This window comes from Nematostella vectensis, chromosome 1, assembly GCF_932526225.1.
Source record: "Nematostella vectensis chromosome 1, jaNemVect1.1, whole genome shotgun sequence".
NCBI classification, from domain to species: Eukaryota; Metazoa; Cnidaria; class Anthozoa; order Actiniaria; family Edwardsiidae; genus Nematostella; species Nematostella vectensis.
The window spans coordinates 15120779-15171324 of NC_064034.1; the positions used below are offsets into that span (position 1 = coordinate 15120779).

General features: G+C 41.0%; 2 protein-coding genes across 2 annotated transcripts; both read left to right on the forward strand.

The window, feature by feature from the left end:
- The first annotated feature begins 1480 nt into the window (after nucleotides 1-1480).
- LOC125563003 (RNA helicase aquarius-like) lies at nucleotides 1481-11961 on the forward strand. Its single transcript, XM_048727527.1, has 19 exons — nucleotides 1481-1609; nucleotides 1717-1770; nucleotides 1883-1923; nucleotides 3431-3466; nucleotides 3571-3616; nucleotides 3706-3780; nucleotides 3933-4010; nucleotides 4558-4620; nucleotides 4956-5024; nucleotides 5093-5193; nucleotides 5481-5557; nucleotides 6134-6198; nucleotides 6581-6697; nucleotides 6769-6820; nucleotides 8204-8265; nucleotides 9110-9213; nucleotides 9602-9701; nucleotides 9800-9871; nucleotides 11809-11961. The coding sequence occupies exons 1-19, from the start codon at nucleotides 1532-1534 to the stop codon at nucleotides 11959-11961; spliced, it is 1443 nt and encodes a 480-aa protein (XP_048583484.1). The 5' UTR covers nucleotides 1481-1531.
- Nucleotides 11962-12295: 334 nt separating this feature from the next.
- LOC125569625 (nardilysin-like) lies at nucleotides 12296-49218 on the forward strand. The gene is made up of 8 exons (XM_048730845.1): nucleotides 12296-12505; nucleotides 12825-12872; nucleotides 43612-43664; nucleotides 44001-44084; nucleotides 44447-44537; nucleotides 46085-46201; nucleotides 47516-47611; nucleotides 48146-49218. The coding sequence occupies exons 1-8, from the start codon at nucleotides 12311-12313 to the stop codon at nucleotides 48338-48340; spliced, it is 879 nt and encodes a 292-aa protein (XP_048586802.1). The 5' UTR covers nucleotides 12296-12310; the 3' UTR covers nucleotides 48341-49218.
- The last annotated feature ends 1328 nt before the right edge of the window (nucleotides 49219-50546 follow it).

Here is a 50546-nt window from a genome sequence, read left to right on the forward strand (position 1 = left end):
TCAATTTACCTGGGGAATGGAAATTGGTTGGTTATATTATAAACAATAGTAGAAAAGCTTCAACTGTTATTTTTTCTTGATTTCTTTGTATGAACGCTTGTTGAATAAATTAACTCCTCGAATTTGCATAACAACACGACAGCAGAAGATGGTACGCGTTTCTAGTCCACGAAAGTAGGGAACGAAGGAAAATATTATAATGCTTATAGAACGAGGGATGGATAGAAATAAGTACAGGACGATTTAAGAATAACTTTCGTGGGAAAAAGTTTTGAGATGCTCATGAAGCGGAAGAATAAAGAACCGGAAGTTTTTAGTGCCGATAATAATTATCATGCATGCGGATTGTACTTTAAAATGTTATGAAAATATAATCTTGAAAAGCATATAAACATCAGAGAGACAAGAATATTTGATCAAATACCAGTATTTTCAAGAATTATATTGCATCCTTTTTTTTGGGAGTTTTAATTGTTATTTATAAGTTTTTGGTAGCGAGGCATTAAAAAGTGAGTGTCGGCATTTGTTTATAATTAGGGTCAAGTGGGGGTCATATTTCGGCTTGTAAAAAAGTCGGATTTTATTTGCCCCTAAATTTAATTTCACATATCAAAAGTAAAAATGATGCTCTTTTCGATGAATGCAAACATTTTTGCCAAATCCACATCTCATCGGCGATATTACACGATTATTTCAAGGCTTTTCAAAGTCATCTTAAAACATAAAATAAAATAATAAGGTTCTGACTGAACAGCTTATCTTTCAGCCTTGGAGTTCCTTATTATCCATTCTTTAGGTTTATATAAGCTGCAGTTGTTTTATCACGCGTTGCGAACCGGTTTTTAGTCTTTTTCTAACAACCACGAAATTGTCTCAAATCCGGGTGCGGGAGACGAAAAATTACTTTTCGGCTTCTATTGCCAAAAATATCTATCCAAATTGCTTCAAATTTATACAGGATACCATGGTCACCCATACCTATTGCTAGTTTAATTTTGAGCTAGGGCACCCAAACTTCCTTTTTCCGAGAAATCTCGACTAACTCAGACCGCTGGTCTTAAGTGTTTGCAGACGAGATTTGGTTAAATCAGGACGTTATTATAACTTTGGTTCGAATTGGTTGCTGAATTCGCTGCTAACTTCACTACTTGAATTAGCTGCTGAATTAGTTGCTAACTTCACCGCGGTACCTAAATACGAAGTTTGGTTCGGAGAGAGTTCCGGCTAGTCACGAACACTCAAGAAGCTATTTCTCGGTCACCCTTTGGTAACTCATCGCTCTTTACCAGTCCCGCTCTACTTGGCCGCCATCTTGGTTTGATGGATACTCAACAAATTTTGAGTCCAAGTCCTTGTTGTTGGAACGATTTGTAAGGAAGATAACCCTTTTTTTAGCCACTAGAAGCTATAACTTTGTCAAAATGAACCCATGAGATATAGCCGTAAATGCAGGTTTTTAGCAAAGCTTGAAAAAAGGTGATTTTCTTTGAGAATTCGTCAAGAAGACGTTTGTCAAGCACCACGTGCAAAAATGGTCAAGGGAAAACAGGCTGCCAAGCGAGGGAACTTTCCGACTGTTGAACAGATCAGCAGTGACTCCATCACCCAGGTTAGATTTAAAACATTCGTGCAACTTTTAGTGATTTTAGCAAACGGCAGCATCCATAGTTGGATTGAGCAAATTTCATGTCTCATTTCCGCTCGATGTTTTGATAGTTGGCACAGAAATACTGGTCAAAAGATGGGAAGAAACTCAAGTTTGATCCAAAGGTATTTTTTTAGCCAAAAAAAGGCAATGTGCCTATAAAGTATTAATTACTGTGGTCTCTTGGAAAGACACAGATTATAGACTAAGGACTAACACTATGGATGTTCTCTTTAGGTCATAGAGCAAATTTACAAGGAGGAGATTAAAGGCAATAAGTAAGAATTGTTAAATAAAAGATAATAATAATGTGACAAGAGATTCCAACACTCATTTATGTCAGAGGAGAGCTTTACTAGTTTATCTCATACATCTTCCACATTCTATTACTGTTCATGTGGTGCAAGACAGCCTGGTCAAAAAAATAATGTTTCAAGTCAATATTCAACAATATCCTTGTTGATTTATTGAATCTTTAGTTTAAAGCTACAAATATCAAACACAAATATGTGTCTCTGTCGTGGTGGATGTGTGTATAAATTCCCACGCTATTTTCTCCGACAGAGAAGATGTTGGTTGATTGAATTTCCATGCTATTTTCTCCGACAGAGAAGATGTTGGTTGATTGAATTCCCATGCTATTTTCTCTGACAGAGAAGATGATAATACGAATCCCTTCACACAAGCAGACAACATTGCATAGATATATTTTCTACTTTATGTGTCTCTTGTAGTGAATAGGTAGTGAATTATAAGTTGAGCGCTCATTTTTTTTAATATTATCAGCTTTTCTTTCTTTTTGTGGGAATAAGCCAGTTCATTGACCAAAAAAGGATGTGACATGAATCCTAAGTTATGATTCATTAAAGCGATGGCTCTCTGTTGATTATTATACAAAAATTGCCTCAGAGGCAAGCGATGAAAAAAACGTTGATTAACCCAACTTTTACCATCGCCATGTTTACAACACTGATATCACTGATACACAACTCTGATATCCAAAGAAATAGTTTCGATAAAACATGGAATAAGTCGCATGCAGTATAGCAAAATACCATCTTGTAGTCGCTTGGTCAATGGCACGATTAGCCCAAATTCTTGGTTGTTTATCATTACTGGCCGCTAAAGCAATTTTAGTCCCATAATCAGAGGCTCATCGCCTTAATGATTCATACTATCGCTTCAGATTGAATTCAACTTTGGTCGATATTTTCGTAAAATATGGCATTTTGAAGTGAGTTTTCACACCCCATATCGCGCGAAAAAATACAAAGGTTTTTATGGGAAATCTTTACTTCTGGTGGATTTTGGTCCGATGGGTCAGTAGGTCAATCAGCAACTCATATAATAATGCAGCTTTTGCTAATAACAAATTTATTTTTATGGGGTCCAAGGACCAGGGGTCGGTGTTTTGTCCTAACCTTTTTTTCTATTATACAAAATCTTTTCTGTTATACACCTATTTCAAACAAATTTTGTCAGTGCAAATGGCAATTGACAAATAAAACAAAAAGGACCCATGGATCCCAAAATATCTGTTCCAAATTCAGAAAAGAAATGAAAATGAATACACCGTACACTTATCCATTAAAAGTAATTAAAATAAGGTTGTGCCATCGCTTGAGTTTGTTTACCATTTCTATTTTTACATATACTGTAAGTATCAACCATAAGCGCTTTTCATTTGTAGAAACGCCATATGGCAATTGCCATTTGCGCTGACAACCTCATTGGAAATAGGTGTATACAAAATGTACAAAGACTGAGTGACTCCCATTTTGACAGGTTTTCTGTGAGAAGACTTATGCTTCTGGAGTTCAGGTTTGGAATGATTTTAATTGATTGATGGATAGATTGACTGATTGATTGATTGATATGTGGTTACTACCTTTTTATATGATAATTGATGCCTTTTTATTTCATAGTCAATACCTGGAGCGATACCTATGGCCTAGTTTCAATGCTGGAAAGGTAGACGATAGTGTCAAATGATCATATCAGAGAGGTGTCCATCATAAAGTTCCAACTTGTGTTGATTGACTTCCCTTCTCTCTGTGTAGGCCTCACTTTCTCATCTCTTGTCCATCATGGTGGTTGTAAATGAGAAGTTCCGAGAAGGTGTCCCTCCGTGGGGGGTAGGTGAATGTGAATACTCAACCTATTTTTATTTGTTTTTGGAGGAGGATCATCCTTCTTTCACATCAACTGACACTATGCTCTGGCATTAAAGATTTCCTGTAAAAAATGAATTTGTGTTTTGTTTGCTTACATCATGCACTTTTTTCAGGTATTCAAAAGCAAACCAGAAGAATTCAGTGGATTTTTTCTACGGCTGCTAGATGTTTGTTTGATAGATGATGAAAAGGTATGTGCAATACTAAGCATTTTGCCAAAAAGTTTTTTGTCAAAAAGTATTTGTTTAGGTCATTATCTAAGATACTTAAAATGGAACATGAAATAGATTGAATTAGATGCCCTTTTAAAGATTGACTGTAAAATAAGGCATGGGAACACTATTTTAGGATGTTGTAGATTTACTTTTTTATTAGGACGAGGACGGCTAGAACAACGAAATCGAAAAAGATGTGTTCGAGCTTGGCAAAAAAATCATAATTTAATTGCAATGGAATGAGCAAAACAATATGTTTAGAGACTGATAAGAATAAACTAAGGACAATATTTCTACAGTATGAAACAAGGGTTTAGGAGTTTACAGTGCAAACATCTGCATCTTCAATTGACCATAAAAATTGGAATTTTCACGTCATGGTTTTATGGAAAACGGCTGAAATGTATCAGACAGAATGCTTTTTCATGTGCTGCTATTGAATTCTGAATCAAATCCCTTGTTTTCTGCCTTCATCGTCCACGGTGCCTTTGTCGTTGCTTAAGGTCCCTATTGTCTGTTGTAGGTCTTATCATTCCGGGAACATACTATTGTCCTCATCTTCATGATCCATCTTTTCAACAGTCTGGTGAGTAAAAATTCATTTATACCCATTTTTATTCATTTTTACAACACAGGATGTTTTATCGTATTTGGCTACATACCAGACTGATATAGCTTATGCTTTATAGTTTTGTCTACGAATAGCACGTCTATTGAGAACCAAAAGTGTACCTTCGGCCGTTGGGGGGATGCGTTCACACTCCCTGCACCCCCCTGGGTATGGGCCTGGTGTTTAATTCTCTTGTATCATATACATTTTTAGTGAATATAAATGGTTATCAGATGTAAGATATACCATATATAACAACCTCTTTGCTAGTATAGAATAAGATTGAATAATTGTTGCTCTTTCTTATGTAGGAAATGGACTTAATCAGAGAGAATGTTCAACATCTGGTATCTATTCCTATGTGGAGATGTTTGCTCCCAGTAAGTATGGTGCTATGTAAAGCATGAAGGTTTGAAGTCAGATTATGATCTTTGAAAAAATGTTACAGGGTCGGCTGGAGCAAGAACTCAAGTCTGTCCCAAAGTATAGGAAATTCTGGACGCACTTGAAGAAAAAGGATGAAAACTTAGATGAGGCTACTAAGGCTCAGTGAGTTATATTTTACTTGTGTTATTTATTTCACATTAGCCTGTTACACAAAAGGCACAGTTACTTGTACTTACTTCACTTTATTGCCATACACTTCATAGGCATCTGTACTTGTAATATATGAGTACAGTGGTGGTTCTACAGTAGAGGTTCAAGGGGGCCGAGGGTACAAAGTGTGTATCAGATAATTTCCAAAAAAGGGCACCCCTAGATTAACCCCTGATGTATAATCAGTAATTTAATGTTTTCAAATCTAGGTATTTGAATGTTATTTTTTTTTCCCACAGACAAGAGAAAACAAGAGTGTTCCTATCAAAACTAATACATAAGTTTTTGGAAATCCTCAAGTCAATACCTGCTACAGGTGAGGTGTTGTAGAGCTTGTTGAGGCTTTCCTTTAGGTATAGTAATGATTATTTCCCTGGCACTATAGGTAAATAATAATAATTAAAAAAATGATAATAGAAATAATAATAGTTATGATGCTATTACTGTACTTCTTCTACTACTATTGCTGCTGCTTCTTGTTGCTTAGTGTCCAGAACGATCGCCCCAAAGTACCTTCGCCCCAAACAAAGTTGAGCACAATCACCCTACTCAGAGAACGATTGCCCTAGTCTTACTGGCCGTGGTTCTGATAACACCACAAGCGTAGAGATGATAGAGACCATATATAGTCGAGACCAAGAATCTTTATTATTATTTTTTATTATCTTTTTGACATGATAAATTACAATACATTAAAATTAAGATATTTAGAATCTTTTTGGTGTGTGTTTTTTTTAAGAAAATAAAGTTTGAGCAAAGCAAGTAAACCTTTTATGTTTTCTAGCTAGTTTCCTGTAATAATGAACTCTTGTGTGCCCTGAAATATGACAAATGTATGCAGAAATTTTTCTCCCGAAAATGTTAATTAAATTCCTAATTGTACTATTGACAGGTGCTGCAGATGTTGACAAGATTCACTACTGTGAACGCTTTCTTGAGCTTTTGATAGACTTAGAGGTAAGTCCTGCTTCCACTTCTTAATATCATTGTCAACTGGAACACCAACAGCAATTATTGAATGGGAATTCCATATCCCCTGCCGTTTTTTGTGATAAATAAGATGACACTACCACATGATGTGGCATGTCCATGTTCTCCCAATCACATTATAAAAACATCTGCAATAGAACAGTATGGTACAGTGCCGAAACATTTGGTAAATTTTTTTTGATGCATTATAAAAGGAATTTTATGGCTCGTTTTCTTGTTAAGAATTGTAAACAGGCTCAGAACTTACCAAATTTTCTTACATGATATAGTATTGTGAGTGGTTGTTTGCCATTATTTTTGAGGTGTTGAGATAAAAATTACATTTAATACCTAAAATTTTTCCCCAAAGGCGTTGTTACCAACAAGAAGATTCTTCAACACTGTATTAGATGACCACCATCTAGTGGTGAAATGCCGTTTATCAAATCTCACTAAAAGAGAGGAAGAAGGAAAGTTATTTAATCAGGTATGGTGCATGGTTTGTATTTCCTCTACAAAGATTATTTTTACTGATGTTTTTTATCTATTTATTTCTAGCTTCTAGACATTTTGAAGTTTTATACTGGATTTGAAATAAATGATGTCTCTGGTGAGTCTTCAAACAAGCTTTATTTTTGGTTCAATAATGATCCTGTACAGTTCTAGTTTGAAATGTATGTACAATGGAACCCCAATAATGAAATAGTAATGATTATGCTGTTGCTGCTGCTGCTGCTGATGATGATGATGATACAAGCATTAGGGAGTGTTCATTAAATAAACTGAGGTGGGGGGAGGGAAGATTTTTACTCAAGACACCTTAAAATTTCAGAACTCACCCTTTCATTGTAAAAAAATTTTTCTGTGCCCCCCTTTCAGAACCCCAAAATTATCGGAGTCCCCCCCCTTACGCCCTCAATAAGTAAAAAAGGCTTTAAATCTGGAAGAGCCCCCACCCTACGCCCTCAATAAGTAAAAAAAGGCTTTAAATCTGGAAGAGCCCCCCCCTTACGCCCTCAATAAGTAAAAAAGACTTTAAATCTGGAAAATAAATGAAGTTGCCCTACTTGTCCGAGTTTATGATCCAGTCAAGCTCATCATTATTTAAGAGTCCAACACAGCTTTTTACCTTCATAGTGATTTTGGAATAAACTGACATGGAAATAAAAAAAGGCAGCCCAAGGGGGGAGGGGGTGGGGTGAATTCAATTCAGGAGGATTTTTTTCTCTCATGATCAAAAGGCGGTAATTCTTTTGCATGTAAAATCATGTTTAATGGTGCAGGGAGTTTTTCAATCAGTTTCTTACTTTCCAAATTCCCCCTGCTCTTCAAAAGTCAATGGTCCACTCTAGGATGCCTGTGAAGGAATATACATTTGTATATATTTGTTATTGTTAAGAATATTTTTCTGTAAAACAGAGATAATGTCCAAGGTAATTTTTTTTTTGCTATATTGTTTTGGGGATTTGCATGCTCCACCACTGTTAAAAAGTTTATTTCAATTTGTTCCTGTTATTCTGATAATAAACTGTATCGGCAACCAACTGTTATATTATATTATAATATAGTATCTATATTATGGTTTATAAAGACAGTTATAAGAAAGTATTAAATACATTTGTCATTAGGCTTAATATTTAATCTGTATTTGTGCTACAAACTAGATCATATCATTAAAATATTAAAGCTAAAAAGTATGGCTCCTGAAAAAATCTGAGCCCCCCTTTAGAGGACCGTTTTTTCTGGAGCCCCCCTTTTGATGTATTTAATGAACACTCCCTTACATAGCACCTATTACCTAGTTTATGACTCATTTACTATTAATGGCTTTGAATAATTCACCATTATTTCAAACTTTAAAACTTGCATTCTCAAGTTTGCATCATTCTAGGGTATTAGAAGATATGAATGCCTTTGCTAGCTATAACCTGTTTTTTATTTAGTGTCTCTTGAGAGTGATGTATGAATTATCACACCTATCTCATATTTTTAGGAATGCCATTAACTGACCATGAGATGGTAGACAATCATTACAATAAGATGGCATCATTACAGGTATACATTTTATCGCATAATAGTTAGATGTATTGAAATTATAGGGAAAACCCCCTTAAGTCTAGAACAACAACATGGAATGCAATGATTTAGAGTACATACCTTATAAAATAAGGGCCTGAAGAAGTCTTATTAAAGACTTTGAAAATTTGGCAGAGTCGATTTCCAGTTTTTGGTGTATTGTATTCATTGTTCTGGTAGAAGATCGCGACAGTTTGGGCTTTTTAAATCTATCCTTATAAAATAAACACACATTTGTGTTTCTATTTAGATATGATTTGTGTTGATCAACACAGTCAAATAATTAGAGCACATCTAATGTACAAATTTCTTAGCGATTATCCATTAAAAATTATTCCAAATGAATAAAATACATGGTATATATTTTGTTGATCATTGGGTCGATTTAGATTCTCCCATTCCTTTCCTGATTCATTTTGAACTTTCATACTGCAGTAATTCCTGTAGATTCCTTTAATATACATTAGAAAATTAAATTAAATTAGATTTCTTGCATAGTGTCACATTCTATCAACCAAGTGTATGAAGCCTCCAATAATGCATTTCTTACCTCGGAAAATAAGTGGATAAAGCTTAAATTCTTCCCATCATTTTACATGTTTTTTCAGAGATTACTTTCAGTAGGAAAATCAGCAGGCTGCAAAAACGGGTGTTTTCGGTGGTCAGAAAGGGTGGGGTTACCAGCGGGTGAAGCGATAAAACTTTGAGTTGGTGAAAAACCTCACTTTTTTCTCTTAACGTTTATTTTTTTTCAGGTGCACACAGAAATAATGACTATTTGTTACTACCTTTTCCACAACTGTTTTCTGTTTGATATTTCTAGAGAGCTGTTTTTAAGTATTTTCCTGAGCTGCATGAGTTTGCCATGAGTAATATTGCTGGGATAGATACAAGAGATGCTCTTCTCAAGCACTTTGGACAACTTTCGTAAGTAACAGTGTTGGTATAGTATTAAGTACGGTAGTATTCTGGCTAAAAATGAAAGCAAGGACAATAGGACTGCGGCAACAGTTTCAAACTATTAACAACAACAACAAAATTACAGATTAGAAAATAGAAAATTAACAACTTCTACATTCCATTGCTGACTAGCATATCCCTTCTTAGGTGAACCATTGCTTAATTAGGGAATGATTTTATTTGTTTTGAATTTAAATTTAATTTTCTCATAGGCAACTAATCCCCTGCCTAAAATTGAGGGATCATCTTGTATGAAAACCAGACACTTAAAACAAATGGAACCCCAACTCTCCCTTTAAGACTGTGGTGTCCAGCTGGATAAGCTGAATGTTAAATACCGCTATTTCTTCTATAGGAACAAGACTTTGCATAAAGTGGCTGCATATCTTAAGTTGTTGCCATCTCCTGATGAGAAAGCACAAGAAGAAGACAGGGAATTTTTGCTAGAAATGCTTGTGAGTTTGTAGTTTGTGTGCATACTGATAATGCTGGAATATAATAATTGAATGAGTAGATTAATAGATGTGGGTGTTGCCCAATTGTATGTCTACAGGTGTCCAGACATGAGAAACGTCTGTCACAAATTGATGCTATCAATGACATGCCTCTCTATCCAACAGAGCAGGTATGAATACCACCACAGCATGATCCCAGTTTGACAGTTTATCAAAATATAGCATTTTGATGGTACCCACTAGTGCAACAAACGTAGATTTTGCCCAGTGGCGTCCGTTTTTACACCTGCTACCATGCAATAAGCCCGTTTGTCTACAAGTTGTTGAGGCCCGCTAGCGTGCCTTTTCCTGGCTGATGTCTCTTGATGCCCGCTTGTGTCTCGCAAAGGCCTGCCGGGTGTTTATGTTTAAGTAACGCCTGCTGAAGTCCACTCAATGCCCGCTAGCACCCATAAGGCCTGCTGTTTTCCGATTAATGCCCACTAGCGTCCATAAGGTCCGCTGGCATCCACAAGGCCCATTGGCATCCACAAGGCCCGCTACCGTCTGTTTGACACCCGCTACCGCCCATAAAGCCTGCTGTTTTTTAGTTAAATGCCTGCTGGCGTCCAGAAAGCTCACTGCTGTCCGTTGATAACCATATAAATGGATTTTATGGATTTATGGATTAACGCTGCATTTACGCTGCAGGCATTACGAACTTGTTAAAAATAGAGAAAACACACAAAATTTGTTGTTGAACGTCCTTGTACGTGGACTTTGGAAACCTACCTGTTCATGTCACAGAATTACGTGCCACTTGAATTATATAATTTAGTAATAGCAAGTCCCAGCACGGTACTCCGTGTACCAATGTACTTTCCCTTTTTTAGTAAATTTATCTCTTTGGTGTGACCTTGTATGTGTTAACTATATAGTAAGTACAGTAATGTTGTTTACTCAATGGAGTTGAAAAAAAAAGGTGTTTCAGTTTTGCCCGTCCAGCGTCAAGGCCCAGTAGTTATTAAAAGGGCCCGGCTCGCCCGAATCCGGTTTTGCCCAGCACAAATGGCTCAAAGTTTTGCTGTCTCCCCTTTCACCTTACTAAATTGGCACGCCAGCGGGCAAATAGCAGGCGTTCGTCAAGTCACGCCAGCGGGCAAATAGCAGGCGTTCGTCAAGTCACGGTAGCAGGTGTTTATCGGGCATATCTTTAGAGGCCGCCAGCGTGCAAGTGGCGGGCCTGCATTTAAAAAGGACGCTATCGGGCGTGCATTTGAAAAGGACGCTATCGGGCCTTCTTTAAAGAACGGTCCAGTGGGCATCAAGTGAGAATGCAAGCAGGTCTGTAGCTGGCGTTTTCACCAGGTAAAGGTTAATCAGCTATTATAAGAAAGTCTATCAAACAACTAAATTTTTATTGACAGTCGTAGTCAAACGTATGTCGATTTCTATTGTACATGATTTATGCATCTAATAACATAAAAAAATCCAACTTTTTAAGTGTCAGGCCTGAGAAAATCCGCAATAACTTCTGAATTATTATCGGAACAAAAGATATACAAAAAATATAAAATTCGGGTAATGTAAATCAAAAAAATGTTAAAGACTTTTAAATACGACATTTATAAAGTCTATTATTTCCAAATATTCGTAAAGCAACTGGCGTGATAGGCCTTGCTTTTGTCATTATGCTCAAATTAAACGTTCTCAAACAAAATCTACGTCAGCCAAAAGCAAAATATATATTTCAATCTATTGGAACAGCGTTGTCTAACAGCCTTAGAATATTGTTTTAAAATATTAAATATTGTTGGTACCAACATCATGCACATAGCCAGCTGTGCACAGAAAGTCTTGAATGAACAGTTCATGGGACCTTAAGCACCTCTACCTGCTTTTTCGGCAGTCTCTCCCTCAATAGTTAATACACTCTTATTAGGCTGGATTAGTTTGTACCTATTGTCTTTTATATTAAGAACTCTTTTAAGAGTTAAAAACATTTTTAGGTAATTTTGTAGAAATTCAAAGACTTGGAAATCAGTCCTACGTATACGTGGTTATGAGTCCTGTATAATGACTTTTAATACTCTAATTAATTTTTTCACTCTCATTGTTCTTGTTCTAGATCTTGTGGGATGAGAATGTTGTCCCTACTGAGTTCTATTCTGGAGAAGGTAGGATTCCAGAGTCTCACACAATTCTTAAGACTATCAATAGTCCTACAACAGATCCGAGTTGTCCAGTTGCTTGTTACATGGTGTTATTATACAAGTGCTAGAAAATACCTTTGTTACACCGTGTTAATCGGCGCATTTTGTGGTGTTGTGCAGATCCGAGTTGTCGAGTTGCTTGTTACATGGTGTTATTATACAAGTGCTAGAAAATACACCGTGTTAATCGGTGCATTTTCTGGTGTTGTGCAGATCCGAGTTGTCCAGTTGCTTTTTACATGGTGTTATTATACAATTGCTAGAAAATACCTTTGTTACACCGTGTTAATCGGCGCATTTTGTGGTGTTGTGCAGATCCGAGTTGTCCTGTTGCTTGTTACATGGTGTTATTATACAAGTGCTAGAAAATACCTATGTTACAACGTGTTAATCGGTGCATTTTCTGGTGTTGTGCAGATGCGTGTTGTCCAGTTGCTTGTTACATGGTGTTATTATACAAGTGCTAGAAAATACCTATGTTACAACGTGTTGATCGGTTCATTATCTGGTGTTGTGCAGATCCGAGTTGTCCAGTTACCACGTGGCGAGTGTATATGCCGTATCCCTGGCATGAACAAGGACAGTAACTCTGTCGTAATCCACTACTACCAGGTGCGCTGCATACGCTGGTAGTTTAAAGCCACATTGTAACTAGTTTTTTCCCCGGTTGATTACATAACAATCTCCGATAAAGTTTAACAAAAAATGCGAAAAATATTTCAAAATTTTGAAAGCGCGTGTGTTTATTGGAAGCGCGTATTCTAATATATAATTTTATCTTTTGCTGGTTGAGGTTTCCATCGGCCTTCCCGACAATGCAGCTTTAAAAGGGCTGTGTCAAGTCCAATACCATGACTATATTGATTATGGTAATATAATATTGTGTATCATGGCCGTTTAATATACTGATTAGTTGCGAATTTCTTTGCAGTACGGCGCGGCTACTGTTGAGGATTTTGCCAGACTTGAATTGCTCATGGTAAGAAAAAAACACAGAATCAAACGAAATCTTACGATAAACCGTTTAAAAAGCCTTCTATTTTTCCTCTATACAAGCCTTTTTTTGAAATTGCGTTTTAAAGAACTTGATCATTTTGTGAAGGATCTTTTAATGAGCATAAAAATATGAAATAATGAAGATTATATTTTTTAAAGTAACCAGAGATTTCAATATACACCCTCAGTGCCAGTGTTATCGTTGTTTCATCACGAGGTTATGTTGATGTGCCAGTGTTGTGGTTGTTTCAGCTCGAGGTTATGTTGATGTGCCAGTGTTGTGGTTGTTTCATCACAAGGTCATGTTGATGTGCCAGTGTTGTGGTTGTTTTATCACGAAGTTATGTTGATGTGCCAGTGTTGTGGTTGTTTCATCACAAGGTCATGTTGATGTGCTAGTGGTGTGGTTGTTTCATCACGAAGTTATGTTGATGTGCCAGTGTTGTGGTTGTTTCAGCAAGAGGCTATGTTGATGTGCCAGTGTTGTGGTTGTTTCATCACGTGGTTATATTGTGGTTATGTGCTGTGGTTGTTTCATCACGAGGTTATGTTCATGTGCCAGTGTTGTGGTTGTTTCATCACGAGGTTATGTTTGTGCTAGTGTTGTGGTTGTATCGTCACAAGGTCATGTTGATGTGCTAGTGTTGTGGTTGTTTCAGCAAGAGGCTATGTTGATGTGCTAGTGTTGTGGTTGTTTCAGCAAGAGGCTATGTTGATGTGCCAGTGTTGTGGTTGTTTCATCACGAGGTTATGTTGGTGTGCCAGTGTTGTGGTTGTTTCATCACGAGGTTATGTTTGTGCTAGTGTTGTGGTTGTATCGTCACAAGGTCATGTTGATGTGCCAGTGTTGTGGTTGTTTAAGCATGAGGTTATGTTGATGTGCCAGTGTTGTGGTTGTTTCATCACGAGGTTATGTTGATGTGCTAATGTTGTGGTTGTTTCAGCACGAAGTTATGTTGATGTGCTAGTGTTGTGGTTGTTTCAGCACGTGGTAATGTTGTGGTTATGTGCTGTGGTTGTTTCATCACGAATTTATGTTCATGTGCCAGTGTTGTGGTTGTTTCATCACGAAGTTATGTTGATGTGCTAGTGGTGTGGTTGTTTCATCACGAGGTTATGTTGATGTGCTAGTGTTGTGGTTGTTCCAGCACGAAGTTATGTTGATGTGCCAGTGTTGTGGTTGTTTCAGCACGTGGTAATGTTGATGTGCCGGTGTTGTGGTTGTTTCAGCACGTGGTAATGTTGATGTGCCAGTGTTGTGGTTGTTTCAGCACGAGGTTATGTCGATGTGCCAGTGTTGTGGTTTTTTTTATCACAAGGTTATGTTGATGTGCCAGTGTTGTGGTTGTTTCATCACAAGGTCATGTTGATGTGCTAGTGTTGTGAATGTTTCATCATGAGGTTATGTTGATGTGCTAGTGTTGTAGTTGTTTCAGCACGAAGTTATGTTGATGTGCCAGTGTTGTGGTTGTTTCAGCACGAGGTTATATTGATGTGCTAGTGTCGTGGTTGTTTCATCACGAGGTTATGTTGGTGTGCCAGTGTTGTGGTTGTTTCAGCACGTGGTAATGTTGTGGTTATGTGCTGTGGTTTTTTCATCACGAATTTATGTTCATGTGCCAGTGTTGTGGTTGTTTCAGCACGAAGTTATGTTGATGTGCCAGTGTTGTGGTTGTTTCATCACAAGGTCATGTTGATGTGCTAGTGGTGCGGTTGTTTCAGCACGAAGTTATGTTGATGTGCCAGTGTTGTGGTTGTTTTATCACGAGATTATGTTGATGTGCCAGTGTTGTGGTTGTTTTATCACGAGGTTATGTTGATGTGCTAGTGTTGTGGTTGTTTCATCACGAGGTTATGTTGATGTGCCAGTGTTGTGGTTGTTTTATCACGAGGTTATGTTGATGTGCCAGTGTTGTGGTTGTTTTATCACGAGGTTATGTTGATGTGCTAATGTTGTGGTTGTTTCAGCACGAAGTTATGTTGATGTGCTAGTGTCGTGGTTGTTTCATCACGAGGTTATGTTGGTGTGCCAGTGTTGTGGTTGTTTCAGCACGTGGTAATGTTGTGGTTATGTGCTGTGGTTGTTTCATCACGAATTTATGTTCATGTGCCAGTGTTGTGGTTGTTTCATCACGAAGTTATGTTGATGTGCTAGTGGTGTGGTTGTTTCATCACGAGGTTATGTTGATGTGCTAGTGTTGTGGTTGTTCAAGCACGAAGTTATGTTGATGTGCCAGTGTTGTGGTTGTTTCAGCACGTGGTAATGTTGATGTGCCGGTGTTGTGGTTGTTTCAGCACGTGGTAATGTTGATGTGCCAGTGTTGTGGTTGTTTCAGCACGAGGTTATGTCGATGTGCCAGTGTTGTGGTTGTTTTATCACGAGGTTATGTTGATGTGCCAGTGTTGTGGTTGTTTTATCACGAGGTTATGTTGATGTGCCAGTGTTGTGGTTGTTTTATCACGAGGTTATGTTGATGTGCCAGTGTTGTGGTTGTTTCAGCACGAAGTTATGTTGATGTGCTAATGTTGTGGTTGTTTCAGCACGAAGTTATGTTGATGTGCTAGTGTCGTGGTTGTTTCATCACGAGGTTATGTTGGTGTGCCAGTGTTGTGGTTGTTTCAGCACGTGGTAATGTTGTGGTTATGTGCTGTGGTTGTTTCATCACGAATTTATGTTCATGTGCCAGTGTTGTGGTTGTTTCATCACGAAGTTATGTTGATGTGCCAGTGTTGTGGGTTTTTTTTATCACAAGGTTATGTTGATGTGCCAGTGTTGTGGTTGTTTCATCACAAGGTCATGTTGATGTGCTAGTGGTGTGGTTGTTTCATCACGAGATTATGTTGATGTGCCAGTGTTGTGGTTGTTTCAGCACGAAGTTATGTTGATGTGCCAGTGTTGTGGTTGTTTCAGCACGAAGTTATGTTGGTGTGCCAGTGTTGTGGTTGTTTCAGCACGTGGTAATGTTGATGTGCCGGTGTTGTGGTTGTTTCAGCACGTGGTAATGCTGATGTGCCAGTGTTGTGGTTGTTTCAGCACGAGGTTATGTCGATGTGCCAGTGTTGTGGTTTTTTTATCACAAGGTTATGTTGATGTGCCAGTGTTGTGGTTGTTTCATCACAAGGTCATGTTGATGTGCTAGTGTTGTGAATGTTTCATCATGAGGTTATGTTGATGTGCTAGTGTTGTAGTTGTTTCAGCACGAAGTTATGTTGATGTGCCAGTGTTGTGGTTGTTTCATCACGAGGTTATGTTGATGTGCCAGTGTTGTGGTTGTTTCAGCACGAAGTTATATTGATGTGCTAGTGTCGTGGTTGTTTCATCACGAGGTTATGTTGGTGTGCCAGTGTTGTGGTTGTTTCAGCACGTGGTAATGTTGTGGTTATGTGCTGTGGTTTTTTCATCACGAATTTATGTTCATGTGCCAGTGTTGTGGTTGTTTCAGCACGAAGTTATGTTGATGTGCCAGTGTTGTGGTTGTTTTATCACGAGGTCATGTTGATGTGCCAGTGTTGTGGTTGTTTTATCACGAGGTTATGTTGATGTGCCAGTGTTGTGGTTGTTTTATCACAAGGTCATGTTGATGTGCTAGTGTTGTGAATGTTTCATCATGAGGTTATGTTGATGTGCTAGTGTTGTAGTTGTTTCAGCACGAAGTTATGTTGATGTGCCAGTGTTGTGGTTGTTTCAGCACGAGGTTATGTTGGTGTGCCAGTGTTGTGGTTGTTTCAGCACGTGGTAATGTTGTGGTTATGTGCTGTGGTTTTTTCATCACGAATTTATGTTCATGTGCCAGTGTTGTGGTTGTTTCAGCACGAAGTTATGTTGATGTGCCAGTGTTGTGGTTGTATCATCACAAGGTCATGTTGATGTGCTAGTGGTGCGGTTGTTTCAGCACGAAGTCATGTTGATGTGCCAGTGTTGTGGTTGTTTTATCACGAGGTTATGTTGATGTGCCAGTGTTGTGGTTGTTTTATCACGAGGTTATGTTGATGTGCCAGTGTTGTGGTTGTTTCAGCACGAAGTTATGTTGATGTGCTAGTGTCGTGGTTGTTTCATCACGAGGTTATGTTGGTGTGCCAGTGTTGTGGTTGTTTCAGCACGTGGTAATGTTGTGGTTATGTGCTGTGGTTTTTTCATCACGAATTTATGTTCATGTGCCAGTGTTGTGGTTGTTTCAGCATGAAGTTATGTTGATGTGCCAGTGTTGTGGTTGTTTCATCACAAGGTCATGTTGATGTGCTAGTGGTGCGGTTGTTTCAGCACGAAGTCATGTTGATGTGCCAGTGTTGTTGTTGTTTCATCACGAGGTTATGTTGATGTGCCAGTGTTGTGGTTGTTTTATCACGAGGTTATGTTGATGTGCCAGTGTTGTGGTTGTTTTATCACGAGGTTATGTTGATGTGCTAATGTTGTGGTTGTTTCAGCACGAAGTTATGTTGATGTGCTAGTGTCGTGGTTGTTTCATCACGAGGTTATGTTGGTGTGCCAGTGTTGTGGTTGTTTCAGCACGTGGTAATGTTGTGGTTATGTGCTGTGGTTGTTTCATCACGAATTTATGTTCATGTGCCAGTGTTGTGGTTGTTTCATCACGAAGTTATGTTGATGTGCCAGTGTTGTGGGGTTTTTTTATCACAAGGTTATGTTGATGTGCCAGTGTTGTGGTTGTTTCATCACAAGGTCATGTTGATGTGCTAGTGGTGTGGTTGTTTCATCACGAGATTATGTTGATGTGCCAGTGTTGTGGTTGTTTCAGCACGAAGTTATGTTGATGTGCCAGTGATGTGGTTGTTTCAGCACGAAGTTATGTTGGTGTGCTAGTGTTGTGGTTGTTTCATCACGAGGTTATGTTGATGTGCCAGTGTTGTGGTTGTTTCAGCACGAAGTTTTGTTGATGTGCCAGTGCTGTGGTTGTTTCAGCACGAGTTTATGTTGATGTGCTAGTGTTGTGGTTGTTTCAGCACGAGGTTATGTTGATGTGCCAGTGTTGTGGTTGTTTCAGCACGAGGTTATGTTGGTGTGCCAGTGCTGTGGTTGTTTCATCACGAGATTATGTTGATGTGCCAGTGTTGTGGTTGTTTCAGCACGAGGCTATGTTGATGTGCTAGTGGTGTGGTTGTTTCAGCACGAGGCTATGTTGATGTGCTAGTGGTGTGGTTGTTTCATCACGAGGTTATGTTGATGTGCTAGTGTCGTGGTTGTTTCATCACGTGGTAATGTTGATGTGCCAGTGTTGTGGTTGTTTCAGCACGAGTCTAAGTTGATGTGTCAGTGTTGTGGTTGTTTCATCACAAGGTCATGTTGATGTGCTAGTGTTGTGGTTGTTTCAGCAAGAGGCTATGTTGATGTGCCAGTGTTGTGGTTGTTTCAGCACGAAGTTATGTTGATGTGCTAGTGTTGTGGTTGTTTCAGCACGAGGTTATGTTGATGTGCCAGTGTTGTGGTTGTTTCAGCACGAGGTTATGTTGATGTGCCAGTGTGGTGGTTGTTTCAGCACGAGGTTATGTTGATGTGCTAGTGTTGTGGTTGTTTCAGCACGAGGTTATGTTGATGTGCTAGTGTTGTGGTTGTTTCAGCACGAGGTTATGTTGATGTGCTAGTGTTGTGGTTGTTTCAGCAAGAGGTTATGTCGATGTGCCAGTGTTGTGGTTGCTTCGTCACAAGGTCATGTTGATGTGCCAGTGTTGTGGTTGTTTCATCACGAGGTTATGTTGATGTGCTAGTGTCGTGGTTGTTTCAGCACGAAGTTATGTTGATGTGCTAGTGTTGTGGTTGTTTCATCACGTGGTAATGTTGATGTGCCAGTGTTGTGGTTGTTTCAGCACGAAGTTATGTTGGTGTGCCAGTGTTGTGGTTGTTTCATCACAAGGTCATGTTGATGTGCTTGTGTTGTGGTTGTTTCAGCACGAAGTTATGTTGATGTGCCAGTGTGGTGGTTGTTTCAGCACGAGGTTATGTTGATGTGCCAGTGTTGTGGTTGTTTCAGCACGAGATTATGTTGATGTGCTGGTGTTGTGGTTGTTTCAGCACGTGGTAATGTTGATGTGCCAGTGTTGTGGTTGTTTCATCACGAGGGTATGTTGATGTGCTAGTGTTGTGGTTGTTTCATCACAAGGTCATGTTGATGTGCCAGTGGTGTGGTTGTTTCAGCACGAGTCTATGTTGATGTGCCAGTGATGTGGTTGTTTCAGCACGAAGTTATGTTGATGTGCTAGTGTTGTGGTTGTTTCAGCACGAGGTTATGTTGATGTGCTAATGTTGTGGTTGTTTCAGCACGAGGTTATGTTGATGTGCTAGTGTTGTGTTTGTTTCAGCAGGAGTCTATGTTGATGTGCTAGTGTTGTGGTTGTTTCATCACGAGATTATGTTGATGTGCCAGTGTTTTGGTTGTTTCAGCACGAAGTTATGTTGATGTGCTAGTGTGGTGGTTGTTTCAGCACGAAGTTATGTTGATGTGCTAGTTGTGTGGTTGTTTCAGCACGAAGTTATGTTGATGTGCTAGTGTTGTGGTTGTTTCAGCATGAGGTTATGTTGATGTGCTAGTGTTGTGGTTGTTTCATCACAAGGTCATGTTGATGTGCCAGTGTTTTGGTTGTTTCAGCACGAAGTTATGTTGATGTGCTAGTGTGGTGGTTGTTTCAGCTAGAAGTTATGTTGATGTGCTAGTTGTGTGGTTGTTTCAGCACGAAGTTATGTTGATGTGCCAGTGTCGTGGTTGTTTCATTACGAGGTTATGTTGATGTGCCAGTGTTGTAGTTGTTTCATCACGTGGTTATGTTGTGGTTATGTGCTGTGGTTTTTTCATCACGAGGTTATGTTGATGTGCCAGTGTTGTGGTTGTTTCAGCACGAAGTTATGTTGATGTGCCAGTGTTGTGGTTGTTTCAGCACGAGTCTATGTTGATGTGCTAGTGGTGTGGTTGTATCGTCACAAGGTCATGTTGATGTGCTAGTGTTGTGGTTGTTTCAGCAAGAGGCTATGTTGATGTGCTAGTGTTGTGGTTGTTTCAGCAAGAGGCTATGTTGATGTGCCAGTGTTGTGGTTGTTTCATCACGAGGTTATGTTGGTGTGCCAGTGTTGTGGTTGTTTCATCACGAGGTTATGTTTGTGCTAGTGTTGTGGTTGTATCGTCACAAGGTCATGTTGATGTGCCAGTGTTGTGGTTGTTTAAGCATGAGGTTATGTTGATGTGCCAGTGTTGTGGTTGTTTCATCACGAGGTTATGTTGATGTGCTAATGTTGTGGTTGTTTCAGCACGAAGTTATGTTGATGTGCTAGTGTTGTGGTTGTTTCAGCACGAGGTTATGTTGATGTGCTAGTGTTGTGGTTGTTTAAGCATGAGGTTATGTTGATGTGCCAGTGTTGTGGTTGTTTCATCACGAGGTTATGTTGATGTGCTAATGTTGTGGTTGTTTCAGCACGAAGTTATGTTGATGTGCTAGTGTGGTGGTTGTTTCATCACGTGGTTATGTTGATGTGCCAGTGTTGTGGTTGTTTCATCACGAGTCTATGTTGATGTGCTAGTGCTGTGGTTGTTTCATCACGAGGTTATGTTGATGTGCTAATGTGGTGGTTGTTTCATCACGTGGTTATGTTGATGTGCCAGTGTTGTGGTTGTTTCAGCACGAAGTTATGTTGATGTGCCAGTGTTGTGGTTGTTTCAGCACGAAGTTATGTTGATGTGCCAGTGTTGTGGTTGTTTCAGCACGAAGTTATGTTGATGTGCCAGTGTTGTGGTTGTTTCATCACGAGGTTATGTTGATGTGCTAATGTTGTGGTTGTTTTAGCACGAAGTTATGTTGATGTGCCAGTGTTGTGGTTGTTTCATCACGAGGTTATGTTGATGTGCCAGTGTTGTGGTTGTTTCAGCACGAAGTTATGTTGATGTGCTAGTGTTGTGGTTGTTCCAGCACGAAGTTATGTTGATGTGCCAGTGTTGTGGTTGTTTCATCACGAGGTTATGTTGATGTGCCAGTGTTGTGGTTGTTTCAGCACGAAGTTATGTTGATGTGCCAGTGTTGTGGTTGTTTCAGCACGAAGTCATGTTGATGTGCCAGTGTTGTGGTTGTTTCAGCACGAGATTATGTTGATGTGCCAGTGTTGTGGTTGTTTCAGCACGAGTCTATGCTGATGTGCCAGTGTTGTTGTTGTTTCATCACGAGGTTATGTTGATGTGCCAGTGTTGTGGTTGTTTCAACACGATGTCATGTTGATGTGCCAGTGTTGTGGTTGTTTCAGCACGAGATTATGTTGATGTGCCAGTGTTGTGGTTGTTTCAGCAAGAGGCTATGTTGATGTGCTAGTGTTGTGGTTGTTTCAGCAAGAGGCTATGTTGATGTGCCAGTGTTGTGGTTGTTTCATCACTAGGTTATGTTGGTGTGCCAGTGTTGTGGTTGTTTCATCACGAGGTTATGTTTGTGCTAGTGTTGTGGTTGTATCGTCACAAGGTCATGTTGATGTGCCAGTGTTGTGGTTGTTTAAGCATGAGGTTATGTTGATGTGCCAGTGTTGTGGTTGTTTCATCACGAGGTTATGTTGATGTGCTAATGTTGTGGTTGTTTCAGCACGAAGTTATGTTGATGTGCTAGTGTTGTGGTTGTTTCAGCACGAGGTTATGTTGATGTGCTAGTGTTGTGGTTGTTTAAGCATGAGGTTATGTTGATGTGCCAGTGTTGTGGTTGTTTCATCACGAGGTTATGTTGATGTGCTAATGTTGTGGTTGTTTCAGCACGAAGTTATGTTGATGTGCTAGTGTTGTGGTTGTTTCAGCACGAGGTTATGTTGATGTGCTAATGTTGTGGTTGTTTCAGCACGAAGTTATGTTGATGTGCTAGTGTTGTGGTTGTTTCAGCACGAGATTATGTTGATGTGGTAGTGTTTTGGTTGTTTCAGCACGAAGTTATGTTGATGTGCTAGTGTGGTGGTTGTTTCAGCACGAAGTTATGTTGATGTGCTAGTGTGGTGGTTGTTTCAGCACGAGATTATGTTGATGTGCTAGTGGTGTGGTTGTTCCAGCACGAAGTTATGTTGATGTGCCAGTGTCGTGGTTGTTTCAGCACGAAGTTATGTTGATGTGCTAGTGTTGTGGTTGTTTCATCACGAGGTTATGTTGATGTGCTAATGTTGTGGTTGTTTTAGCACGAAGTTATGTTGATGTGCCAGTGTTGTGGTTGTTTCAGCACGAAGTTATGTTGATGTGCTAGTGTGGTGGTTGTTTCAGCACGAGATTATGTTGATGTGCTAGTGGTGTGGTTGTTTCAGCACGAAGTTATGTTGATGTGCCAGTGTCGTGGTTGTTTCAGCACGAAGTTATGTTGATGTGCTAGTGTTGTGGTTGTTTCATCACGAGGTTATGTTGATGTGCTAATGTTGTGGTTGTTTTAGCACGAAGTTATGTTGATGTGCCAGTGTTGTGGTTGTTTCATCACGAAGTTATGTTGATGTGCTAGTGTTGTGGTTGTTCCAGCACGAAGTTATGTTGATGTGCCAGTGTCGTGGTTGTTTCATCACGAGGTTATGTTGATGTGCCAGTGTTGTGGTTGTTTCAGCACGAAGTTATGTTGATGTGCTAGTGTTGTGAATGTTTCAGCACGAAGTTATGTTGATGTGCTAGTGTTGTGAAGGTTTCATCATGAGGTTATGTTGATGTGCCGGTCTTGTGGTTGTTTCATCATGAGGTTATGTTGATGTGCCAGTGTTGTGGTTGTTTCATCACGAAGTAATGTTGATGTGCCAGTGTTTTAGTTGTTTCATCACGAGGTTATGTTGATGTGCCAGTGTTGTGGTTGTTTCAGCACGAAGTTATGTTGATGTGCCAGTGTTGTGGTTGTTTCAGCACGAGTCTATGTTGATGTGCTAGTGTTGTGGTTGTTTCATCACGAGATTATGTTGATGTACTAGTGTCGTGGTTGTTTCATCACGAGATTATGTTGATGTGCTAGTGGTGTGGTTGTTTCAGCACGAGTCTATGTTGATGTGCTAGTGTTGTGGTTGTTTCATCACGAAGTTATGTTGATGTGCCAGTGTTGTGGTTGTTTCAGCACGAGTCTATGTTGATGTGCTAGTGTTGTGGTTGTTTCAGCACGAGGTTATGTTGATGTGCCAGTGCTGTGGTTGTTTCATCACGAGATTATGTTGATGTGGTAGTGTTTTGGTTGTTTCAGCACGAAGTTATGTTGATGTGCTAGTGTGGTGGTTGTTTCAGCACGAAGTTATGTTGATGTGCTAGTGTGGTGGTTGTTTCAGCACGAGATTATGTTGATGTGCTAGTGGTGTGGTTGTTTCAGCACGAAGTTATGTTGATGTGCCAGTGTCGTGGTTGTTTCAGCACGAAGTTATGTTGATGTGCCAGTGTTGTAGTTGTTTCATCACGTGGTTATGTTGTGGTTATGTGCTGTGGTTGTTTCATCACGAGGTTATGTTGATGTGCCAGTGTTGTGGTTGTTTCAGCACGAAGTTATGTTGATGTGCCAGTGTTGTGGTTGTTTCAGCACGAGTCTATGTTGATGTGCTAGTGGTGTGGTTGTTTCAGCACGAGATTATGTTGATGTGCCAGTGTTGTGGTTGTTTCATCACGAGATGATGTTAATGTGCTAGTGGTGTGGTTGTTTCAGCACGAGATTATGTTGATGTGCCAGTGTTGTGGTTGTTTCATCACGAGGTTATGTTGATGTGCTAGTGTGGTGGTTGTTTCATCACGTGGTTATGTTGATGTGCCAGTGTTGTGGTTGTTTCAGCACGAAGTTATGTTGATGTGCTAGTGCTGTGGTTGTTTTATCACGAGGTTATGTTGGTGTGCCAGTGTTGTGGTTGTTTTATCACAAGGTTATGTTGATGTGCTAATGTGGTGGTTGTTTCATCACGTGGTTATGTTGATGTGCCAGTGTTGTGGTTGTTTCATCACGTGGTTATGTTCATGTGCCAGTGTGGTGGTTGTTTCATCACGAATTTATGTTGATGTGCCAGTGTGGTGGTTGTTTCATCACGAATTTATGTTGATGTGCCAGTGTTGTGGTTGTTTCAGCACGAAGTCATGTTGATGTGCCAGTGTTGTGGTTGTTTCAGCACGAGATTATGTTGATGTGCCAGTGTTGTGGTTGTTTCAGCACGAGTCTATGCTGATGTGCCAGTGTTGTGGTTGTTTCATCACGAGGTTATGTTGATGTGCCAGTGTTGTGGTTGTTTCAGCACGATGTCATCTTGATGTGCCAGTGTTGTGGTTGTTTCAGCACGAGATTATGTTGATGTGCCAGTGTTGTGGTTGTTTCAGCAAGAGGCTATGTTGATGTGCTAGTGTTGTGGTTGTTTCAGCAAGAGGCTATGTTGATGTGCCAGTGTTGTGGTTGTTTCATCACGAGGTTATGTTGGTGTGCCAGTGTTGTGGTTGTTTCATCACGAGGTTATGTTTGTGCTAGTGTTGTGGTTGTATCGTCACAAGGTCATGTTGATGTGCCAGTGTTGTGGTTGTTTAAGCATGAGGTTATGTTGATGTGCCAGTGTTGTGGTTGTTTCATCACGAGGTTATGTTGATGTGCTAATGTTGTGGTTGTTTCAGCACGAAGTTATGTTGATGTGCTAGTGTTGTGGTTGTTTCAGCACGAGGTTATGTTGATGTGCTAGTGTTGTGGTTGTTTAAGCATGAGGTTATGTTGATGTGCCAGTGGTGTGGTTGTTTCAGCACGAGGCTATGTTGATGTGCTAGTGGTGTGGTTGTTTCATCACGAGGTTATGTTGATGTGCTAGTGTCGTGGTTGTTTCATCACGTGGTAATGTTGATGTGCCAGTGTTGTGGTTGTTTCAGCACGAGTCTAAGTTGATGTGTCAGTGTTGTGGTTGTTTCATCACAAGGTCATGTTGATGTGCTAGTGTTGTGGTTGTTTCAGCAAGAGGCTATGTTGATGTGCCAGTGTTGTGGTTGTTTCAGCACGAAGTTATGTTGATGTGCTAGTGTTGTGGTTGTTTCAGCACGAGGTTATGTTGATGTGCCAGTGTTGTGGTTGTTTCAGCACGAGGTTATGTTGATGTGCCAGTGTGGTGGTTGTTTCAGCACGAGGTTATGTTGATGTGCTAGTGTTGTGGTTGTTTCAGCACGAGGTTATGTTGATGTGCTAGTGTTGTGGTTGTTTCAGCACGAGGTTATGTTGATGTGCTAGTGTTGTGGTTGTTTCAGCAAGAGGTTATGTCGATGTGCCAGTGTTGTGGTTGCTTCGTCACAAGGTCATGTTGATGTGCCAGTGTTGTGGTTGTTTCATCACGAGGTTATGTTGATGTGCTAGTGTCGTGGTTGTTTCAGCACGAAGTTATGTTGATGTGCTAGTGTTGTGGTTGTTTCATCACGTGGTAATGTTGATGTGCCAGTGTTGTGGTTGTTTCAGCACGAAGTTATGTTGGTGTGCCAGTGTTGTGGTTGTTTCATCACAAGGTCATGTTGATGTGCTTGTGTTGTGGTTGTTTCAGCACGAAGTTATGTTGATGTGCCAGTGTGTTGGTTGTTTCAGCACGAGGTTATGTTGATGTGCCAGTGTTGTGGTTGTTTCAGCACGAGATTATGTTGATGTGCTGGTGTTGTGGTTGTTTCAGCACGTGGTAATGTTGATGTGCCAGTGTTGTGGTTGTTTCATCACGAGGGTATGTTGATGTGCTAGTGTTGTGGTTGTTTCATCACAAGGTCATGTTGATGTGCCAGTGGTGTGGTTGTTTCAGCACGAGTCTATGTTGATGTGCCAGTGATGTGGTTGTTTCAGCACGAAGTTATGTTGATGTGCTAGTGTTGTGGTTGTTTCAGCACGAGGTTATGTTGATGTGCTAATGTTGTGGTTGTTTCAGCACGAGGTTATGTTGATGTGCTAGTGTTGTGTTTGTTTCAGCACGAGTCTATGTTGATGTGCTAGTGTTGTGGTTGTTTCATCACGAGATTATGTTGATGTGCCAGTGTTTTGGTTGTTTCAGCACGAAGTTATGTTGATGTGCTAGTGTGGTGGTTGTTTCAGCACGAAGTTATGTTTATGTGCTAGTTGTGTGGTTGTTTCAGCACGAAGTTATGTTGATGTGCTAGTGTTGTGGTTGTTTCAGCATGAGGTTATGTTGATGTGCTAGTGTTGTGGTTGTTTCATCACAAGGTCATGTTGATGTGCCAGTGTTTTGGTTGTTTCAGCACGAAGTTATGTTGATGTGCTAGTGTGGTGGTTGTTTCAGCTAGAAGTTATGTTGATGTGCTAGTTGTGTGGTTGTTTCAGCACGAAGTTATGTTGATGTGCCAGTGTCGTGGTTGTTTCATTACGAGGTTATGTTGATGTGCCAGTGTTGTAGTTGTTTCATCACGTGGTTATGTTGTGGTTATGTGCTGTGGTTTTTTCATCACGAGGTTATGTTGATGTGCCAGTGTTGTGGTTGTTTCAGCACGAAGTTATGTTGATGTGCCAGTGTTGTGGTTGTTTCAGCACGAGTCTATGTTGATGTGCTAGTGGTGTGGTTGTATCGTCACAAGGTCATGTTGATGTGCTAGTGTTGTGGTTGTTTTAGCACGAAGTTATGTTGATGTGCCAGTGTTGTGGTTGTTTCATCACGAGGTTATGTTGATGTGCCAGTGTTGTGGTTGTTTCAGCACGAAGTTATGTTGATGTGCTAGTGTTGTGGTTGTTCCAGCACGAAGTTATGTTGATGTGCCAGTGTTGTGGTTGTTTCATCACGAGGTTATGTTGATGTGCCAGTGTTGTGGTTGTTTCAGCACGAAGTTATGTTGATGTGCCAGTGTTGTGGTTGTTTCAGCACGAAGTCATGTTGATGTGCCAGTGTTGTGGTTGTTTCAGCACGAGATTATGTTGATGTGCCAGTGTTGTGGTTGTTTCAGCACGAGTCTATGCTGATGTGCCAGTGTTGTTGTTGTTTCATCACGAGGTTATGTTGATGTGCCAGTGTTGTGGTTGTTTCAACACGATGTCATGTTGATGTGCCAGTGTTGTGGTTGTTTCAGCACGAGATTATGTTGATGTGCCAGTGTTGTGGTTGTTTCAGCAAGAGGCTATGTTGATGTGCTAGTGTTGTGGTTGTTTCAGCAAGAGGCTATGTTGATGTGCCAGTGTTGTGGTTGTTTCATCACTAGGTTATGTTGGTGTGCCAGTGTTGTGGTTGTTTCATCACGAGGTTATGTTTGTGCTAGTGTTGTGGTTGTATCGTCACAAGGTCATGTTGATGTGCCAGTGTTGTGGTTGTTTAAGCATGAGGTTATGTTGATGTGCCAGTGTTGTGGTTGTTTCATCACGAGGTTATGTTGATGTGCTAATGTTGTGGTTGTTTCAGCACGAAGTTATGTTGATGTGCTAGTGTTGTGGTTGTTTCAGCACGAGGTTATGTTGATGTGCTAGTGTTGTGGTTGTTTAAGCATGAGGTTATGTTGATGTGCCAGTGTTGTGGTTGTTTCATCACGAGGTTATGTTGATGTGCTAATGTTGTGGTTGTTTCAGCACGAAGTTATGTTGATGTGCTAGTGTTGTGGTTGTTTCAGCACGAGGTTATGTTGATGTGCTAATGTTGTGGTTGTTTCAGCACGAAGTTATGTTGATGTGCTAGTGTTGTGGTTGTTTCAGCACGAGATTATGTTGATGTGGTAGTGTTTTGGTTGTTTCAGCACGAAGTTATGTTGATGTGCTAGTGTGGTGGTTGTTTCAGCACGAAGTTATGTTGATGTGCTAGTGTGGTGGTTGTTTCAGCACGAGATTATGTTGATGTGCTAGTGGTGTGGTTGTTCCAGCACGAAGTTATGTTGATGTGCCAGTGTCGTGGTTGTTTCAGCACGAAGTTATGTTGATGTGCTAGTGTTGTGGTTGTTTCATCACGAGGTTATGTTGATGTGCTAATGTTGTGGTTGTTTTAGCACGAAGTTATGTTGATGTGCCAGTGTTGTGGTTGTTTCAGCACGAAGTTATGTTGATGTGCTAGTGTGGTGGTTGTTTCAGCACGAGATTATGTTGATGTGCTAGTGGTGTGGTTGTTTCAGCACGAAGTTATGTTGATGTGCCAGTGTCGTGGTTGTTTCAGCACGAAGTTATGTTGATGTGCTAGTGTTGTGGTTGTTTCATCACGAGGTTATGTTGATGTGCTAATGTTGTGGTTGTTTTAGCACGAAGTTATGTTGATGTGCCAGTGTTGTGGTTGTTTCATCACGAAGTTATGTTGATGTGCTAGTGTTGTGGTTGTTCCAGCACGAAGTTATGTTGATGTGCCAGTGTCGTGGTTGTTTCATCACGAGGTTATGTTGATGTGCCAGTGTTGTGGTTGTTTCAGCACGAAGTTATGTTGATGTGCTAGTGTTGTGAATGTTTCAGCACGAAGTTATGTTGATGTGCTAGTGTTGTGAAGGTTTCATCATGAGGTTATGTTGATGTGCCGGTCTTGTGGTTGTTTCATCATGAGGTTATGTTGATGTGCCAGTGTTGTGGTTGTTTCATCACGAAGTAATGTTGATGTGCCAGTGTTTTAGTTGTTTCATCACGAGGTTATGTTGATGTGCCAGTGTTGTGGTTGTTTCAGCACGAAGTTATGTTGATGTGCCAGTGTTGTGGTTGTTTCAGCACGAGTCTATGTTGATGTGCTAGTGTTGTGGTTGTTTCATCACGAGATTATGTTGATGTACTAGTGTCGTGGTTGTTTCATCACGAGATTATGTTGATGTGCTAGTGGTGTGGTTGTTTCAGCACGAGTCTATGTTGATGTGCTAGTGTTGTGGTTGTTTCATCACGAAGTTATGTTGATGTGCCAGTGTTGTGGTTGTTTCAGCACGAGTCTATGTTGATGTGCTAGTGTTGTGGTTGTTTCAGCACGAGGTTATGTTGATGTGCCAGTGCTGTGGTTGTTTCATCACGAGATTATGTTGATGTGGTAGTGTTTTGGTTGTTTCAGCACGAAGTTATGTTGATGTGCTAGTGTGGTGGTTGTTTCAGCACGAAGTTATGTTGATGTGCTAGTGTGGTGGTTGTTTCAGCACGAGATTATGTTGATGTGCTAGTGGTGTGGTTGTTTCAGCACGAAGTTATGTTGATGTGCCAGTGTCGTGGTTGTTTCAGCACGAAGTTATGTTGATGTGCCAGTGTTGTAGTTGTTTCATCACGTGGTTATGTTGTGGTTATGTGCTGTGGTTGTTTCATCACGAGGTTATGTTGATGTGCCAGTGTTGTGGTTGTTTCAGCACGAAGTTATGTTGATGTGCCAGTGTTGTGGTTGTTTCAGCACGAGTCTATGTTGATGTGCTAGTGGTGTGGTTGTTTCAGCACGAGATTATGTTGATGTGCCAGTGTTGTGGTTGTTTCATCACGAGATGATGTTAATGTGCTAGTGGTGTGGTTGTTTCAGCACGAGATTATGTTGATGTGCCAGTGTTGTGGTTGTTTCATCACGAGGTTATGTTGATGTGCTAGTGTGGTGGTTGTTTCATCACGTGGTTATGTTGATGTGCCAGTGTTGTGGTTGTTTCAGCACGAAGTTATGTTGATGTGCTAGTGCTGTGGTTGTTTTATCACGAGGTTATGTTGGTGTGCCAGTGTTGTGGTTGTTTTATCACAAGGTTATGTTGATGTGCTAATGTGGTGGTTGTTTCATCACGTGGTTATGTTGATGTGCCAGTGTTGTGGTTGTTTCATCACGTGGTTATGTTCATGTGCCAGTGTGGTGGTTGTTTCATCACGAATTTATGTTGATGTGCCAGTGTGGTGGTTGTTTCATCACGAATTTATGTTGATGTGCCAGTGTTGTGGTTGTTTCAGCACGAAGTCATGTTGATGTGCCAGTGTTGTGGTTGTTTCAGCACGAGATTATGTTGATGTGCCAGTGTTGTGGTTGTTTCAGCACGAGTCTATGCTGATGTGCCAGTGTTGTGGTTGTTTCATCACGAGGTTATGTTGATGTGCCAGTGTTGTGGTTGTTTCAGCACGATGTCATCTTGATGTGCCAGTGTTGTGGTTGTTTCAGCACGAGATTATGTTGATGTGCCAGTGTTGTGGTTGTTTCAGCAAGAGGCTATGTTGATGTGCTAGTGTTGTGGTTGTTTCAGCAAGAGGCTATGTTGATGTGCCAGTGTTGTGGTTGTTTCATCACGAGGTTATGTTGGTGTGCCAGTGTTGTGGTTGTTTCATCACGAGGTTATGTTTGTGCTAGTGTTGTGGTTGTATCGTCACAAGGTCATGTTGATGTGCCAGTGTTGTGGTTGTTTAAGCATGAGGTTATGTTGATGTGCCAGTGTTGTGGTTGTTTCATCACGAGGTTATGTTGATGTGCTAATGTTGTGGTTGTTTCAGCACGAAGTTATGTTGATGTGCTAGTGTTGTGGTTGTTTCAGCACGAGGTTATGTTGATGTGCTAGTGTTGTGGTTGTTTAAGCATGAGGTTATGTTGATGTGCCAGTGGTGTGGTTGTTTCAGCACGAGGCTATGTTGATGTGCTAGTGGTGTGGTTGTTTCATCACGAGGTTATGTTGATGTGCTAGTGTCGTGGTTGTTTCATCACGTGGTAATGTTGATGTGCCAGTGTTGTGGTTGTTTCAGCACGAGTCTAAGTTGATGTGTCAGTGTTGTGGTTGTTTCATCACAAGGTCATGTTGATGTGCTAGTGTTGTGGTTGTTTCAGCAAGAGGCTATGTTGATGTGCCAGTGTTGTGGTTGTTTCAGCACGAAGTTATGTTGATGTGCTAGTGTTGTGGTTGTTTCAGCACGAGGTTATGTTGATGTGCCAGTGTTGTGGTTGTTTCAGCACGAGGTTATGTTGATGTGCCAGTGTGGTGGTTGTTTCAGCACGAGGTTATGTTGATGTGCTAGTGTTGTGGTTGTTTCAGCACGAGGTTATGTTGATGTGCTAGTGTTGTGGTTGTTTCAGCACGAGGTTATGTTGATGTGCTAGTGTTGTGGTTGTTTCAGCAAGAGGTTATGTCGATGTGCCAGTGTTGTGGTTGCTTCGTCACAAGGTCATGTTGATGTGCCAGTGTTGTGGTTGTTTCATCACGAGGTTATGTTGATGTGCTAGTGTCGTGGTTGTTTCAGCACGAAGTTATGTTGATGTGCTAGTGTTGTGGTTGTTTCATCACGTGGTAATGTTGATGTGCCAGTGTTGTGGTTGTTTCAGCACGAAGTTATGTTGGTGTGCCAGTGTTGTGGTTGTTTCATCACAAGGTCATGTTGATGTGCTTGTGTTGTGGTTGTTTCAGCACGAAGTTATGTTGATGTGCCAGTGTGTTGGTTGTTTCAGCACGAGGTTATGTTGATGTGCCAGTGTTGTGGTTGTTTCAGCACGAGATTATGTTGATGTGCTGGTGTTGTGGTTGTTTCAGCACGTGGTAATGTTGATGTGCCAGTGTTGTGGTTGTTTCATCACGAGGGTATGTTGATGTGCTAGTGTTGTGGTTGTTTCATCACAAGGTCATGTTGATGTGCCAGTGGTGTGGTTGTTTCAGCACGAGTCTATGTTGATGTGCCAGTGATGTGGTTGTTTCAGCACGAAGTTATGTTGATGTGCTAGTGTTGTGGTTGTTTCAGCACGAGGTTATGTTGATGTGCTAATGTTGTGGTTGTTTCAGCACGAGGTTATGTTGATGTGCTAGTGTTGTGTTTGTTTCAGCACGAGTCTATGTTGATGTGCTAGTGTTGTGGTTGTTTCATCACGAGATTATGTTGATGTGCCAGTGTTTTGGTTGTTTCAGCACGAAGTTATGTTGATGTGCTAGTGTGGTGGTTGTTTCAGCACGAAGTTATGTTTATGTGCTAGTTGTGTGGTTGTTTCAGCACGAAGTTATGTTGATGTGCTAGTGTTGTGGTTGTTTCAGCATGAGGTTATGTTGATGTGCTAGTGTTGTGGTTGTTTCATCACAAGGTCATGTTGATGTGCCAGTGTTTTGGTTGTTTCAGCACGAAGTTATGTTGATGTGCTAGTGTGGTGGTTGTTTCAGCTAGAAGTTATGTTGATGTGCTAGTTGTGTGGTTGTTTCAGCACGAAGTTATGTTGATGTGCCAGTGTCGTGGTTGTTTCATTACGAGGTTATGTTGATGTGCCAGTGTTGTAGTTGTTTCATCACGTGGTTATGTTGTGGTTATGTGCTGTGGTTTTTTCATCACGAGGTTATGTTGATGTGCCAGTGTTGTGGTTGTTTCAGCACGAAGTTATGTTGATGTGCCAGTGTTGTGGTTGTTTCAGCACGAGTCTATGTTGATGTGCTAGTGGTGTGGTTGTATCGTCACAAGGTCATGTTGATGTGCTAGTGTTGTGGTTGTTTCAGCAAGAGGCTATGTTGATGTGCTAGTGTTGTGGTTGTTTCAGCAAGAGGCTATGTTGATGTGCCAGTGTTGTGGTTGTTTCATCACGAGGTTATGTTGGTGTGCCAGTGTTGTGGTTGTTTCATCACGAGGTTATGTTTGTGCTAGTGTTGTGGTTGTATCGTCACAAGGTCATGTTGATGTGCCAGTGTTGTGGTTGTTTAAGCATGAGGTTATGTTGATGTGCCAGTGTTGTGGTTGTTTCATCACGAGGTTATGTTGATGTGCTAATGTTGTGGTTGTTTCAGCACGAAGTTATGTTGATGTGCTAGTGTTGTGGTTGTTTCAGCACGAGGTTATGTTGATGTGCTAGTGTTGTGGTTGTTTAAGCATGAGGTTATGTTGATGTGCCAGTGTTGTGGTTGTTTCATCACGAGGTTATGTTGATGTGCTAATGTTGTGGTTGTTTCAGCACGAAGTTATGTTGATGTGCTAGTGTGGTGGTTGTTTCATCACGTGGTTATGTTGATGTGCCAGTGTTGTGGTTGTTTCATCACGAGTCTATGTTGATGTGCTAGTGCTGTGGTTGTTTCATCACGAGGTTATGTTGATGTGCTAATGTGGTGGTTGTTTCATCACGTGGTTATGTTGATGTGCCAGTGTTGTGGTTGTTTCAGCACGAAGTTATGTTGATGTGCCAGTGTTGTGGTTGTTTCAGCACGAAGTTATGTTGATGTGCCAGTGTTGTGGTTGTTTCAGCACGAAGTTATGTTGATGTGCCAGTGTTGTGGTTGTTTCATCACGAGGTTATGTTGATGTGCTAATGTTGTGGTTGTTTTAGCACGAAGTTATGTTGATGTGCCAGTGTTGTGGTTGTTTCATCACGAGGTTATGTTGATGTGCCAGTGTTGTGGTTGTTTCAGCACGAAGTTATGTTGATGTGCTAGTGTTGTGGTTGTTCCAGCACGAAGTTATGTTGATGTGCCAGTGTTGTGGTTGTTTCATCACGAGGTTATGTTGATGTGCCAGTGTTGTGGTTGTTTCAGCACGAAGTTATGTTGATGTGCCAGTGTTGTGGTTGTTTCAGCACGAAGTCATGTTGATGTGCCAGTGTTGTGGTTGTTTCAGCACGAGATTATGTTGATGTGCCAGTGTTGTGGTTGTTTCAGCACGAGTCTATGCTGATGTGCCAGTGTTGTTGTTGTTTCATCACGAGGTTATGTTGATGTGCCAGTGTTGTGGTTGTTTCAACACGATGTCATGTTGATGTGCCAGTGTTGTGGTTGTTTCAGCACGAGATTATGTTGATGTGCCAGTGTTGTGGTTGTTTCAGCAAGAGGCTATGTTGATGTGCTAGTGTTGTGGTTGTTTCAGCAAGAGGCTATGTTGATGTGCCAGTGTTGTGGTTGTTTCATCACTAGGTTATGTTGGTGTGCCAGTGTTGTGGTTGTTTCATCACGAGGTTATGTTTGTGCTAGTGTTGTGGTTGTATCGTCACAAGGTCATGTTGATGTGCCAGTGTTGTGGTTGTTTAAGCATGAGGTTATGTTGATGTGCCAGTGTTGTGGTTGTTTCATCACGAGGTTATGTTGATGTGCTAATGTTGTGGTTGTTTCAGCACGAAGTTATGTTGATGTGCTAGTGTTGTGGTTGTTTCAGCACGAGGTTATGTTGATGTGCTAGTGTTGTGGTTGTTTAAGCATGAGGTTATGTTGATGTGCCAGTGTTGTGGTTGTTTCATCACGAGGTTATGTTGATGTGCTAATGTTGTGGTTGTTTCAGCACGAAGTTATGTTGATGTGCTAGTGTTGTGGTTGTTTCAGCACGAGGTTATGTTGATGTGCTAATGTTGTGGTTGTTTCAGCACGAAGTTATGTTGATGTGCTAGTGTTGTGGTTGTTTCAGCACGAGATTATGTTGATGTGGTAGTGTTTTGGTTGTTTCAGCACGAAGTTATGTTGATGTGCTAGTGTGGTGGTTGTTTCAGCACGAAGTTATGTTGATGTGCTAGTGTGGTGGTTGTTTCAGCACGAGATTATGTTGATGTGCTAGTGGTGTGGTTGTTCCAGCACGAAGTTATGTTGATGTGCCAGTGTCGTGGTTGTTTCAGCACGAAGTTATGTTGATGTGCTAGTGTTGTGGTTGTTTCATCACGAGGTTATGTTGATGTGCTAATGTTGTGGTTGTTTTAGCACGAAGTTATGTTGATGTGCCAGTGTTGTGGTTGTTTCAGCACGAAGTTATGTTGATGTGCTAGTGTGGTGGTTGTTTCAGCACGAGATTATGTTGATGTGCTAGTGGTGTGGTTGTTTCAGCACGAAGTTATGTTGATGTGCCAGTGTCGTGGTTGTTTCAGCACGAAGTTATGTTGATGTGCTAGTGTTGTGGTTGTTTCATCACGAGGTTATGTTGATGTGCTAATGTTGTGGTTGTTTTAGCACGAAGTTATGTTGATGTGCCAGTGTTGTGGTTGTTTCATCACGAAGTTATGTTGATGTGCTAGTGTTGTGGTTGTTCCAGCACGAAGTTATGTTGATGTGCCAGTGTCGTGGTTGTTTCATCACGAGGTTATGTTGATGTGCCAGTGTTGTGGTTGTTTCAGCACGAAGTTATGTTGATGTGCTAGTGTTGTGAATGTTTCAGCACGAAGTTATGTTGATGTGCTAGTGTTGTGAAGGTTTCATCATGAGGTTATGTTGATGTGCCGGTCTTGTGGTTGTTTCATCATGAGGTTATGTTGATGTGCCAGTGTTGTGGTTGTTTCATCACGAAGTAATGTTGATGTGCCAGTGTTTTAGTTGTTTCATCACGAGGTTATGTTGATGTGCCAGTGTTGTGGTTGTTTCAGCACGAAGTTATGTTGATGTGCCAGTGTTGTGGTTGTTTCAGCACGAGTCTATGTTGATGTGCTAGTGTTGTGGTTGTTTCATCACGAGATTATGTTGATGTACTAGTGTCGTGGTTGTTTCATCACGAGATTATGTTGATGTGCTAGTGGTGTGGTTGTTTCAGCACGAGTCTATGTTGATGTGCTAGTGTTGTGGTTGTTTCATCACGAAGTTATGTTGATGTGCTAGTGTTGTGGTTGTTTCAGCATGAGGTTATGTTGATGTGCTAGTGTTGTGGTTGTTTCATCACAAGGTCATGTTGATGTGCCAGTGTTTTGGTTGTTTCAGCACGAAGTTATGTTGATGTGCTAGTGTGGTGGTTGTTTCAGCTAGAAGTTATGTTGATGTGCTAGTTGTGTGGTTGTTTCAGCACGAAGTTATGTTGATGTGCCAGTGTCGTGGTTGTTTCATTACGAGGTTATGTTGATGTGCCAGTGTTGTAGTTGTTTCATCACGTGGTTATGTTGTGGTTATGTGCTGTGGTTTTTTCATCACGAGGTTATGTTGATGTGCCAGTGTTGTGGTTGTTTCAGCACGAAGTTATGTTGATGTGCCAGTGTTGTGGTTGTTTCAGCACGAGTCTATGTTGATGTGCTAGTGGTGTGGTTGTATCGTCACAAGGTCATGTTGATGTGCTAGTGTTGTGGTTGTTTCAGCAAGAGGCTATGTTGATGTGCTAGTGTTGTGGTTGTTTCAGCAAGAGGCTATGTTGATGTGCCAGTGTTGTGGTTGTTTCATCACGAGGTTATGTTGGTGTGCCAGTGTTGTGGTTGTTTCATCACGAGGTTATGTTTGTGCTAGTGTTGTGGTTGTATCGTCACAAGGTCATGTTGATGTGCCAGTGTTGTGGTTGTTTAAGCATGAGGTTATGTTGATGTGCCAGTGTTGTGGTTGTTTCATCACGAGGTTATGTTGATGTGCTAATGTTGTGGTTGTTTCAGCACGAAGTTATGTTGATGTGCTAGTGTTGTGGTTGTTTCAGCACGAGGTTATGTTGATGTGCTAGTGTTGTGGTTGTTTAAGCATGAGGTTATGTTGATGTGCCAGTGTTGTGGTTGTTTCATCACGAGGTTATGTTGATGTGCTAATGTTGTGGTTGTTTCAGCACGAAGTTATGTTGATGTGCTAGTGTGGTGGTTGTTTCATCACGTGGTTATGTTGATGTGCCAGTGTTGTGGTTGTTTCATCACGAGTCTATGTTGATGTGCTAGTGCTGTGGTTGTTTCATCACGAGGTTATGTTGATGTGCTAATGTGGTGGTTGTTTCATCACGTGGTTATGTTGATGTGCCAGTGTTGTGGTTGTTTCAGCACGAAGTTATGTTGATGTGCCAGTGTTGTGGTTGTTTCAGCACGAAGTTATGTTGATGTGCCAGTGTTGTGGTTGTTTCAGCACGAAGTTATGTTGATGTGCCAGTGTTGTGGTTGTTTCATCACGAGGTTATGTTGATGTGCTAATGTTGTGGTTGTTTTAGCACGAAGTTATGTTGATGTGCCAGTGTTGTGGTTGTTTCATCACGAGGTTATGTTGATGTGCCAGTGTTGTGGTTGTTTCAGCACGAAGTTATGTTGATGTGCTAGTGTTGTGGTTGTTCCAGCACGAAGTTATGTTGATGTGCCAGTGTTGTGGTTGTTTCATCACGAGGTTATGTTGATGTGCCAGTGTTGTGGTTGTTTCAGCACGAAGTTATGTTGATGTGCCAGTGTTGTGGTTGTTTCAGCACGAAGTCATGTTGATGTGCCAGTGTTGTGGTTGTTTCAGCACGAGATTATGTTGATGTGCCAGTGTTGTGGTTGTTTCAGCACGAGTCTATGCTGATGTGCCAGTGTTGTTGTTGTTTCATCACGAGGTTATGTTGATGTGCCAGTGTTGTGGTTGTTTCAACACGATGTCATGTTGATGTGCCAGTGTTGTGGTTGTTTCAGCACGAGATTATGTTGATGTGCCAGTGTTGTGGTTGTTTCAGCAAGAGGCTATGTTGATGTGCTAGTGTTGTGGTTGTTTCAGCAAGAGGCTATGTTGATGTGCCAGTGTTGTGGTTGTTTCATCACTAGGTTATGTTGGTGTGCCAGTGTTGTGGTTGTTTCATCACGAGGTTATGTTTGTGCTAGTGTTGTGGTTGTATCGTCACAAGGTCATGTTGATGTGCCAGTGTTGTGGTTGTTTAAGCATGAGGTTATGTTGATGTGCCAGTGTTGTGGTTGTTTCATCACGAGGTTATGTTGATGTGCTAATGTTGTGGTTGTTTCAGCACGAAGTTATGTTGATGTGCTAGTGTTGTGGTTGTTTCAGCACGAGGTTATGTTGATGTGCTAGTGTTGTGGTTGTTTAAGCATGAGGTTATGTTGATGTGCCAGTGTTGTGGTTGTTTCATCACGAGGTTATGTTGATGTGCTAATGTTGTGGTTGTTTCAGCACGAAGTTATGTTGATGTGCTAGTGTTGTGGTTGTTTCAGCACGAGGTTATGTTGATGTGCTAATGTTGTGGTTGTTTCAGCACGAAGTTATGTTGATGTGCTAGTGTTGTGGTTGTTTCAGCACGAGATTATGTTGATGTGGTAGTGTTTTGGTTGTTTCAGCACGAAGTTATGTTGATGTGCTAGTGTGGTGGTTGTTTCAGCACGAAGTTATGTTGATGTGCTAGTGTGGTGGTTGTTTCAGCACGAGATTATGTTGATGTGCTAGTGGTGTGGTTGTTCCAGCACGAAGTTATGTTGATGTGCCAGTGTCGTGGTTGTTTCAGCACGAAGTTATGTTGATGTGCTAGTGTTGTGGTTGTTTCATCACGAGGTTATGTTGATGTGCTAATGTTGTGGTTGTTTTAGCACGAAGTTATGTTGATGTGCCAGTGTTGTGGTTGTTTCAGCACGAAGTTATGTTGATGTGCTAGTGTGGTGGTTGTTTCAGCACGAGATTATGTTGATGTGCTAGTGGTGTGGTTGTTTCAGCACGAAGTTATGTTGATGTGCCAGTGTCGTGGTTGTTTCAGCACGAAGTTATGTTGATGTGCTAGTGTTGTGGTTGTTTCATCACGAGGTTATGTTGATGTGCTAATGTTGTGGTTGTTTTAGCACGAAGTTATGTTGATGTGCCAGTGTTGTGGTTGTTTCATCACGAAGTTATGTTGATGTGCTAGTGTTGTGGTTGTTCCAGCACGAAGTTATGTTGATGTGCCAGTGTCGTGGTTGTTTCATCACGAGGTTATGTTGATGTGCCAGTGTTGTGGTTGTTTCAGCACGAAGTTATGTTGATGTGCTAGTGTTGTGAATGTTTCAGCACGAAGTTATGTTGATGTGCTAGTGTTGTGAAGGTTTCATCATGAGGTTATGTTGATGTGCCGGTCTTGTGGTTGTTTCATCATGAGGTTATGTTGATGTGCCAGTGTTGTGGTTGTTTCATCACGAAGTAATGTTGATGTGCCAGTGTTTTAGTTGTTTCATCACGAGGTTATGTTGATGTGCCAGTGTTGTGGTTGTTTCAGCACGAAGTTATGTTGATGTGCCAGTGTTGTGGTTGTTTCAGCACGAGTCTATGTTGATGTGCTAGTGTTGTGGTTGTTTCATCACGAGATTATGTTGATGTACTAGTGTCGTGGTTGTTTCATCACGAGATTATGTTGATGTGCTAGTGGTGTGGTTGTTTCAGCACGAGTCTATGTTGATGTGCTAGTGTTGTGGTTGTTTCATCACGAAGTTATGTTGATGTGCCAGTGTTGTGGTTGTTTCAGCACGAGTCTATGTTGATGTGCTAGTGTTGTGGTTGTTTCAGCACGAGGTTATGTTGATGTGCCAGTGCTGTGGTTGTTTCATCACGAGATTATGTTGATGTGGTAGTGTTTTGGTTGTTTCAGCACGAAGTTATGTTGATGTGCTAGTGTGGTGGTTGTTTCAGCACGAAGTTATGTTGATGTGCTAGTGTGGTGGTTGTTTCAGCACGAGATTATGTTGATGTGCTAGTGGTGTGGTTGTTTCAGCACGAAGTTATGTTGATGTGCCAGTGTCGTGGTTGTTTCAGCACGAAGTTATGTTGATGTGCCAGTGTTGTAGTTGTTTCATCACGTGGTTATGTTGTGGTTATGTGCTGTGGTTGTTTCATCACGAGGTTATGTTGATGTGCCAGTGTTGTGGTTGTTTCAGCACGAAGTTATGTTGATGTGCCAGTGTTGTGGTTGTTTCAGCACGAGTCTATGTTGATGTGCTAGTGGTGTGGTTGTTTCAGCACGAGATTATGTTGATGTGCCAGTGTTGTGGTTGTTTCATCACGAGATGATGTTAATGTGCTAGTGGTGTGGTTTTTTCAGCACGAGATTATGTTGATGTGCCAGTGTTGTGGTTGTTTCATCACGAGGTTATGTTGATGTGCTAGTGTGGTGGTTGTTTCATCACGTGGTTATGTTGATGTGCCAGTGTTGTGGTTGTTTCAGCACGAAGTTATGTTGATGTGCTAGTGCTGTGGTTGTTTTATCACGAGGTTATGTTGGTGTGCCAGTGTTGTGGTTGTTTTATCACAAGGTTATGTTGATGTGCTAATGTGGTGGTTGTTTCATCACGTGGTTATGTTGATGTGCCAGTGTTGTGGTTGTTTCATCACGTGGTTATGTTCATGTGCCAGTGTGGTGGTTGTTTCATCACGAATTTATGTTGATGTGCCAGTGTGGTGGTTGTTTCATCACGAATTTATGTTGATGTGCCAGTGTTGTGGTTGTTTCAGCACGAAGTCATGTTGATGTGCCAGTGTTGTGGTTGTTTCAGCACGAGATTATGTTGATGTGCCAGTGTTGTGGTTGTTTCAGCACGAGTCTATGCTGATGTGCCAGTGTTGTGGTTGTTTCATCACGAGGTTATGTTGATGTGCCAGTGTTGTGGTTGTTTCAGCACGATGTCATCTTGATGTGCCAGTGTTGTGGTTGTTTCAGCACGAGATTATGTTGATGTGCCAGTGTTGTGGTTGTTTCAGCAAGAGGCTATGTTGATGTGCTAGTGTTGTGGTTGTTTCAGCAAGAGGCTATGTTGATGTGCCAGTGTTGTGGTTGTTTCATCACGAGGTTATGTTGGTGTGCCAGTGTTGTGGTTGTTTCATCACGAGGTTATGTTTGTGCTAGTGTTGTGGTTGTATCGTCACAAGGTCATGTTGATGTGCCAGTGTTGTGGTTGTTTAAGCATGAGGTTATGTTGATGTGCCAGTGTTGTGGTTGTTTCATCACGAGGTTATGTTGATGTGCTAATGTTGTGGTTGTTTCAGCACGAAGTTATGTTGATGTGCTAGTGTTGTGGTTGTTTCAGCACGAGGTTATGTTGATGTGCTAGTGTTGTGGTTGTTTAAGCATGAGGTTATGTTGATGTGCCAGTGTTGTGGTTGTTTCATCACGAGGTTATGTTGATGTGCTAATGTTGTGGTTGTTTCAGCACGAAGTTATGTTGATGTGCTAGTGTTGTGGTTGTTTCAGCACGAGGTTATGTTGATGTGCTAATGTTGTGGTTGTTTCAGCACGAAGTTATGTTGATGTGCTAGTGTTGTGGTTGTTTCAGCACGAGGTTATGTTGATTTGCTAATGTTGTGGTTGTTTCAGCACGAAGTTATGTTGATGTGCTAGTGTTGTGGTTGTTTCATCACGAGGTTATGTTGATGTGCTAATGTTGTGGTTGTTTTAGCACGAAGTTATGTTGATGTGCCAGTGTTGTGGTTGTTTCATCACGAGGTTATGTTGATGTGCCAGTGTTGTGGTTGTTTCAGCACGAAGTTATGTTGATGTGCTAGTGTTGTGGTTGTTCCAGCACGAAGTTATGTTGATGTGCCAGTGTTGTGGTTGTTTCATCACGAGGTTATGTTGATGTGCCAGTGTTGTGGTTGTTTCAACACGAAGTTATGTTGATGTGCTAGTGTTGTGAATGTTTCAGCACGAAGTTATGTTGATGTGCTAGTGTTGTGAATGTTTCATCACGAGATTATGTTGATGTGCTAGTGGTGTGGTTGTTTCAGCACGAGTCTATGTTGATGTGCTAGTGTTGTGGTTGTTTCAGCACGAAGTTATGTTGATGTGCCAGTGTTGTGGTTGTTTCAGCACGAGGTTATGTTGATGTGCTAGTGTTGTGAATGTTTCAGCATGAAGTTATGTTGATGTGCTAGTGTTGTGAATGTTTCATCATGAGGTTATGTTGATGTGCCGGTCTTGTGGTTGTTTCATCATGAGGTTATGTTGATGTGCCAGTGTTGTGGTTGTTTCATCACGAAGTTATGTTGATGTGCCAGTGTTGTGGTTGTTTCATCACGAGGTTATGTTGATGTGCCAGTGTTGTGGTTGTTTCAGCACGAAGTTATGTTGATGTGCCAGTGTTGTGGTTGTTTCAGCACGAGTCTATGTTGATGTGCTAGTGTTGTGGTTGTTTCATCACTAGATTATGTTAATGTACTAGTGTCGTGGTTGTTTCATCACGAGATTATGTTGATGTGCTAGTGGTGTGGTTGTTTCAGCACGAGGGTATGTTGATGTACTAGTGTCGTGGTTGTTTCATCACGAGATTATGTTGATGTGCTAGTGGTGTGGTTGTTTCAGCACGAGTCTATGTTGATGTGCTAGTGTTGTGGTTGTTTCATCACGAAGTTATGTTGATGTGCCAGTGTTGTGGTTGTTTCAGCACGAGTCTATGTTGATGTGCTAGTGTTGTGGTTGTTTCAGCACGAGGTTATGTTGATGTGCCAGTGCTGTGGTTGTTTCATCACGAGATTATGTTGATGTGGTAGTGTTTTAGTTGTTTCAGCACGAAGTTATGTTGATGTGCTAGTGTGGTGGTTGTTTCAGCACGAAGTTATGTTGATGTGCCAGTGTCGTGGTTGTTTCAGCACGAAGTTATGTTGATGTGCCAGTGTTGTAGTTGTTTCATCACGTGGTTATGTTGTGGTTATGTGCTGTGGTTGTTTCATCACGAGGTTATGTTGATGTGCCAGTGTTGTGGTTGTTTCAGCACGAAGTTATGTTGATGTGCCAGTGTTGTGGTTGTTTCAGCACGAGTCTATGTTGATGTGCTAGTGGTGTGGTTGTTTCAGCACGAGATTATGTTGATGTGCTAGTGTGGTGGTTGTTTCATCACGTGGTTATGTTGATGTGCCAGTGTTGTGGTTGTTTCATCACGAGTCTATGTTGATGTGCTAGTGCTGTGGTTGTTTCATCACGAGGTTATGTTGATGTGCTAATGTGGTGGTTGTTTCATCACGTGGTTATGTTGATGTGCCAGTGTTGTGGTTGTTTCATCACGTGTTTATGTTCATGTGCCAGTGTGGTGGTTGTTTCATCACGAATTTATGTTGATGTGCCAGTGTGGTGGTTGTTTCCTCACGAATTTATGTTGATGTGCCAGTGTTGTGGTTGTTTCAGCACGAAGTCATGTTGATGTGCCAGTGTTGTGGTTGTTTCAGCACGAGATTATGTTGATGTGCCAGTGTTGTGGTTGTTTCAGCACGAGTCTTTGCTGATGTGCCAGTGTTGTGGTTGTTTCATCACGAGGTTATGTTGATGTGCCAGTGTTGTGGTTGTTTCAGCACGATGTCATGTTGATGTGCCAGTGTTGTGGTTGTTTCAGCACGAGATTATGTTGATGTGCCAGTGTTGTGGTTGTTTCAGCACGAGTCTATGTTGATGTGCCAGTGTTGTGGTTGTTTAAGCACGAAGTTATGTTGATGTGCCAGTGTTGTAGTTGTTTCATCACGTGGTTATGTTGTGGTTATGTGCTGTGGTTGTTTCATCACGAATTTATGTTGATGTGCCAGTGTTGTGTTTGTTTCATCACGAGGTTATGTTGATGTGCCAGTGTTGTGGTTGTTTCATCACGAAGTTATGTTGATGTGCCGGTGTTGTGGTTGTTTCATCACGAAGTTATGTTGATGTGCCGGTGTTGTGGTTGTTTCAGCAGGTGGTCATGTTGATGTGCTAGTGTTGTGGTTGTTTCAGCACGAGTCTATGTTGATGTGCTAGTGCTGTGGTTGTTTCATCACGAGATTATGTTGATGTGCCAGTGTTGTGGTTGTTTCATCACGAAGTTATGTTGATGTGCCAGTGTTGTGGTTGTTTCAGCAGGTGGTCATGTTGATGTGCTAGTGTTGTGGTTGTTTCAGCACGAGTCTATGTTGATGTGCCAGTGGTGTGGTTGTTTCATCACGTGGTCATGTTGATGTGCCAGTGCTGTGGTTGTTTCATCACGAGGTTATGTTGATGTGCTAGTGTTGTGGTTGTTTCATCACGAGGTTATGTTGATGTGCTAGTGTTGTAGTTGTTTCAGCACGAGTCTATGTTGATGTGCTAGTGTTTTGGTTGTTTCAGCACGAAGTTTTGTTGATGTGCTAGTGTGGTGGTTGTTTCAGCACGAAGTTATGTTGATGTGCCAGTGGTGTGGTTGTTTCATCACGTGGTCATGTTGATGTGCCAGTGCTGTGGTTGTTTCATCACGAAGTTATGTTGATGTGCTAGTGTTGTGGTTGTTTCATCACGAAGTTATGTTGATGTGCTAGTGTTGTGGTTGTTTCAGCACGAGTATATGTTGATGTGCCAGTGTTGTGGTTGTTTCAGCACGAGTATATGTTGATGTGCCAGTGTTGTTTTTTTCCCAACAGATGATGATGGAAGAACCCTGTTTCGACATTCTCCGCACTCGAGAACAATTAGGGTATGTTAGGAATATGTAGCGTAAACACGGCGAAATCAGGATTGCAGGGGAACACTATGCTCCTTTTACACCAAGGGAAAGAGTAGGCCCCCGCAACAAAATTTGAAATCCGATGCTCCGCGGGTCTGCCGTCCATGATGCTGATAAAGAAAGAAATTGCTTGTATGTTTTTTTTAGGTTTAAATATGAATCCATGAAGTATATATTTATTTATTCTCGACTTATTTAATTTTATGTTTATTGCATTTTTTAATCGTTTTCCATGATGTTCCATCGCTTACCTTTACGTTTGCCATTACCCAAAGTGTCGTTACAATTGGGATTCTTTTTCTTCAGGTATTCTGTGTCCTGTACTTGCCGCAACACTTTTGGTGTTCTTGGCTTCTCTGTATCGGTCCAGACACAAGCTGAAAAGTTCAGGTGTGACGCTTATCACAACACTTTATCATATAATTATTTCTTCTTTATATACTTTAGTCTTTGTAGCTATCCGTTTTATTAAGATTCGGATTAGTTTTTGATCCGGAAAATCGTAGTTTGGGAGCTGTTCGAGAATATCGCCGCGTGAGGGCTGTGAGTGGTGGTGGTGGTGGTGGGGGGGGGGGCTGGAAGCCTGTAAGCTTTCTCGTAAGCCACAAAATCTGGGAGAGCCGCTGTGTATTTACAGTTGTTTCTCAGATCTCTCGTAATTATTTTTGATATTACATGGAATGAAACTTAGAATTCCAATCTTAGCTCCCTGAGCTCTGGCCATGATTTTGTTTTTGTTTTTGTTGACATAGTGTGGAGCATGTCGCGTCCAGGATTAACGCTTTCATCGACGAATTCAGAGAAATACTGGAGAAGACTTCAGAAGAAGACTTTAAAAGCCAGGTGATTTAACACCCCCGTACTGTCTTATTACGCATATGGCAATTCTGCGTGCCATTTTCTAAAGTTCCGCCGTTGCTATACGCTAATGGGCATGGCCGTCCACTATTAAAAGCATATTAACTTGGTTATCGTTTTGACACATTAAATGCGTAGTGCACAATATGTTTGTATGCGTGTAGTTCTCATTTTAATGCTACCTCGTTCCCTATTACCTTGTCCTATGTTACCTCAATGTCATCTTATTTCCACATGTTACCTCGTTCCTATGTTATCTAATTTCCATTTTACCACCTTCCCATGTTACCTCGTTCATATGTTACCTCTAACTAATTACTCGGGCTACCTGTGGTAGCACGAGTCTAGGTTTACCTTTTATATAAGTCTATCTATCCATGTAGAAAACGTGTAAGCCTGAGATGCTCAGAGGTCTGCGGTATACTCTACCTGAAAGCGAGGCAGTTTTTGTGGAAGACTCTTTTCGTTCGCGAAATTCGGAGGGACGCTCAATACTCACACAAATGCACACGCCGTCTGCGATAGACCCACACTAAAAGATGTGTATAACCGTATATTTTGGCCAGGGTTGTTTCAAGGACTGTCTAGCATGTTCTATAACCAGATATTTGATGAAATTTGAATTGTTTTGCTATAAAGAGACTCGCTCCGCCTCGGCCTCTGCAGCTCGTAGTGCAAATATTTCTTAGTTCTAACAACTTCAAAGGACACGTGATTCCGAAAGAAGAAGAGAATCAATAACAGCGAAGATAAGTTTGGATAAGTTTTGTGTTTATTGTTTTGTATACAATTTTGAACAGTGTCTCAAGCTTTTTATCGCTCGTTAATCACTCGCTATCAGTAGCGAGCGTGTCTTATCCCAGTAAAGAGTCAAATTTATTACAAGAATGCCGGTCTCGTTATGCTACATCTCACCGTATTACGGCGTAAAGCCCCGTGTAAACTGCGCCAGCACAAGCCAGCATTGCTGGCGAATTCTTGCTCGACCGACCACAAGACAAAGGAAATGTCAATTTCCCATTTTGACATTTCCTTTGTCCTATAGTCAAGCTGAAATTGCAGTTTGCACGGGGCTTTTAAGTGTACGAGCCCCCAAGAAAACAGCTCACCCGCAGGTACAAAATGCAGACTACATTTTTCGGTGATTCCTTTTGTAGCCCGAGTTAACGCTGGTGCAGCGTCTAGTTTATGTTAACTTTTATCTTATTTCCATGTTACCTCGTTCCCATGTTTCCTCAATCCCATTTATCTTATATTCATGTTGTCTCGTTCCCATGTTACGTCATTTCCATGTTACCTCATTCCCAGTTACCTCTTTTCTACGTTACCTCATCTCCATGTTACCTCGTTCCCAAGTTACCTCATTTCCATGTTACCTTGTTTCCGTGCTACCTCGTTCCCATGTTACGCCATTTTCACGTTACCTCGTTCCCATGTTACTTCATTTCCATGTTACCTCGTTTCTATGTCATCTTATTTCCGTGCTATTTTGTTCCCATGTTACCTCATCTCTATGTTACGTCTTTGCCAAGGTGGACTCACTGATCGAGATCAAGCGTCATGATGACCTGTGCCTCGCGGACGAGGCTGATAGGAACTGGTACGAGGTGCTGGATCAGACCTACTTATTCGACAGGAGAACTAAAGAGGTGTGGTTTTCTCTTTGTAAAAAAGGATCTTAGGGGTGGTGCTACACTGGCTATGAGAAGAAACGTGACTTGTATTGCGGTACTTGGGTAACGTGACGTGAATTGCATTACTTACATACCGTGACGTGTATTGCATTCCTTGCATATAGTGACATGTATTGCATTACTTGCATATCGTGACATGTATTGCATTACTTGCATATCGTGACATGTATTGCGTTGCTTGCATATCGTGACGTCTATTGCATTACTTGCATATCATTACGTGTATTGCATTACTTGCATATCATGACATGTATTGCATTACTTACATATCATGACGTGTATTGCATTCCTTTTATATCGTGACATGTATTGCATTACTTACATATCGTGACATGTATTGCATTACATGCATATCGTGACGTGTATTGCATTCCTTGCATATCATGACATATATTGCATTACTTGCATATCATAACATGTATTGCATTACTTGCATATCATGACATGTATTGCATTCCTTTAATATCGTGACATGTATTGCATTACTTGCATATCATGGCGTGTATTGCATTACTTGCATATCATGACGTGTATTGCATTACTTGCATATCATGACGTGTATTGCATTACTTGCATATCATGACGTGTATTGCATTACTTGCATATCATAACATGTATTGCATTACTTGCATATCATAACATGTATTGCATTACTTGCATGTCGTAACATGTATTGCATTACTAGCATATCGTGACATGTATTGCATTACTTGCATATCATGACGTGTATTGCATTACTTGCATATCATGACGTGTATTGCATTACTTGCATATCATGGCGTGTATTGCATTACATGCATATCATGACGTGTATTGCATTACTAGCATATCGTGGCGTGTATTTTGCATCACATTTTGCATCACTTGACTCGTAATATTTGTGAAAAGTCCGCGGAGAAATAAAGTTGTTCTTCGAATGAAAACTCACAACATACTTTCAGTGTAAACATGGTTTGCTTTGCTAAAAAATATTTGCTAGAGCCATGGAAGAGTGCTGCAACAAACATGGCAAATCTCAACGTAGCGGTGATCTGACTTCTTTCTCCTCCTTTGGGAAAAACTCTTATTTAGTCTGTTTCTAAAACGTTTTCTGATTGGCTACTGAACCTCTATTCTGAAACATTGGGACGCGAAATTCGGCTCGTTTCAGCAGGGGTTGATGTGGAGCAAAACAAACTAGCGACACAGAAAGACCAGCGCAAGGGTAGACATTTTGTGGCGTATGCTGTATTGCGTTACTGACATACCGTGTTGATTGTGTTTTTGAAGGTGGAAGCCCTATCTAAAGTGACCAAGAGTGAACTGCTCAACTGTTTCGTCAGCTACGTTTCTGGTGGAGATCATTACTCTAAGCTTAGCGTCCAGGTTAATATCTAGCCAAGCACCTTTAGTTCGCTTACCAGATCAGTGCTGGTGTAAACGGTAGGGTCGGGGCAACTGTAGGGGTATGGCGAGGTGCTTTTGTAAACGGTAGAGGAGGGGTCGGGACAACTAGGGATATGGTGACGTGCTTTTGTAAACGGTAGGTTAGGGGTCGGGACAACTAGGGGTGTGGTGACGTGCTGTTGTAAACGGTAGGGGAGGGGTCGGGACATCTAGGGGTATTGTGACGTGCTGTTGTAAACGGTAGTGGGGGGAGGGGTCGGGATAACTAGGGGTATTGTGACGGGCTGTTGTAAACGGTAGGGGTGGGTCGAAGGAAATTGTTTGTGATTAACATGATATTGTTAACTTTAGGGGAAGAGAGTGTAATGTAGGTAGGGGTGGGGTAAAATGTTGATGTGAAAGGTAAAGGAATAGTATAGACGGTGATGGACGTTGACGGTGAGGGGTCAGGAGAACCGTAGGGATAGGGTAATCTTCTCACTTGTACTGAGCATTTTCTATATATATCAACAGATCGTTGGCTCAGGAGAGTCTGAGAACACTCTTCCCAGTCCCGACTCTACCATGGAGGTCGACAATGGCCTGGGAGAGAAGGAGGAATGGGTACTGAGGCCTGTACCTGTGGAGGGAAAGGATTTCATTTCTATTACGAATATTGAGGAGTTCAAGCGATCCAGGCCGATATTTCCCGTGCTGAAGATCACGTGATGATAGCTATTTATTACTATTAACGCTACCCGATATTTGCTAACCTGAGCTACAAGTTGGGTGGAGATAGCTATCTATTACTAGTAACGCTACCCGATATTTGCTAACCTGAGCTACAAGTTGGGTGGAGATAGCTATCTATTACTAGTAACGCTACCCGATATTTGCGCTTTTGCACAAGCCTTTAGAGTTTAATCGGGCTGTATTTATTACTAGTTGTACTAAATGCGTCCCCCATGCGTGCTTATTTCAAGTTTTGGATTCTTTGTACACTCTGGAAAGCAGTTTGATTTTTTTCTATAAACCTTATTGAAACTATATTTCGCTGGATATCAGTGAAGGGATCTTCTGGAGCGAGAATTGCTCTTCCATCAAAGAGGCCACATAATTCAGGCTTTCCTCTCATCTTGTGTAAGGAGGAGAAGTCGAAATCCCTGTACAGGTTACAGCGGATATTTTTCTTTTTTAAACGAGGTTGACAAGGTTCCACAAAACATTTGACTGTTAAACCGGTCGTTTATTTACTGTAAACTAGATAATATTTTTAATATCTTGAATGCTTTCACACATCAAACTGTTTCAAAATATGTGTGTGTGTTAAATTTCCGGATATTAAAGTTCGCGTCAATTAAATTTCTGTTCTTTTTTTATTCTTTATCCGGTTCCTGAAAAGAATAACGGTGGTTGGCTCAGTTTAGCTTATTAGAAACGACGTCTAAAACTGCAAAAAAATCACAGCTGTTACTGCACTGTCAAAAAGCCACTGTATTTTTAAAAGTTCGTAGTCCTCTAGTGGTACTTTATTCCACTTTCCAAAGATAGTGGTCACCACACCAGTTTTTTCGCATTGTGTAAATAAATTAATATATTGGACTATGGTTCTGTGTATTCTGTACTTGCCTGACACTGCTTAACCCGGATGGAAAGCTAATTATCGAGAATTGGTGTATGAAGAAACCTCACATTTTCACCAGGCACGACAGGCCTGTTTCGAGACAGTTTTATTTGTCTCTCTTCAGGTGCAATTGTACAAGGAGAGCTCGCCTATTTATGTTGACTTAACAAGAATTTTCGTACATGGCAGCTTGCGAGTTCATTACGTTTGTTTAATGAGCATTCACTTGAACGGCATAATATAAAATATTTATCTGTTATGCAAAGGTTGCACCTTTTGGATCTACTGTCGTACGCGGGGCACGTTCCAGGACGCTCCAGTTGATTGAGTAGATTTTTTTAACTGCCGTTGCGTGTTTATTTCCTTCGTTGTTGAAAGACGCGGTGTGGTTGTTGTACCTGGTTTTAAAACTAAAAGCGGTGAGTCCCACATACGTGGCAATGTTACCTTCGCTAGTTAATTTAGCTTGGTATTCAACGCTTTTTGTGAGGCTCTGGCCGTTAAGCGGGCATTGATCTTATTTTCTGCAATTGCAGAATTGTTCCACAGGTAGCCCAAGCTCTTTATTTGTCCCAAATGATATTTACGATAAACATAGGACAAAAAATAAATTAGTGAAAAATAAAAAATAAAATGTTGTGTTTATGTTAAATTTTTGCGTGTTCTTTCGCCGTATTAAAGCGCCTTTTTCAAGATTCGATATTCACGATTTGAACTTTTACCAGAACGAAGGGAAAGGTAGGAAAGTAATTTTGCACATACCTCACGGCCTCACGTTCCGTCCTCAAAAACGCACCTCCTCCCGCTCAATCGCGCTCAAATCACGGCGACACCCTCACAGATAGTTGGAGTCCAACCAGCCCAAACCTCAGCGCCACACTATTTTCCATTGCAGAGGAATCCGGCAGAGTATTCGTCTTTTTGTCGTCGTAACATGCTTGCCAACAATGAATTTGGCAACCGTCAAAATTGCCTCGTCCCAAACAGCATTCTAACAAGCTTTGACCTTGTGAAGAATATATCAAGGATGTAACAGCATTCCAACGATTTAGATGCCATACTGTAGTTTTCTTGTACTGCAACTGATATTATTCAAAAGAATGTGTTTAAATTAAACTCTACAAATAAACCTCTATGACATGCATTACGTATTGGTGCACCCACCCTTTGGCCTTTTTTAGAAACCCTGGATCCACCCATACAGGCTACTAAAAAATGAATGCAATGGAGGCACACCCTAAATTACTGAAAGTGCTTAATTCTAATTTCAAACCATACCATGATCATTGACCTATGTTGGGGGTAGAGAGG

What these genes read in the sequence shown, in the direction of transcription:
- LOC125569625 (XM_048730845.1), top strand. Translation starts at nt 12,311, where the DNA reads ATGCGTGTTGTCCAGTTGCTTGTTACATGGTGTTATTATACAAGTGCT. An exon ending in AAGAAGACTTTAAAAGCCAG is followed by an intron (nt 44,538 to 46,084) that starts GTGATTTAACAC and finishes GTCTTTGCCAAG; the next exon opens with GTGGACTCACTGATCGAGAT. An exon ending in ACTCTAAGCTTAGCGTCCAG is followed by an intron (nt 47,612 to 48,145) that starts GTTAATATCTAG and finishes ATATATCAACAG; the next exon opens with ATCGTTGGCTCAGGAGAGTC.
- LOC125563003 (XM_048727527.1), top strand. Translation starts at nt 1,532, where the DNA reads ATGGTCAAGGGAAAACAGGCTGCCAAGCGAGGGAACTTTCCGACTGTT. An exon ending in TGTGGAGATGTTTGCTCCCA is followed by an intron (nt 5,025 to 5,092) that starts GTAAGTATGGTG and finishes AAAATGTTACAG; the next exon opens with GGTCGGCTGGAGCAAGAACT. An exon ending in TGAAATAAATGATGTCTCTG is followed by an intron (nt 6,821 to 8,203) that starts GTGAGTCTTCAA and finishes TCATATTTTTAG; the next exon opens with GAATGCCATTAACTGACCAT.